Consider the following 72,089-nt stretch of genomic DNA (forward strand, 5'->3'; position numbering starts at 1 on the left):
GCATTGGCTACCTCAGGAAAGTCATAGTTATTCCTGCCAGTTTCTTATCATATTTTATTTATTTTTTTACGGTGGCCAGTCTGCAAGGAGCGATACGTCACTAATTGTGTATCGTAAGAGAGTTATCGTTACTCCTGCCAGTGACTACTCGAATTTACTGGTGTAATACTCTTGGTGACGCTGCATTCGCTAACTAAGGAGGGTCATCGTTATTCCTGCCAGTTTCTAACCACATTTTACATTATTCTGTTACTGTGGCCAGTCTGCCACAAGCCATACGTCACTAGCTGTGTCTCGTAAGAGAGTTATCGTTACTCCTGGCAGTGAGTACTCAAATTTACTGATACCATACTTTACGTGATGATGCATTCGCTACCTCAGGAGTGTCATAGTTATTCCTGCGAGTTTCTTACACCGTTTTACATTATTTTGTTGCTGTGACAGTCTGCCAGATGCGATACGTCACTAGTTGTGTATCATAAGAGAGTTATCGTTACTCCTGCCAGTGAGTACTCGAATTTACAGATGCAATACTTTTGGTATCGAGGCATTGGCTACCTGAGGATGGTCATAGCAATTCCTGCAAGTTACTTACTCCATTTGACATCATTTTGTTACTGTGGCCAGGCTGTCAGAAGTGTTATGTCACAAGTTGTGTATCTTAAGAGCTTAATCGTTACTCCTGCCAGGTTTTACTCGAGATTACTCATACAATAACCGTGGTGACGAGGCATTGGCTACCTTAAGAGAGTCATAGTTACTGGTCAGGGTTGCTCACCCACTTTCACATTATTTGTTATTGTGGCCAGTCTGCAAGAAGCGATACGTCACCAGTTTTGTATTATGATGAGAGTTATCGTTACTCCTGCCAGTGACCACTCAAATTTGGTATTGTAATACTCTTGGTGACGTGGCATTGGCTACCTCAGGAATGTCATAGTTATTCCTGCCAGTTTCTTACCATATTTTATTTATTTTTTTACGGTGGCCAGTCTGCAAGGAGCGATACGTCACTAATTGTGTATCGTAAGAGAGTTATCGTTACTCCTGCCAGTGACTACTCGAATTTACTGGTGTAATACTCTTGGTGACGCTGCATTCGCTAACTAAGGAGGGTCATCGTTATTCCTGCCAGTTTCTAACCACATTTTACATTATTCTGTTACTGTGGCCAGTCTGCCACAAGCCATACGTCACTAGCTGTGTATCGTAAGAGAGTTATCGTTACTCCTGGCAGTGAGTACTCAAATTAACTGATACCATACTTTACGTGATGATGCATTCGCTACCTCAGGAGTGTCATAGTTATTCCTGCCAGTTTCTTACACCGTTTTACATTATTTTGTTGCTGTGACAGTCTGCCAGATGCGATACGTCACTAGTTGTGTATCATAAGAGAGTTATCGTTACTCCTGCCAGTGAGTACTCGAATTTACTGATGCAATACTTTTGGTATCGAGGCATTGGCTACCTGAGGATGGCCATAGCAATTCCTGCAAGTTACTTACTCCATTTGACATCATTTTGTTACTGTGGCCAGCCTGTCAGAAGTGTTATGTCACTAGTTGTGTATCTTAAGAGCTTAATCGTTACTCCTGCCAGGTTTTACTCGAGATTACTCATACTATAACCGTGGTTTCGAGGCATTGGCTACCTTAAGAGAGTCATAGTTACTGGTCAGGGTTGCTCACCCAGTTTCACATTATTTGTTATTGTGGCCAGTCTGCAAGAAGCGATACGTCACCAGTTTTGTATTATGATGAGAGTTATCGTTACTCCTGCCAGTGACCACTCAAATTTGGTATTGTAATACTCTTGGTGACGTGGCATTGGCTACCTCAGGAAAGTCATAGTTATTCCTGCCAGTTTCTTACCATATTTTATTTATTTTTTTACGGTGGACAGTCTGCAAGGAGCGATACGTCACTAATTGTGTATCGTAAGAGAGTTATCGTTACTCCTGCCAGTGACTACTCGAATTTACTGGTGTAATACTCTTGGTGACGCTGCATTCGCTAACTAAGGAGGGTCATCGTTATTCCTGCCAGTTTCTAACCACATTTTACATTATTCTGTTACTGTGGCCAGTCTGCCACAAGCCATACGTCACTAGCTGTGTATCGTAAGAGAGTTATCGTTACTCCTGGCAGTGAGTACTCAAATTTACTGATACCATACTTTACGTGATGATGCATTCGCTACCTCAGGTGTGTCATAGTTATTCCTGCCAGTTTCTTACACCGTTTTACATTATTTTGTTGCTGTGACAGTCTGCCAGATGCGATACGTCACTAGTTGTGTATCATAAGAGAGTTATCGTTACTCCTGCCAGTGAGTACTCGAATTTACTGATGCAATACTTTTGGTATCGAGGCATTGGCTACCTGAGGATGGTCATAGCAATTCCTGCAAGTTACTTACTCCATTTGACATCATTTTGTTACTGTGGCCAGCCTGTCAGAAGTGTTATGTCACTAGTTGTGTATCTTAAGAGCTTAATCGTTACTCCTGCCAGGTTTTACTCGAGATTACTCATACAATAACCGTGGTGACGAGGCATTGGCTACCTTAAGAGAGTCATAGTTACTGGTCAGGGTTGCTCACCCAGTTTGACATTATTTGTTATTGTGGCCAGTCTGCAAGAAGCGATACGTCACCAGTTTTGTATTATGATGAGAGTTATCGTTACTCCTGCCAGTGACCACTCAAATTTGGTATTGTAATACTCTTGGTGACGTGGCATTGGCTACCTCAGGAAAGTCATAGTTATTCCTGCCATTTTCTTACCATATTTTATTTATTTTTTTACGGTGGCCAGTCTGCAAGGAGCGATACGTCACTAATTGTGTATCGTAAGAGAGTTATCGTTACTCCTGCCAGTGACTACTCGAATTTACTGGTGTAATACTCTTGGTGACGCTGCATTCGCTAACTAAGGAGGGTCATCGTTATTCCTGCCAGTTTCTAACCACATTTTACATTATTCTGTTACTGTGGCCATTCTGCCACAAGCCATACGTCACTAGCTGTGTATCGTAAGCGAGTTATCGTTACTCCTGGCAGTGAGTACTCAAATTTACTGATACCATACTTTACGTGATGATGCATTCGCTACCTCAGGAGTGTCATAGTTATTCCTGCCAGTTTCTTACACCGTTTTACATTATTTTGTTGCTGTGACAGTCTGCCAGATGCGATACGTCACTAGTTGTGTATCATAAGAGAGTTATCGTTCCTCCTGCCAGTGAGTACTCGAATTTACTGATGCAATACTTTTGGTATCGAGCCATTGGCTACCTGAGGATGGTCATAGCAATTCCTGCAAGTTACTTACTCCATTTGACATCATTTTGTTACTGTGGCCAGCCTGTCAGAAGTGTTATGTCACTAGTTGTGTATCTTAAGAGCTTAATCGTTACTCCTGCCAGGTTTTACTCGAGATTACTCATACAATAACCGTGGTGACGAGGCATTGGCTACCTTAAGAGAGTTATAGTTACTGTTCAGGGTTGCTCACCCAGTTTCACACTATTTGTTATTGTGGCCAGTCTGCAAGAAGCGATACGTCACCAGTTTTGTATTATGATGAGAGTTATCGTTACTCCTGCCAGTGACCACTCAAATTTGGTATTGTAATACTCTTGGTGACGTGGCATTGGCTACCTCAGGAAAGTCATAGTTATTCCTGCCAGTTTCTTACCATATTTTATTTATTTTTTTACGGTGGCCAGTCTGCAAGGAGCGATACGTCACTAATTGTGTATCGTAAGAGAGTTATCATCACTCCTGCCAGTGACTACTCGAATTTACTGGTGTAATACTCTTGGTGACGCTGCATTCGCTAACTAAGGAGGGTCATCGTTATTCCTGCCAGTTTCTAACCACATTTTACATTATTCTGTTACTGTGGCCAGTCTGCCACAAGCCATACGTCACTAGCTGTGTATCGTAAGCGAGTTATCGTTACTCCTGGCAGTGAGTACTCAAATTTACTGATACCATACTTTACGTGATGATGCATTCGCTACCTCAGGAGTGTCATAGTTATTCCTGCCAGTTTCTTACACCGTTTTACATTATTTTGTTGCTGTGACAGTCTGCCAGATGCGATACGTCACTAGTTGTGTGTCATAAGAGAGTTATCGTTCCTCCTGCCAGTGAGTACTCGAATTTACTGATGCAATACTTTTGGTATCGAGGCATTGGCTACCTGAGGATGGTCCTAGCAATTCCTGCAAGTTACTTACTCCATTTGACATCATTTTGTTACTGTGGCCAGCCTGTCAGAAGTGTTATGTCACTAGTTGTGTATCTTAAGAGCTTAATCGTTACTCCTGCCAGGTTTTACTCGAGATTACTCATACAATAACCGTGGTGACGAGGCATTGGCTACCTTAAGAGAGTCATAGTTACTGGTCAGGGTTGCTCACCCAGTTTCACATTATTTGTTATTGTGGCCAGTCTGCAAGAAGCGATACGTCACCAGTTTTGTATTATGATGAGAGTTATCGTTACTCCTGCCAGTGACCACTCAAATTTGGTATTGTAATACTCTTGGTGACGTGGCATTGGCTACCTCAGGAAAGTCATAGTTATTCCTGCCAGTTTCTTACCATATTTTATTTATTTTTTTACGGTGGCCAGTCTGCAAGGAGCGATACGTCACTAATTGTGTATCGTAAGAGAGTTATCGTTACTCCTGCCAGTGACTACTCGAATTTACTGGTGTAATACTCTTGGTGACGCTGCATTCGCTAACTAAGGAGGGTCATCGTTATTCCTGCCAGTTTCTAACCACATTTTACATTATTCTGTTACTGTGGCCAGTCTGCCACAAGCCATACGTCACTAGCTGTGTATCGTAAGCGAGTTATCGTTACTCCTGGCAGTGAGTACTCAAATTTACTGATACCATACTTTACGTGATGATGCATTCGCTACCTCAGGAGTGTCATAGTTATTCCTGCCAGTTTCTTACACAGTTTTACATTATTTTGTTGCTGTGACAGTCTGCCAGATGCGATACGTCACTAGTTGTGTATCATAAGAGAGTTACCGTTCCTCCTGCCAGTGAGTACTCGAATTTACTGATGCAATACTTTTGGTATCGAGGCATTGGCTACCTGAGGATGGTCATAGCAATTCCTGCAAGTTACTTACTCCATTTGACATCATTTTGTTACTGTGGCCAGCCTGTCAGAAGTGTTATGTCACTAGTTGTGCATCTTAAGAGCTTAATCGTTACTCCTGCCAGGTTTTACTCGAGATTACTCATACAATAACCGTGGTGACGAGGCATTGGCTACCTTAAGAGAGTTATAGTTACTGGTCAGGGTTGCTCACCCAGTTTCACACTATTTGTTATTGTGGCCAGTCTGCAAGAAGCGATACGTCACCAGTTTTGTATTATGATGAGAGTTATCGTTACTCCTGCCAGTGACCACTCAAATTTGGTATTGTAATACTCTTGGTGACGTGGCATTGGCTACCTCAGGAAAGTCATAGTTATTCCTGCCAGTTTCTTACCATATTTTATTTATTTTTTTACGGTGGCCAGTCTGCAAGGAGCGATACGTCACTAATTGTGTATCGTAAGAGAGTTATCATCACTCCTGCCAGTGACTACTCGAATTTACTGGTGTAATACTCTTGGTGACGCTGCATTCGCTAACTAAGGAGGGTCATCGTTATTCCTGCCAGTTTCTAACCACATTTTACATTATTCTGTTACTGTGGCCAGTCTGCCACAAGCCATACGTCACTAGCTGTGTATCGTAAGCGAGTTATCGTTACTCCTGGCAGTGAGTACTCAAATTTACTGATACCATACTTTACGTGATGATGCATTCGCTACCTCAGGAGTGTCATAGTTATTCCTGCCAGTTTCTTACACCGTTTTACATTATTTTGTTGCTGTGACAGTCTGCCAGATGCGATACGTCACTAGTTGTGTGTCATAAGAGAGTTATCGTTCCTCCTGCCAGTGAGTACTCGAATTTACTGATGCAATACTTTTGGTATCGAGGCATTGGCTACCTGAGGATGGTCCTAGCAATTCCTGCAAGTTACTTACTCCATTTGACATCATTTTGTTACTGTGGCCAGCCTGTCAGAAGTGTTATGTCACTAGTTGTGTATCTTAAGAGCTTAATCGTTACTCCTGCCAGGTTTTACTCGAGATTACTCATACAATAACCGTGGTGACGAGGCATTGGCTACCTTAAGAGAGTCATAGTTACTGGTCAGGGTTGCTCACCCAGTTTCACATTATTTGTTATTGTGGCCAGTCTGCAAGAAGCGATACGTCACCAGTTTTGTATTATGATGAGAGTTATCGTTACTCCTGCCAGTGACCACTCAAATTTGGTATTGTAATACTCTTGGTGACGTGGCATTGGCTACCTCAGGAAAGTCATAGTTATTCCTGCCAGTTTCTTACCATATTTTATTTATTTTTTTACGGTGGCCAGTCTGCAAGGAGCGATACGTCACTAATTGTGTATCGTAAGAGAGTTATCGTTACTCCTGCCAGTGACTACTCGAATTTACTGGTGTAATACTCTTGGTGACGCTGCATTCGCTAACTAAGGAGGGTCATCGTTATTCCTGCCAGTTTCTAACCACATTTTACATTATTCTGTTACTGTGGCCAGTCTGCCACAAGCCATACGTCACTAGCTGTGTATCGTAAGCGAGTTATCGTTACTCCTGGCAGTGAGTACTCAAATTTACTGATACCATACTTTACGTGATGATGCATTCGCTACCTCAGGAGTGTCATAGTTATTCCTGCCAGTTTCTTACACAGTTTTACATTATTTTGTTGCTGTGACAGTCTGCCAGATGCGATACGTCACTAGTTGTGTATCATAAGAGAGTTACCGTTCCTCCTGCCAGTGAGTACTCGAATTTACTGATGCAATACTTTTGGTATCGAGGCATTGGCTACCTGAGGATGGTCATAGCAATTCCTGCAAGTTACTTACTCCATTTGACATCATTTTGTTACTGTGGCCAGCCTGTCAGAAGTGTTATGTCACTAGTTGTGCATCTTAAGAGCTTAATCGTTACTCCTGCCAGGTTTTACTCGAGATTACTCATACTATAACCGTGGTTTCGAGGCATTGGCTACCTTAAGAGAGTCATAGTTACTGGTCAGGGTTGCTCACCCAGTTTCACATTATTTGTTATTGTGGCCAGTCTGCAAGAAGCGATACGTCACCAGTTTTGTATTATGATGAGAGTTATCGTTACTCCTGCCAGTGACCACTCAAATTTGGTATTGTAATACTCTTGGTGACGTGGCATTGGCTACCTCAGGAATGTCATAGTTATTCCTGCCAGTTTCTTACCATATTTTATTTATTTTTTTACGGTGGCCAGTCTGCAAGGGGCGATACGTCACTAATTGTGTATCGTAAGAGAGTTATCGTTACTCCTGCCAGTGACTACTCGAATTTACTGGTGTAATACTCTTGGTGACGCTGCATTCGCTAACTAAGGAGGGTCATCGTTATTCCTGCCAGTTTCTAACCACATTTTACATTATTCTGTTACTGTGGCCAGTCTGCCACAAGCCATACGTCACTAGCTGTGTATCGTAAGAGAGTTATCGTTACTCCTGGCAGTGAGTACTCAAATTAACTGATACCATACTTTACGTGATGATGCATTCACTACCTCAGGAGTGTCATAGTTATTCCTGCCAGTTTCGTACACCGTTTTACATTATTTTGTTGCTGTGACAGTCTGCCAGATGCGATACGTCACTAGTTGTGTATCATAAGAGAGTTATCGTTACTCCTGCCAGTGAGTACTCGAATTTACTGATGCAATACTTTTGGTATCGAGGCATTGGCTACCTGAGGATGGTCATAGCAATTCCTGCAAGTTACTTACTCCATTTGACATCATTTTGTTACTGTGGCCAGCCTGTCAGAAGTGTTATGTCACTAGTTGTGTATCTTAAGAGCTTAATCGTTACTCCTGCCAGGTTTTACTCGAGATTACTCATACTATAACCGTGGTTTCGAGGCATTGGCTACCTTAAGAGAGTCATAGTTACTGGTCAGGGTTGCTCACCCAGTTTCACATTATTTGTTATTGTGGCCAGTCTGCAAGAAGCGATACGTCACCAGTTTTGTATTATGATGAGAGTTATCGTTACTCCTGCCAGTGACCACTCAAATTTGGTATTGTAATGCTCTTGGTGACGTGGCATTGGCTACCTCAGGAAAGTCATAGTTATTCCTGCCAGTTTCTTACCATATTTTATTTATTCTTTTACGGTGGCCAGTCTGCAAGGAGCGATACGTCACTAATTGTGTATCGTAAGAGAGTTATCGTTACTCCTGCCAGTGACTACTCGAATTTACTGGTGTAATACTCTTGGTGACGCTGCATTCGCTAACTAAGGAGGGTCATCGTTATTCCTGCCAGTTTCTAACCACATTTTACATTATTCTGTTACTGTGGCCAGTCTGCCACAAGCCATACGTCACTAGCTGTGTATCGTAAGAGAGTTATCGTTACTCCTGGCAGTGAGTACTCAAATTTACTGATACCATACTTTACGTGATGATGCATTCGCTACCTCAGGAGTGTCATAGTTATTCCTGCCAGTTTCTTACACCGTTTTACATTATTTTGTTGCTGTGAGAGTCTGCCAGATGCGATACGTCACTAGTTGTGTATCATAAGAGAGTTATCGTTACTCCTGCCAGTGAGTACACGAATTTACTGATGCAATACTTTTGGTATCGAGGCATTGGCTACCTGAGGATGGTCATAGCAATTCCTGCAAGTTACTTACTCCATTTGACATCATTTTGTTACTGTGGCCAGCCTGTCAGAAGTGTTATGTCACTAGTTGTGTATCTTAAGAGCTTAATCGTTACTCCTGCCAGGTTTTACTCGAGATTACTCATACTATAACCGTGGTTTCGAGGCATTGGCTACCTTAAGAGAGTCATAGTTACTGGTCAGGGTTGCTCACCCAGTTTCACATTATTTGTTATTGTGGCCAGTCTGCAAGAAGCGATACGTCACCAGTTTTGTATTATGATGAGAGTTATCGTTACTCCTGCCAGTGACCACTCAAATTTGGTATTGTAATACTCTTGGTGACGTGGCATTGGCTACCTCAGGAAAGTCATAGTTATTCCTGCCAGTTTCTTACCATATTTTATTTATTTTTTTACGGTGGCCAGTCTGCAAGGAGCGATACGTCACTAATTGTGTATCATAAGAGAGTTTTCGTTACTCCTGCCAGTGACTACTCGAATTTACTGGTGTAATACACTTGGTGACGCTGCATTCGCTAACTAAGGAGGGTCATCGTTATTCCTGCCAGTTTCTAACCACATTTTACATTATTCTGTTACTGTGGCCAGTCTGCCACAAGCCATACGTCACTAGCTGTGTATCGTAAGAGAGTTATCGTTACTCCTGGCAGTGAGTACTCAAATTTACTGATACCATACTTTACGTGATGATGCATTCGCTACCTCAGGAGTGTCATAGTTATTCCTGCCGGTTTCTTACACCGTTTTACATTATTTTGTTGCTGTGACAGTCTGCCAGATGCGATACGTCACTAGTTGTGTATCATAAGAGAGTTATCGTTCCTCCTGCCAGTGAGTACTCGAATTTACTGATGCAATACTTTTGGTATCGAGGCATTGGCTACCTGAGGATGGTCATAGCAATTCCTGCAAGTTACTTACTCCATTTGACATCATTTTGTTACTGTGGCCAGCCTGTCAGAAGTGTTATGTCACTAGTTGTGTATCTTAAGAGCTTAATCGTTACTCCTGCCAGGTTTTACTCGAGATTACTCATACAATAACCGTGGTGACGAGGCATTGGCTACCTTAAGAGAGTCATAGTTACTGGTCAGGGTTGCTCACCCAGTTTCACATTATTTGTTATTGTGGCCAGTCTGCAAGAAGCGATACGTCACCAGTTTTGTATTATGATGAGAGTTATCGTTACTCCTGCCAGTGACCACTCAAATTTGGTATTGTAATACTCTTGGTGACGTGGCATTGGCTACCTCAGGAAAGTCATAGTTATTCCTGCCAGTTTCTTACCATATTTTATTTATTTTTTTACGGTGGACAGTCTGCAAGGAGCGATACGTCACTAATTGTGTATCGTAAGAGAGTTATCGTTACTCCTGCCAGTGACTACTCGAATTTACTGGTGTAATACTCTTGGTGACGCTGCATTCGCTAACTAAGGAGGGTCATCGTTATTCCTGCCAGTTTCTAACCACATTTTACACTATTCTGTTACTGTGGCCAATCTGCCACAAGCCATACGTCACTAGCTGTGTATCGTACGAGAGATATCGTTACTCCTGGCAGTGAGTACTCAAATTTACTGATACCATACTTTACGTGATGATGCATTCGCTACCTCAGGAGTGTCATAGTTATTCCTGCCAGTTTCTTACACCGTTTTACATTATTTTGTTGCTGTGACAGTCTGCCAGATGCGATACGTCACTAGTTGTGTATCTTAAGAGAGTTATCGTTACTCCTGCCAGTGAGTACACGAATTTACTGATGCAATACTTTTGGTATCGAGGCATTGGCTACCTGAGGGTGGTCATAGCAATTCCTGCAAGTTACTTACTCCATTTGACATCATTTTGTTACTGTGGCCAGCCTGTCAGAAGTGTTATGTCACTAGTTGTGTATCTTAAGAGCTTAATCGTTACTCCTGCCAGGTTTTACTCGAGATTACTCATACAATAACCGTGGTGACGAGGCATTGGCTACCTTAAGAGAGTCATAGTTACTGGTCAGGGTTGCTCACCCAGTTTCACATTATATGTTATTGTGGCCAGTCTGCAAGAAGCGATACGTCACCAGTTTTGTATTATGATGAGAGTTATCGTTACTCCTGCCAGTGACCACTCAAATTTGGTATTGTAATACTCTTGGTGACGTGGCATTGGCTACCTCAGGAAAGTCATAGTTATTCCTGCCAGTTTCTTATCATATTTTATTTATTTTTTTACGGTGGCCAGTCTGCAAGGAGCGATACGTCACTAATTGTGTATCGTAAGAGAGTTATCGTTACTCCTGCCAGTGACTACTCGAATTTACTGGTGTAATACTCTTGGCGACGCTGCATTCGCTAACTAAGGAGGGTCATCGTTATTCCTGCCAGTTTCTAACCACATTTTACATTATTCTGTTACTGTGGCCAGTCTGCCACAAGCCATACGTCACTAGCTGTGTCTCGTAAGAGAGTTATCGTTACTCCTGGCAGTGAGTACTCAAATTTACTGATACCATAATTTACGTGATGATGCATTCGCTACCTCAGGAGTGTCATAGTTATTCCTGCGAGTTTCTTACACCGTTTTACATTATTTTGTTGCTGTGAGGGTCTGCCAGATGCGATACGTCACTAGTTGTGTATCATAAGAGAGTTATCGTTACTCCTGCCAGTGAGTACTCGAATTTACAGATGCAATACTTCTGGTATCGAGGCATTGGCTACCTGAAGATGGTCATAGCAATTCCTGCAAGTTACTTACTCCATTTGACATCATTTTGTTACTGTGGCCAGCCTGTCAGAAGTGTTATGTCACAAGTTGTGTATCTTAAGAGCTTAATCGTTACTCCTGCCAGGTTTTACTCGAGATTACTCATACAATAAACATGGTGACGAGGCATTGGCTACCTTAAGAGAGTCATAGTTCCTGGTCAGGGTTGCTCACCCAGTTTCACATTATTTGTTATTGTGGCCAGTCTGCAAGAAGCGATACGTCACCAGTTTTGTATTATGATGAGAGTTATCGTTACTCCTGCCAGTGACCACTCAAATTTGGTATTGTAATACTCTTGGTGACGTGGCATTGGCTACCTCAGGAAAGTCATAGTTATTCCTGCCAGTTTCTTACCATATTTTATTTATTTTTTTACGGTGGCCAGTCTGCAAGGAGCGATACGTCACTAATTGTGTATCGTAAGAGAGTTATCGTTACTCCTGCCAGTGACTACTCGAATTTACTGGTGTAATACTCTTGGTGACGCTGCATTCGCTAACTAAGGAGGGTCATCGTTATTCCTGCCAGTTTCTAACCACATTTTACATTATTCTGTTACTGTGGCCAGTCTGCCACAAGCCATACGTCACTAGCTGTGTATCGTAAGAGAGTTATCGTTACTCCTGGCAGTGAGTACTCAAATTTACTGATACCATACTTTACGTGATGATGCATTCGCTACCTCAGGAGTGTCATAGTTATTCCTGCCAGTTTCTTACACCGTTTTACATTATTTTGTTGCTGTGACAGTCTGCCAGATGCGATACGTCACTAGTTGTGTATCATAAGAGAGTTATCGTTCCTCCTGCCAGTGAGTACTCGAATTTACTGAAGCAATACTTTTGGTATCGAGGCATTGGCTACCTGAGGATGGTCACAGCAATTCCTGCAAGTTACTTACTCCATTTGACATCATTTTGTTACTGTGGCCAGCCTGTCAGAAGTGTTATGTCACTAGTTGTGTATCTTAAGAGCTTAATCGTTACTCCTGCCAGGTTTTACTCGAGATTACTCATACAATAACCGTGGTGACGAGGCATTGGCTACCTTAAGAGAGTCATAGTTACTGGTCAGGGTTGCTCACCCAGTTTCACATTATTTGTTATTGTGGCCAGTCTGCAAGAAGCGATACGTCACCAGTTTTGTATTATGATGAGAGTTATCGTTACTCCTGCCAGTGACCACTCAAATTTGGTATTGTAATACTCTTGGTGACGTGGCATTGGCTACCTCAGGAAAGTCATAGTTATTCCTGCCAGTTTCTTACCATATTTTATTTATTTTTTTACGGTGGCCAGTCTGCAAGGAGCGATACGTCACTAATTGTGTATCGTAAGAGAGTTATCGTTACTCCTGCCAGTGACTACTCGAATTTACTGGTGTAATACTCTTGGTGACGCTGCATTCGCTAACTAAGGAGGGTCATCGTTATTCCTGCCAGTTTCTAACCACATTTTACATTATTCTGTTACTGTGGCCAGTCTGCCACAAGCCATACGTCACTAGCTGTGTATCGTAAGAGAGTTATCGTTACTCCTGGCAGTGAGTACTCAAATTTACTGATACCATACTTTACGTGATGATGCATTCGCTACCTCAGGAGTGTCATAGTTATTCCTGCCAGTTTCTTACACCGTTTTACATTATTTTGTTGCTGTGACAGTCTGCCAGATGCGATACGTCACTAGTTGTGTATCATAAGAGAGTTATCGTTACTCCTGCGTGAGTACTCGAATTTACTGATGCAATACTTTTGGTATCGAGGCATTGGCTACCTGAGGATGGTCATAGCAATTCCTGCAAGTTACTTACTCCTCTTCACATCATTTTGTTACTGTGGCCTGCCTGTCAGTAGTGTTATGTCACTAGTTGTGTATCTTAAGAGCTTAATCGTTACTCCTGCCAGGTTTTACTCGAGATTACTCATACAATAACCGTGGTGACGAGGCATTGGCTACCTTAAGAGAGTCATAGTTACTGGTCAGGGTTGCTCACCCAGTTTCACATTATTTGTTATTGTGGCCCGTCTGCAAGAAGCGATACGTCACCAGTTTTGTATTATGTTGAGAGTTATCGTTACTCCTGCCAGTGACCACTCAAATTTGGTATTATAATACTCTTGGTGACGTGGCATTGGCTACCTCAGGAAAGTCATAGTTATTCCTGCCAGTTTCTTACCATATTTTATTTATTTTTTTACGTTGGCCAATCTGCAAGGAGCGATACGTCACTAATTGTGTATCGTAAGAGAGTTATCGTTACTCCTGCCAGTAACTACTCGAATTTACTGGTGTAATACTCTTGGTGACGCTGCATTCGCTAACTAAGGAGGGTCATCGTTATTCCTGCCAGTTTCTAACCACATTTTACATTATTCTGTTACTGTGGCCAGTCTGCCACAAGCCATACGTCACTAGCTGTGTATCGTAAGAGAGTTATCATTACTCCTGGCAGTGAGTACTCAAATTTACTGATACCATACTTTACGTGATGATGCATTCGCTACCTCAGGAGTGTCATAGTTATTCCTGCCAGTTTCTTACACCGTTTTACATTATTTTGTTGCTGTGACAGTCTGCCAGATGCGATACGTCACTAGTTGTGTATCATAAGAGAGTTATCGTTACTCCTGCCAGTGAGTACTCGAATTTACTGATGCAATACTTTTGGAATCGAGGCATTGGCTACCTGAGGATGGTCATAGCAATTCCTGCAAGTTACTTACTCCTCTTCACATCATTTTGTTACTGTGGCCAGCCTGTCAGAAGTGTTATGTCACTAGTTGTGTATCTTAAGAGCTTAATCGTTACTCCTGCCAGGTTTTACTCGAGATTACTCATACAATAACCGTGGTGACGAGGCATTGGCAACCTTAAGAGAGTCATAGTTACTGGTCAGGGTTGCTCACCCAGTTTCACATTATTTGTTATTGTGGCCAGTCTGCAAGAAGCGATACGTCACTAGTTTTGTATTATGATGAGAGTTATCGTTACTCCTGCCAGTGACCACTCAAATTTGGTATTGTAATACTCTTGGTGACGTGGCATTGGCTACCTCAGGAAAGTCATAGTTATTCCTGCCAGTTTCTTACCATATTTTATTTATTTTTTTACGGTGGCCAGTCTGCAAGGAGCGATACGTCACTAATTGTGTATCGTAAGAGAGTTATCGTTACTCCTGCCAGTGACTACTCGAATTTACTGGTGTAATACTCTTGGTGACGCTGCATTCGCTAACTAAGGAGGGTCATCGTTATTCCTGCCAGTTTCTAACCTCATTTTACATTATTCTGTTACTGTGGCCAGTCTGCCACAAGCCATACGTCACTAGCTGCGTATCGTAAGAGAGTTATCGTTACTCCTGGCAGTGAGTACTCAAATTTACTGATACAATACTTTACGTGATGATGCATTCGCTACTTCAGGAGTGTCATAGTTATTCCTGCCAGTTTCTTACACCGTTTTACATTATTTTGTTGCTGTGACAGTCTGCCAGATGCGATACGTCACTAGTTGTGTATCATAAGAGAGTTATCGTTACTCCTGCCAGTGAGTACTCGAATTTACTGATGCAATACTTTTGGTATCGAGGCATTGGCTACCTGAGGATGGTCATAGCAATTCCTGCAAGTTACTTACTCCTCTTGACATCATTTTGTTACTGTGGCCTGCCTGTCAGAAGTGTTATGTCACTAGTTGTGTATCTTAAGAGCTTAATCGTTACTCCTGCCAGGTTTTACTCGAGATTACTCATACAATAACCGTGGTGACGAGGCATTGGCTACCTTAAGAGAGTCATAGTTACTGGTCAGGGTTGCTCACCCAGTTTCACATTATTTGTTATTGTGGCCCGTCTGCAAGAAGCGATACGTCACCAGTTTTGTATTATGTTGAGAGTTATCGTTACTCCTGCCAGTGACCACTCAAATTTGGTATTATAATACTCTTGGTGACGTGGCATTGGCTACCTCAGGAAAGTCATAGTTATTCCTGCCAGTTTCTTACCATATTTTATTTATTTTTTTACGGTGGCCAATCTGCAAGGAGCGATACGTCACTAATTGTGTATCGTAAGAGAGTTATCGTTACTCCTGCCAGTAACTACTCGAATTTACTGGTGTAATACTCTTGGTGACGCTGCATCCGCTAACTAAGGAGGGTCATCGTTATTCCTGCCAGTTTCTAACCACATTTTACATTATTCTGTTACTGTGGCCAGTCTGCCACAAGCCATACGTCACTAGCTGTGTATCGTAAGAGAGTTATCATTACTCCTGGCAGTGAGTACTCAAATTTACTGATACCATACTTTACGTGATGATGCATTCGCTACCTCAGGAGTGTCATAGTTATTCCTGCCAGTTTCTTACACCGTTTTACATTATTTTGTTGCTGTGACAGTCTGCCAGATGCGATACGTCACTAGTTGTGTATCATAAGAGAGTTATCGTTACTCCTGCCAGTGAGTACTCGAATTTACTGATGCAATACTTTTGGTATCGAGGCATTGGCTACCTGAGGATGGTCATAGCAATTCCTGCAAGTTACTTACTCCTCTTCACATCATTTTGTTACTGTGGCCAGCCTGTCAGAAGTGTTATGTCACTAGTTGTGTATCTTAAGAGCTTAATCGTTACTCCTGCCAGGTTTTACTCGAGATTACTCATACAATAACAGTGGTGACGAGGCATTGGCAACCTTAAGAGAGTCATAGTTACTGGTCAGGGTTGCTCACCCAGTTTCACATTATTTGTTATTGTGGCCAGTCTGCAAGAAGCGATACGTCACCAGTTTTGTATTATGATGAGAGTTATCGTTACTCCTGCCAGTGACCACTCAAATTTGGTATTGTAATACTCTTGGTGACGTGGCATTGGCTACCTCAGGAATGTCATAGTTATTCCTGCCAGTTTCTTACCATATTTTATTTATTTTTTTACGGTGGCCAGTCTGCAAGGAGCGATACGTCACTAATTGTGTATCGTAAGAGAGTTATCGTTACTCCTGCCAGTGACTACTCGAATTTACTGGTGTAATACTCTTGGTGACGCTGCATTCGCTAACTAAGGAGGGTCATCGTTATTCCTGCCAGTTTCTAACCACATTTTACATTATTCTGTTACTGTGGCCAGTCTGCCACAAGCCATACGTCACTAGCTGTGTTTCGTAAGAGGGTTATCGTTACTCCTGGCAGTGAGTACTCAAATTAACTGATACCATACTTTACGTGATGATGCATTCGCTACCTCAGGAGTGTCATAGTTATTCCTGCCAGTTTCTTACACCGTTTTACATTATTTTGTTGCTGTGACAGTCTGCCAGATGCGATACGTCACTAGTTGTGTATCATAAGAGAGTTATCGTTACTCCTGCGTGAGTACTCGAATTTACTGATGCAATACTTTTGGTATCGAGGCATTGGCTACCTGAGGATGGTCATAGCAATTCCTGCAAGTTACTTACTCCTCTTGACATCATTTTGTTACTGTGGCCTGCCTGTCAGTAGTGTTATGTCACTAGTTGTGTATCTTAAGAGCTTAATCGTTACTCCTGCCAGGTTTTACTCGAGATTACTCATACAATAACCGTGGTGACGAGGCATTGGCTACCTTAAGATAGTCATAGTTACTGGTCAGGGTTGCTCACCCAGTTTCACATTATTTGTTATTGTGGCCCGTCTGCAAGAAGCGATACGTCACCAGTTTTGTATTATGTTGAGAGTTATCGTTACTCCTGCCAGTGACCACTCAAATTTGGTATTATAATACTCTTGGTGACGTGGCATTGGCTACCTCAGGAAAGTCATAGTTATTCCTGCCAGTTTCTTACCATATTTTATTTATTTTTTTACGGTGGCCAATCTGCAAGGAGCGATACGTCACTAATTGTGTATCGTAAGAGAGTTATCGTTACTCCTGCCAGTAACTACTCGAATTTACTGGTGTAATACTCTTGGTGACGCTGCATTCGCTAACTAAGGAGGGTCATCGTTATTCCTGCCAGTTTCTAACCACATTTTACATTATTCTGTTACTGTGGCCAGTCTGCCACAAGCCATACGTCACTAGCTGTGTATCGTAAGAGAGTTATCATTACTCCTGGCAGTGAGTACTCAAATTTACTGATACCATACTTTACGTGATGATGCATTCGCTACCTCAGGAGTGTCATAGTTATTCCTGCCAGTTTCTTACACCGTTTTACATTATTTTGTTGCTGTGACAGTCTGCCAGATGCGATACGTCACTAGTTGTGTATCATAAGAGAGTTATCGTTACTCCTGCCAGTGAGTACTCGAATTTACTGATGCAATACTTTTGGTATCGAGGCATTGGCTACCTGAGGATGGTCATAGCAATTCCTGCAAGTTACTTACTCCTCTTCACATCATTTTGTTACTGTGGCCAGCCTGTCAGAAGTGTTATGTCACTAGTTGTGTATCTTAAGAGCTTAATCGTTACTCCTGCCAGGTTTTACTCGAGATTACTCAACAATAACCGTGGTGACGAGGCATTGGCAACCTTAAGAGAGTCATAGTTACTGGTCAGGGTTGCTCACCCAGTTTCACATTATTTGTTATTGTGGCCAGTCTGCAAGAAGCGATACGTCACTAGTTTTGTATTATGATGAGAGTTATCGTTACTCCTGCCAGTGACCACTCAAATTTGGTATTGTAATACTCTTGGTGACGTGGCATTGGCTACCTCAGGAAAGTCATAGTTATTCCTGCCAGTTTCTTACCATATTTTATTTATTTTTTTACGGTGGCCAGTCTGCAAGGAGCGATACGTCACTAATTGTGTATCGTAAGAGAGTTATCGTTACTCCTGCCAGTGACTACTCGAATTTACTGGTGTAATACTCTTGGTGACGCTGCATTCGCTAACTAAGGAGGGTCATCGTTATTCCTGCCTGTTTCTAACCACATTTTACATTATTCTGTTACTGTGGCCAGTCTGCCACAAGCCATACGTCACTAGCTGTGTATCGTAAGAGAGTTATCGTTACTCCTGGCAGTGAGTACTCAAATTTACTGATACAATACTTTACGTGATGATGCATTCGCTACTTCAGGAGTGTCATAGTTATTCCTGCCAGTTTCTTACACCGTTTTACATTATTTTGTTGCTGTGACAGTCTGCCAGATGCGATACGTCACTAGTTGTGTATCATAAGAGAGTTATCGTTACTCCTGCCAGTGAGTACTCGAATTTACTGATGCAATACTTTTGGTATCGAGGCATTGGCTACCTGAGGATGGTCATAGCAATTCCTGCAAGTTACTTACTCCTCTTGACATCATTTTGTTACTGTGGCCTGCCTGTCAGAAGTGTTATGTCACTAGTTGTGTATCTTAAGAGCTTAATCGTTACTCCTGCCAGGTTTTACTCGAGATTACTCATACAATAACCGTGGTGACGAGGCATTGGCTACCTTAAGAGAGTCATAGTTACTGGTCAGGGTTGCTCACCCAGTTTCACATTATTTGTTATTGTGGCCCGTCTGCAAGAAGCGATACGTCACCAGTTTTGTATTATGTTGAGAGTTATCGTTACTCCTGCCAGTGACCACTCAAATTTGGTATTATAATACTCTTGGTGACGTGGCATTGGCTACCTCAGGAAAGTCATAGTTATTCCTGCCAGTTTCTTACCATATTTTATTTATTTTTTTACGGTGGCCAATCTGCAAGGAGCGATACGTCACTAATTGTGTATCGTAAGAGAGTTATCGTTACTCCTGCCAGTAACTACTCGAATTTACTGGTGTAATACTCTTGGTGACGCTGCATTCGCTAACTAAGGAGGGTCATCGTTATTCCTGCCAGTTTCTAACCACATTTTACATTATTCTGTTACTGTGGCCAGTCTGCCACAAGCCATACGTCACTAGCTGTGTATCGTAAGAGAGTTATCATTACTCCTGGCAGTGAGTACTCAAATTTACTGATACCATACTTTACGTGATGATGCATTCGCTACCTCAGGAGTGTCATAGTTATTCCTGCCAGTTTCTTACACCGTTTTACATTATTTTGTTGCTGTGACAGTCTGCCAGATGCGATACGTCACTAGTTGTGTATCATAAGAGAGTTATCGTTACTCCTGCCAGTGAGTACTCGAATTTACTGATGCAATACTTTTGGTATCGAGGCATTGGCTACCTGAGGATGGTCATAGCAATTCCTGCAAGTTACTTACTCCTCTTCACATCATTTTGTTACTGTGGCCAGCCTGTCAGAAGTGTTATGTCACTAGTTGTGTATCTTAAGAGCTTAATCGTTACTCCTGCCAGGTTTTACTCGAGATTACTCATACAATAACCGTGGTGACGAGGCATTGGCAACCTTAAGAGAGTCATAGTTACTGGTCAGGGTTGCTCACCCAGTTTCACATTATTTGTTATTGTGGCAAGTCTGCAAGAAGCGATACGTCACTAGTTTTGTATTATGATGAGAGTTATCGTTACTCCTGCCAGTGACCACTCAAATTTGGTATTGTAATACTCTTGGTGACGTGGCATTGGCTACCTCAGTAAAGTCATAGTTATTCCTGCCAGTTTCTTACCATATTTTATTTATTTTTTTACGGTGGCCAGTCTGCAAGGAGCGATACGTCACTAATTGTGTATCGTAAGAGAGTTATCGTTACTCCTGCCAGTGACTACTCGAATTTACTGGTGTAATACTCTTGGTGACGCTGCATTCGCTAACTAAGGAGGGTCATCGTTATTCCTGCCAGTTTCTAACCACATTTTACATTATTCTGTTACTGTGGCCAGTCTGCCACAAGCCATACGTCACTAGCTGTGTATCGTAAGAGAGTTATCGTTCCTCCTGGCAGTGAGTACTCAAATTTCCTGATACCATACTTTACGTGATGATGCATTCGCTACCTCAGGAGTGTCATAGTTATTCCTGCCAGTTTCTTACACCGTTTTACATTATTTTGTTGCTGTGACAGTCTGCCAGATGCGATACGTCACTAGTTGTGTATCATAAGAGAGTTATCGTTACTCCTGCCAGTGAGTACTCGAATTTACTGATGCAATACTTTTGGTATCGAGGCATTGGCTACCTGAGGATGGTCATAGCAATTCCTGCAAGTTACTTACTCCTCTTGACATCATTTTGTTACTGTGGCCTGCCTGTCAGAAGTGTTATGTCACTAGTTGTGTATCTTAAGAGCTTAATCGTTACTCCTGCCAGGTTTTACTCGAGATTACTCATACAATAACCGTGGTGACGAGGCATTGGCTACCTTAAGAGAGTCATAGTTACTGGTCAGGGTTGCTCACCCAGTTTCACATTATTTGTTATTGTGGCCCGTCTGCAAGAAGCGATACGTCACCAGTTTTGTATTATGTTGAGAGTTATCGTTACTCCTGCCAGTGACCACTCAAATTTGGTATTATAATACTCTTGGTGACGTGGCATTGGCTACCTCAGGAAAGTCATAGTTATTCCTGCCAGTTTCTTACCATATTTTATTTATTTTTTTACGGTGGCCAATCTGCAAGGAGCGATACGTCACTAATTGTGTATCGTAAGAGAGTTATCGTTACTCCTGCCAGTAACTACTCGAATTTACTGGTGTAATACTCTTGGTGACGCTGCATTCGCTAACTAAGGAGGGTCATCGTTATTCCTGCCAGTTTCTAACCACATTTTACATTATTCTGTTACTGTGGCCAGTCTGCCACAAGCCATACGTCACTAGCTGTGTATCGTAAGAGAGTTATCATTACTCCTGGCAGTGAGTACTCAAATTTACTGATACCATACTTTACGTGATGATGCATTCGCTACCTCAGGAGTGTCATAGTTATTCCTGCCAGTTTCTTACACCGTTTTACATTATTTTGTTGCTGTGACAGTCTGCCAGATGCGATACGTCACTAGTTGTGTATCATAAGAGAGTTATCGTTACTCCTGCCAGTGAGTACTCGAATTTACTGATGCAATACTTTTGGTATCGAGGCATTGGCTACCTGAGGATGGTCATAGCAATTCCTGCAAGTTACTTACTCCTCTTCACATCATTTTGTTACTGTGGCCAGCCTGTCAGAAGTGTTATGTCACTAGTTGTGTATCTTAAGAGCTTAATCGTTACTCCTGCCAGGTTTTACTCGAGATTACTCATACAATAACCGTGGTGACGAGGCATTGGCAACCTTAAGAGAGTCATAGTTACTGGTCAGGGTTGCTCACCCAGTTTCACATTATTTGTTATTGTGGCCAGTCTGCAAGAAGCGATACGTCACTAGTTTTGTATTATGATGAGAGTTATCGTTACTCCTGCCAGTGACCACTCAAATTTGGTATTGTAATACTCTTGGTGACGTGGCATTGGCTACCTCAGGAAAGTCATAGTTATTCCTGCCAGTTTCTTACCATATTTTATTTATTTTTTTACGGTGGCCAGTCTGCAAGGAGCGATACGTCACTAATTGTGTATCGTAAGAGAGTTATCGTTACTCCTGCCAGTGACTACTCGAATTTACTGGTGTAATACTCTTGGTGACGCTGCATTCGCTAACTAAGGAGGGTCATCGTTATTCCTGCCAGTTTCTAACCACATTTTACATTATTCTGTTACTGTGGCCAGTCTGCCACAAGCCATACGTCACTAGCTGTGTATCGTAAGAGAGTTATCGTTACTCCTGGCAGTGAGTACTCAAATTTACTGATACAATACTTTACGTGATGATGCATTCGCTACTTCAGGAGTGTCATAGTTATTCCTGCCAGTTTCTTACACCGTTTTACATTATTTTGTTGCTGTGACAGTCTGCCAGATGCGATACGTCACTAGTTGTGTATCATAAGAGAGTTATCGTTACTCCTGCCAGTGAGTACTCGAATTTACTGATGCAATACTTTTGGTATCGAGGCATTGGCTACCTGAGGATGGTCATAGCAATTCCTGCAAGTTACTTACTCCTCTTGACATCATTTTGTTACTGTGGCCTGCCTGTCAGAAGTGTTATGTCACTAGTTGTGTATCTTAAGAGCTTAATCGTTACTCCTGCCAGGTTTTACTCGAGATTACTCATACAATAATCGTGGTGACGAGGCATTGGCTACCTTAAGAGAGTCATAGTTACTGGTCAGGGTTGCTCACCCAGTTTCACATTATTTGTTATTGTTGCCCGTCTGCAAGAAGCGATACGTCACCAGTTTTGTATTATGATGAGAGTTATCGTTACTCCTGCCAGTGACCACTCAAATTTGGTATTATAATACTCTTGGTGACGTGTCATTGGCTACCTCAGGAAAGTCATAGTTATTCCTGCCAGTTTCTTACCATATTTTATTTATTTTTTTACGGTGGCCAGTCTGCAAGGATCGATACGTCACTAATTGTGTATCGTAAGAGAGTTATCGTTACTCCTGCCAGTAACTACTCGAATTTACTGGTGTAATACTCTTGGTGCCGCTGCATTCGCTAACTAAGGAGGGTCATCGTTATTCCTGCCAGTTTCTAACCACATTTTACATTATTCTGTTACTGTGGCCAGTCTGCCACAAGCCATACGTCACTAGCTGTGTATCGTAAGAGAGTTATCATTACTCCTGGCAGTGAGTACTCAAATTTACTGATACCATACTTTACGTGATGATGCATTCGCTACCTCAGGAGTGTCATAGTTATTCCTGCCAGTTTCTTACACCGTTTTACATTATTTTGTTGCTGTGACAGTCTGCCAGATGCGATACGTCACTAGTTGTGTATCATAAGAGAGTTATCGTTACTCCTGCCAGTGAGTACTCGAATTTACTGATGCAATACTTTTGGTATCGAGGCATTGGCTACCTGAGGATGGTCATAGCAATTCCTGCAAGTTACTTACTCCTCTTCACATCATTTTGTTACTGTGGCCAGCCTGTCAGAAGTGTTATGTCACTAGTTGTGTATCTTAAGAGCTTAATCGTTACTCCTGCCAAGTTTTACTCGAGATTACTCATACAATAACCGTGGTGACGAGGCATTGGCAACCTTAAGAGAGTCATAGTTACTGGTCAGGGTTGCTCACCCAGTTTCACATTATTTGTTATTGTGGCCAGTCTGCAAGAAGCGATACGTCACTAGTTTTGTATTATGATGAGAGTTATCGTTACTCCTGCCAGTGACCACTCAAATTTGGTATTGTAATACTCTTGGTGACGTGGCATTGGCTACCTCAGGAAAGTCATAGTTATTCCTGCCAGTTTCTTACCATATTTTATTTATTTTTTTACGGTGGCCAGTCTGCAAGGAGCGATACGTCACTAATTGTGTATCGTAAGAGAGTTATCGTTACTCCTGCCAGTGACTACTCGAATTTACTGGTGTAATACTCTTGGTGACGCTGCATTCGCTAACTAAGGAGGGTCATCGTTATTCCTGCCAGTTTCTAACCACATTTTACATTATTCTGTTACTGTGGCCAGTCTGCCACAAGCCATACGTCACTAGCTGTGTATCGTAAGAGAGTTATCGTTACTCCTGGCAGTGAGTACTCAAATTTACTGATACCATACTTTACGTGATGATGCATTCGCTACCTCAGGAGTGTCATAGTTATTCCTGCCAGTTTCTTACACCGTTTTACATTATTTTGTTGCTGTGACAGTCTGCCAGATGCGATACGTCACTAGTTGTGTATCATAAGAGTATTATCGTTACTCCTGCGTGAGTACTCGAATTTACTGATGCAATACTTTTGGTATCGAGGCATTGGCTACCTGAGGATGGTCATAGCAATTCCTGCAAGTTACTTACTCCATTTGACATCATTTTGTTACTGTGGCCAGCCTGTTAGAAGTGTTATGTCACTAGTTGTGTATCTTAAGAGCTTAATCGTTACTCCTGCCAGGTTTTACTCGAGATTACTCATACAATAACCGTGGTGACGAGGCATTGGCTACCTTAAGAGAGTCATAGTTACTGGTCAGGGTTGCTCACCCAGTTTCACATTATTTGTTATTGTGACCAGTCTGCAAGAAGCGATACGTCACCAGATTTGTTTTATGATGAGAGTTATCGTTACTCCTGCCAGTGACCACTCAAATTTGGTATTGTAATACTCTTGGTGACGTGGCATTGGCTACCTCAGGAAAGTCATAGTTATTCCTGCCAGTTTCTTACCATATTTTATTTATTTTTTTACGGTGGCCAGTCTGCAAGGAGCGATACGTCACTAATTGTGTATCGTAAGAGAGTTATCGTTACTCCTGCCAGTGACTACTCGAATTTACTGGTGTAATACTCTTGGTGACGCTGCATTCGCTAACTAAGGAGGGTCATCGTTATTCCTGCCAGTTTCTAACCACATTTTACATTATTCTGTTACTGTGGCCAGTCTGCCACAAGCCATACGTCACTAGCTGTGTATCGTAAGAGAGTTATCGTTACTCCTGGCAGTGAGTACTCAAATTTACTGATACCATACTTTACGTGATGATGCATTCGCTACCTCAGGAGTGTCATAGTTATTCCTGCCAGTTTCTTACACCGTTTTACATTATTTTGTTGCTGTGACAGTCTGCCAGATGCGATACGTCACTAGTTGTGTATCATAAGAGAGTTATCGTTACTCCTGCCAGTGAGTACTCGAATTTACTGATGCAATACTTTTGGTATCGAGGCATTGGCTACCTGAGGATGGTCATAGCAATTCCTGCAAGTTACTTACTCCTCTTGACATCATTTTGCTACTGTGGCCTGCCTGTCAGAAGTGTTATGTCACTAGTTGTGTATCTTAAGAGCTTAATCGTTACTCCTGCCAGGTTTTACTCGAGATTACTCATACAATAACCGTGGTGACGAGGCATTGGCTACCTTAAGAGAGTCATAGTTACTGGTCAGGGTTGCTCACCCAGTTTCACATTATTTGTTATTGTGGCCCGTCTGCAAGAAGCGATACGTCACCAGTTTTGTATTATGATGAGAGTTATCGTTACTCCTGCCAGTGACCACTCAAATTTGGTATTATAATACTCTTGGTGACGTGGCATTGGCTACCTCAGGAAAGTCATAGTTATTCCTGCCAGTTTCTTACCATATTTTATTTATTTTTTTACGGTGGCCAGTCTCCAAGGATCGATACGTCACTAATTGTGTATCGTAAGAGAGTTATCGTTACTCCTGCCAGTAACTACTCGAATTTACTGGTGTAATACTCTTGGTGACGCTGCATTCGCTAACTAAGGAGGGTCATCGTTATTCCTGCCAGTTTCTAACCACATTTTACATTATTCTGTTACTGTCGCCAGTCTGCCACAAGCCATACGTCACTAGCTGTGTATCGTAAGAGAGTTATCATTACTCCTGGCAGTGAGTACTCAAATTTACTGATACCATACTTTACGTGATGATGCATTCGCTACCTCAGGAGTGTCATAGTTATTCCTGCCAGTTTCTTACACCGTTTTACATTATTTTGTTGCTGTGACAGTCTGCCAGATGCGATACGTCACTAGTTGTGTATCATAAGAGAGTTATCGTTACTCCTGCCAGTGAGTACTCGAATTTACTGATGCAATACTTTTGGTATCGAGGCATTGGCTACCTGAGGATGGTCATAGCAATTCCTGCAAGTTACTTACTCCTCTTCACATCATTTTGTTACTGTAGCCAGCCTGTCAGAAGTGTTATGTCACTAGTTGTGTATCTTAAGAGCTTAATCGTTACTCCTGCCAGGTTTTACTCGAGATTACTCATACAATAACCGTGGTGACGAGGCATTGGCAACCTTAAGAGAGTCATAGTTACTGGTCAGGGTTGCTCACCCAGTTTCACATTATTTGTTATTGTGGCAAGTCTGCAAGAAGCGATACGTCACTAGTTTTGTATTATGATGAGAGTTATCGTTACTCCTGCCAGTGACCACTCAAATTTGGTATTGTAATACTCTTGGTGACGTGGCATTGGCTACCTCAGTAAAGTCATAGTTATTCCTGCCAGTTTCTTACCATATTTTATTTATTTTTTTACGGTGGCCAGTCTGCAAGGAGCGATACGTCACTAATTGTGTATCGTAAGAGAGTTATCGTTACTCCTGCCAGTGACTACTCGAATTTACTGGTGTAATACTCTTGGTGACGCTGCATTCGCTAACTAAGGAGGGTCATCGTTATTCCTGCCAGTTTCTAACCACATTTTACATTATTCTGTTACTGTGGCCAGTCTGCCACAAGCCATACGTCACTAGCTGTGTATCGTAAGAGAGTTATCGTTCCTCCTGGCAGTGAGTACTCAAATTTCCTGATACCATACTTTACGTGATGATGCATTCGCTACCTCAGGAGTGTCATAGTTATTCCTGCCAGTTTCTTACACCGTTTTACATTATTTTGTTGCTGTGACAGTCTGCCAGATGCGATACGTCACTAGTTGTGTATCATAAGAGAGTTATCGTTACTCCTGCCAGTGAGTACTCGAATTTACTGATGCAATACTTTTGGTATCGAGGCATTGGCTACCTGAGGATGGTCATAGCAATTCCTGCAAGTTACTTACTCCTCTTGACATCATTTTGTTACTGTGGCCTGCCTGTCAGAAGTGTTATGTCACTAGTTGTGTATCTTAAGAGCTTAATCGTTACTCCTGCCAGGTTTTACTCGAGATTACTCATACAATAATCGTGGTGACGAGGCATTGGCTACCTTAAGAGAGTCATAGTTACTGGTCAGGGTTGCTCACCCAGTTTCACATTATTTGTTATTGTTGCCCGTCTGCAAGAAGCGATACGTCACCAGTTTTGTATTATGATGAGAGTTATCGTTACTCCTGCCAGTGACCACTCAAATTTGGTATTATAATACTCTTGGTGACGTGGCATTGGCTACCTCAGGAAAGTCATAGTTATTCCTGCCAGTTTCTTACCATATTTTATTTATTTTTTTACGGTGGCCAGTCTGCAAGGATCGATACGTCACTAATTGTGTATCGTAAGAGAGTTATCGTTACTCCTGCCAGTAACTACTCGAATTTACTGGTGTAATACTCTTGGTGACGCTGCATTCGCTAACTAAGGAGGGTCATCGTTATTCCTGCCAGTTTCTAACCACATTTTACATTATTCTGTTACTGTGGCCAGTCTGCCACAAGCCATACGTCACTAGCTGTGTATCGTAAGAGAGTTATCATTACTCCTGGCAGTGAGTACTCAAATTTACTGATACCATACTTTACGTGATGATGCATTCGCTACCTCAGGAGTGTCATAGTTATTCCTGCCAGTTTCTTACACCGTTTTACATTATTTTGTTGCTGTGACAGTCTGCCAGATGCGATACGTCACTAGTTGTGTATCATAAGAGAGTTATCGTTACTCCTGCCAGTGAGTACTCGAATTTACTGATGCAATACTTTTGGTATCGAGGCATTGGCTACCTGAGGATGGTCATAGCAATTCCTGCAAGTTACTTACTCCTCTTCACATCATTTTGTTACTGTGGCCAGCCTGTCAGAAGTGTTATGTCACTAGTTGTGTATCTTAAGAGCTTAATCGTTACTCCTGCCAGGTTTTACTCGAGATTACTCATACAATAACCGTGGTGACGAGGCATTGGCAACCTTAAGAGAGTCATAGTTACTGGTCAGGGTTGCTCACCCAGTTTCACATTATTTGTTATTGTGGCCAGTCTGCAAGAAGCGATACGTCACCAGTTTTGTATTATGATGAGAGTTATCGTTACTCCTGCCAGTGACCACTCAAATTTGGTATTGTAATACTCTTGGTGACGTGGCATTGGCTACCTCAGGAATGTCATAGTTATTCCTGCCAGTTTCTTACCATATTTTATTTATTTTTTTACGGTGGCCAGTCTGCAAGGAGCGATACGTCACTAATTGTGTATCGTAAGAGAGTTATCGTTACTCCTGCCAGTGACTACTCGAATTTACTGGTGTAATACTCTTGGTGACGCTGCATTCGCTAACTAAGGAGGGTCATCGTTATTCCTGCCAGTTTCTAACCACATTTTACATTATTCTGTTACTGTGGCCAGTCTGCCACAAGCCATACGTCACTAGCTGTGTATCGTAAGAGAGTTATCGTTACTCCTGGCAGTGAGTACTCAAATTTACTGATACCATACTTTACGTGATGATGCATTCGCTACCTCAGGAGTGTCATAGTTATTCCTGCCAGTTTCTTACACCGTTTTACATTATTTTGTTGCTGTGACAGTCTGCCAGATGCGATACGTCACTAGTTGTGTATCATAAGAGTATTATCGTTACTCCTGCGTGAGTACTCGAATTTACTGATGCAATACTTTTGGTATCGAGGCATTGGCTACCTGAGGATGGTCATAGCAATTCCTGCAAGTTACTTACTCCATTTGACATCATTTTGTTACTGTGGCCAGCCTGTTAGAAGTGTTATGTCACTAGTTGTGTATCTTAAGAGCTTAATCGTTACTCCTGCCAGGTTTTACTCGAGATTACTCATACAATAATCGTGGTGACGAGGCATTGGCTACCTTAAGAGAGTCATAGTTACTGGTCAGGGTTGCTCACCCAGTTTCACATTATTTGTTATTGTGACCAGTCTGCAAGAAGCGATACGTCACCAGATTTGTTTTATGATGAGAGTTATCGTTACTCCTGCCAGTGACCACTCAAATTTGGTATTGTAATACTCTTGGTGACGTGGCATTGGCTACCTCAGGAAAGTCATAGTTATTCCTGCCAGTTTCTTACCATATTTTATTTATTTTTTTACGGTGGCCAGTCTGCAAGGAGCGATACGTCACTAATTGTGTATCGTAAGAGAGTTATCGTTACTCCTGCCAGTGACTACTCGAATTTACTGGTGTAATACTCTTGGTGACGCTGCATTCGCTAACTAAGGAGGGTCATCGTTATTCCTGCCAGTTTCTAACCACATTTTACATTATTCTGTTACTGTGGCCAGTCTGCCACAAGCCATACGTCACTAGCTGTGTATCGTAAGAGAGTTATCGTTACTCCTGGCAGTGAGTACTCAAATTTACTGATACCATACTTTACGTGATGATGCATTCGCTACCTCAGGAGTGTCATAGTTATTCCTGCCAGTTTCTTACACCGTTTTACATTATTTTGTTGCTGTGACAGTCTGCCAGATGCGATACGTCACTAGTTGTGTATCATAAGAGAGTTATCGTTACTCCTGCCAGTGAGTACTCGAATTTACTGATGCAATACTTTTGGTATCGAGGCATTGGCTACCTGAGGATGGTCATAGCAATTCCTGCAAGTTACTTACTCCTCTTGACATCATTTTGCTACTGTGGCCTGCCTGTCAGAAGTGTTATGTCACTAGTTGTGTATCTTAAGAGCTTAATCGTTACTCCTGCCAGGTTTTACTCGAGATTACTCATACAATAACCGTGGTGACGAGGCATTGGCTACCTTAAGAGAGTCATAGTTACTGGTCAGGGTTGCTCACCCAGTTTCACATTATTTGTTATTGTGGCCCGTCTGCAAGAAGCGATACGTCACCAGTTTTGTATTATGATGAGAGTTATCGTTACTCCTGCCAGTGACCACTCAAATTTGGTATTATAATACTCTTGGTGACGTGGCATTGGCTACCTCAGGAAAGTCATAGTTATTCCTGCCAGTTTCTTACCATATTTTATTTATTTTTTTACGGTGGCCAGTCTCCAAGGATCGATACGTCACTAATTGTGTATCGTAAGAGAGTTATCGTTACTCCTGCCAGTAACTACTCGAATTTACTGGTGTAATACTCTTGGTGACGCTGCATTCGCTAACTAAGGAGGGTCATCGTTATTCCTGCCAGTTTCTAACCACATTTTACATTATTCTGTTACTGTCGCCAGTCTGCCACAAGCCATACGTCACTAGCTGTGTATCGTAAGAGAGTTATCATTACTCCTGGCAGTGAGTACTCAAATTTACTGATACCATACTTTACGTGATGATGCATTCGCTACCTCAGGAGTGTCATAGTTATTCCTGCCAGTTTCTTACACCGTTTTACATTATTTTGTTGCTGTGACAGTCTGCCAGATGCGATACGTCACTAGTTGTGTATCATAAGAGAGTTATCGTTACTCCTGCCAGTGAGTACTCGAATTTACTGATGCAATACTTTTGGTATCGAGGCATTGGCTACCTGAGGATGGTCATAGCAATTCCTGCAAGTTACTTACTCCTCTTCACATCATTTTGTTACTGTGGCCAGCCTGTCAGAAGTGTTATGTCACTAGTTGTGTATCTTAAGAGCTTAATCGTTACTCCTGCCAGGTTTTACTCGAGATTACTCATACAATAACCGTGGTGACGAGGCATTGGCAACCTTAAGAGAGTCATAGTTACTGGTCAGGGTTGCTCACCCAGTTTCACATTATTTGTTATTGTGGCAAGTCTGCAAGAAGCGATACGTCACTAGTTTTGTATTATGATGAGAGTTATCGTTACTCCTGCCAGTGACCACTCAAATTTGGTATTGTAATACTCTTGGTGACGTGGCATTGGCTACCTCAGTAAAGTCATAGTTATTCCTGCCAGTTTCTTACCATATTTTATTTATTTTTTTACGGTGGCCAGTCTGCAAGGAGCGATACGTCACTAATTGTGTATCGTAAGAGAGTTATCGTTACTCCTGCCAGTGACTACTCGAATTTACTGGTGTAATACTCTTGGTGACGCTGCATTCGCTAACTAAGGAGGGTCATCGTTATTCCTGCCAGTTTCTAACCACATTTTACATTATTCTGTTACTGTGGCCAGTCTGCCACAAGCCATACGTCACTAGCTGTGTATCGTAAGAGAGTTATCGTTACTCCTGGCAGTGAGTACTCAAATTTCCTGATACCATACTTTACGTGATGATGCATTCGCTACCTCAGGAGTGTCATAGTTATTCCTGCCAGTTTCTTACACCGTTTTACATTATTTTGTTGCTGTGACAGTCTGCCAGATGCGATACGTCACTAGTTGTGTATCATAAGAGAGTTATCGTTACTTCTGCCAGTGAGTACTCGAATTTACTGATGCAATACTTTTGGTATCGAGGCATTGGCTACCTGAGGACGGTCATAGCAATTCCTGCAAGTTACTTACTCCATTTGACATCATTTTGTTACTGTGGCCAGCCTGTCAGAAGTGTTATGTCTCTAGTTGTGTATCTTAAGAGCTTAATCGTTACTCCTGCCAGGTTTAACTCGAGATTACTCATACAATAACCGTGGTGACGAGGCATTGGCTACCTTAAGAGAGTCATAGTTACTGGTCAGGGTTGCTCACCCAGTTTCACATTATTTGTTATTGTGGCCAGTCTGCAAGAAGCGATACGTCACCAGTTTTGTATTATGATGAGAGTTATCGTTACTCCTGCCAGTGACCACTCAAATTTGGTATTATAATACTCTTGGTGACGTGGCATTGGCTACCTCAGGAAAGTCATAGTTATTCCTGCCAGTTTCTTACCATATTTTATTTATTTTTTTTACGGTGGCCAGTCTGCAAGGATCGATACGTCACTAATTGTGTATCGTAAGAGAGTTATCGTTACTCCTGCCAGTAACTACTCGAATTTACTGGTGTAATACTCTTGGTGACGCTGCATTCGCTAACTAAGGAGGGTCATCGTTATTCCTGCCAGTTTCTAACCACATTTTACATTATTCTGTTACTGTGGCCAGTCTGCCACAAGCCATACGTCACTAGCTGTGTATCGTAAGAGAGTTATCGTTACTCCTGGCAGTGAGTACTCAAATTTACTGATACCATACTTTACGTGATGATGCATTCGCTACCTCAGGAGTGTCATAGTTATTCCTGCCAGTTTCTTACACCGTTTTACATTATTTTGTTGCTGTGACAGTCTGCCAGATGCGATACGTCACTAGTTGTGTATCATAAGAGAGTTATCGTTACTCCTGCCAGTGAGTACTCGAATTTACTGATGCAATACTTTTGGTATCGAGGCATTGGCTACCTGAGGATGGTCATAGCAATTCCTGCAAGTTACTTACTCCTCTTCACATCATTTTGTTACTGTGGCCAGCCTGTCAGAAGTGTTATGTCACTAGTTGTGTATCTTAAGAGCTTAATCGTTACTCCTGCCAGGTTTTACTCGAGATTACTCATACAATAACCGTGGTGACGAGGCATTGGCTACCTTAAGAGAGTCATAGTTACTGGTCAGGGTTGCTCACCCAGTTTCACATTATTTGTTATTGTGGCCAGTCTGCAAGAAGCGATACGTCACCAGTTTTGTATTATGATGAGAGTTATCGTTACTCCTGCCAGTGACCACTCAAATTTGGTATTGTAATACTCTTGGTGACGTGGCATTGGCTACCTCAGGAAAGTCATAGTTATTCCTGCCAATTTATTACCATATTTTATTTATTTTTTTACGGTGGCCAGTCTGCAAGGAGCGATACGTAACTAATTGTGTATCGTAAGAGAGTTATCGTTACTCCTGCCAGTGACTACTCGAATTTACTGGTGTAATACTCTTGGTGACGCTGCATTCGCTAACTAAGGAGGGTCATCGTTGTTCATGCCAGTTTCTAACCACATTTTACATTATTCTGTTACTGTGGCCAGTCTGCCACAAGCCATACGTCACTAGCTGTGTATCGTAAGAGAGTTATCGTTACTCCTGGCAGTGAGTACTCAAATTTACTGATACCATACTTTACGTGATGATGCATTCGCTACCTCAGGAGTGTCATAGTTATACCTGCCAGTTTCTTACACCGTTTTACATTATTTTGTTGCTGTGACAGTCTGCCAGATGCGATACGTCACTAGTTGTGTATCATAAGAGAGTTATCGTTACTTCAGCCAGTGAGTACTCGAATTTACTGATGCAATACTTTTGGTATCGAGGCATTGGCTACCTGAGGACGGTCATAGCAATTCCTGCAAGTTACTTACTCCATTTGACATCATTTTGTTACTGTGGCCAGCCTGTCAGAAGTGTTATGTCTCTAGTTGTGTATCTTAAGAGCTTAATCGTTACTCCTGCCAGGTTTTACTCGAGATTACTCATACAATAACCGTGGTGACGAGGCATTGCTACCTTAAGAGAGTCATAGTTACTGGTCAGGGTTGCTCACCCAGTTTCACATTATTTGTTATTGTGGCCAGTCTGCAAGAAGCGATACGTCACCAGTTTTGTATTATGATGAGAGTTATCGTTACTCCTGCCAGTAACTACTCGAATTTACTGGTGTAATACTCTTGGTGACGCTGCATTCGCTAACTAAGGAGGGTCATCGTTATTCCTGCCAGTTTCTAACCACATTTTACATTATTCTGTTACTGTGGCCAGTCTGCCACAAGCCATACGTCACTAGCTGTGTATCGTAAGAGAGTTATCGTTACTCCTGGCAGTGAGTACTCAAATTTACTGATACCATACTTTACGTGATGATGCATTCGCTACCTCAGGAGTGTCATAGTTATTCCTGCCAGTTTCTTACACCGTTTTACATGATTTTGTTGCTGTGACAGTCTGCCAGATGCGATACGTCACTAGTTGTGTATCATAAGAGAGTTATCGTTACTCCTGCCAGTGAGTACTCGAATTTACTGATGCAATACTTTTGGTATCGAGGCATTGGCTACCTGAGGATGGTCATAGCAATTCCTGCAAGTTACTTACTCCATTTGACATCATTTTGTTACTGTGGCCAGCCTGTCAGAAGTGTTATGTCACTAGTTGTGTATCTTAAGAGCTTAATCGTTACTCCTGCCAGGTTTTACTCGTGATTACTTATACAATAACCGTGGTGACGAGGCATTGGCTACCTTAAGAGAGTCATAGTTACTGGTCAGGGTTGCTCACTCAGTTTCACATTATTTGTTATTGTGGCCAGTCTGCAAGAAGCGATACGTCACTAGTTTTGTATTATGATGAGAGTTATCGTTACTCCTGCCAGTGACCACTCAAATTTGGTATTGTAATACTCTTGGTGACGTGGCATTGGCTACCTCAGGAAAGTCATAGTTATTCCTGCCAGTTTCTTACCATATTTTATTTATTTTTTTACGGTGGCCAGTCTGCAAGGAGCGATACGTCACTAATTGTGTATCGTAAGAGAGTTATCGTTACTCCTGGCAGTGAGTACTCAAATTTACTGATACCATACTTTACGTGATGATGCATTCGCTACCTCAGGAGTGTCATAGTTATTCCTGCCAGTTTCTTACACCGTTTTACATTATTTTGTTGCTGTGACAGTCTGCCAGATGCGATACGTCACTAGTTGTGTATCATAAGAGAGTTATCGTTACTCCTGCCAGTGAGTACTCGAATTTACTGATGCAATACTTTTGGTATCGAGGCATTGGCTACCTGAGGATGGTCATAGCAATTCCTGCAAGTTACTTACTCCATTTGACATCATTTTGTTACTGTGGCCAGCCTGTCAGAAGTGTTATGTCACTAGTTGTGTATCTTAAGAGCTTAATCGTTACTCCTGCCAGGTTTTACTCGAGATTACTCATCCAATAACCGTGGTGACGAGGCATTGGCTACCTTAAGAGAGTCATAGTTACTGGTCAGGGTTGCTCACCCAGTTTCACATTATTTGTTATTGTGGCCAGTCTGCAAGAAGCGATACGTCACCAGTTTTGTATTATGATGAGAGTTATCGTTACTCCTGCCAGTGACCACTCAAATTTGGTATTATAATACTCTTGGTGACGTGGCATTGGCTACCTCAGGAAAGTCATAGTTATTCCTGCCAGTTTCTTACCATATTTTATTTATTTTTTTTACGGTGGCCAGTCTGCAAGGATCGATACGTCACTAATTGTGTATCGTAAGAGAGTTATCGTTACTCCTGCCAGTAACTACTCGAATTTACTGGTGTAATACTCTTGGTGACGCTGCATTCGCTAACTAAGGAGGGTCATCGTTATTCCTGCCAGTTTCTAACCACATTTTACATTATTCTGTTACTGTGGCCAGTCTGCCACAAGCCATACGTCACTAGCTGTGTATCGTAAGAGAGTTATCGTTACTCCTGGCAGTGAGTACTCAAATTTACTGATACCATACTTTACGTGATGATGCATTCGCTACCTCAGGAGTGTCATAGTTATTCCTGCCAGTTTCTTACACCGTTTTACATTATTTTGTTGCTGTGACAGTCTGCCGGATGCGATACGTCACTAGTTGTGTATCATAAGAGAGTTATCGTTACTCCTGCCAGTGAGTACTCGAATTTACTGATGCAATACTTTTGGTATCGAGGCATTGGCTACCTGAGGATGGTCATAGCAATTCCTGCAAGTTACTTACTCCATTTGACATCATTTTGTTACTGTGGCCAGCCTGTCAGAAGTGTTATGTCACTAGTTGTGTATCTTAAGAGCTTAATCGTTACTCCTGCCAGGTTTTACTCGAGATTACTCATACAATAACCGTGGTGACGAGGCATTGGCTATCTTAAGAGAGTCATAGTTACTGGTCAGGGTTGCTCACCCAGTTTCACATTATTTGTTATTGTGGCCAGTCTGCAAGAAGCGATACGTCACTAGTTTTGTATTATGATGAGAGTTATCGTTACTCCTGCCAGTGACCACTCAAATTTGGTATTGTAATACTCTTGGTGACGTGGCATTGGCTACCTCAGGAAAGTCATAGTTATTCCTGCCAGTTTCTTACCATATTTTATTTATTTTTTTACGGTGGCCAATCTGCAAGGAGCGATACGTCACTAATTGTGTATCGTAAGAGAGTTATCGTTACTCCTGCCAGTGACTACTCGAATTTACTGGTGTAATACTCTTGGTGACGCTGCATTCGCTAACTAAGGAGGGTCATCGTTATTCCTGCCAGTTTCTAACCACATTTTACATTATTCTGTTACTGTGGCCAGTCTGCCACAAGCCATACGTCACTAGCTGTGTATCGTAAGAGAGTTATCGTTACTCCTGGCAGTGAGTACTCAAATTTACTGATACCATACTTTACGTGATGATGCATTCGCTACCTCAGGAGTGTCATAGTTATTCCTGCCAGTTTCTTACACCGTTTTACATTATTTTGTTGCTGTGACAGTCTGCCGGATGCGATACGTCACTAGTTGTGTATCATAAGAGAGTTATCGTTACTCCTGCCAGTGAGTACTCGAATTTACTGATGCAATTCTTTTGGTATCGAGGCATTGGCTACCTGAGGATGGTCATAGCAATTCCTGCAAGTTACTTACTCCATTTGACATCATTTTGTTACTGTGGCCAGCCTGTCAGAAGTGTTATGTCACTAGTTGTGTATCTTAAGAGCTTAATCGTTACTCCTGCCAGGTTTTACTCGAGATTACTTATACAATAACCGTGGTGACGAGGCATTGGCTACCTTAAGAGAGTCATAGTTACTGGTCAGGGTTGCTCACCCAGTTTCACATTATTTGTTATTGTGGCCAGTCTGCAAGAAGCGATACGTCACTAGTTTTGTATTATGATGAGAGTTATCGTTACTCCTGCCAGTGACCACTCAAATTTGGTATTGTAATACTCTTGGTGACGTGGCATTGGCTACCTCAGGAAAGTCATAGTTATTCCTGCCAGTTTCTTACCATATTTTATTTATTTTTTTACGGTGGCCAGTCTGCAAGGAGCGATACGTCACTAATTGTGTATCGTAAGAGAGTTATCGTTACTCCTGCCAGTGACTACTCGAATTTACTGGTGTAATACTCTTGGTGACGCTGCATTCGCTAACTAAGGAGGGTCATCGTTATTCCTGCCAGTTTCTAACCACATTTTACATTATTCTGTTACTGTGGCCAGTCTGCCACAAGCCATACGTCACTAGCTGTGTATCGTAAGAGAGTTATCGTTACTCCTGGCAGTGAGTACTCAAATTTACTGATACCATACTTTACGTGATGATGCATTCGCTACCTCAGGAGTGTCATAGTTATTCCTGCCAGTTTCTTACACCGTTTTACATTATTTTGTTGCTGTGACAGTCTGCCAGATGCGATACGTCACTAGTTGTGTATCATAAGAGAGTTATCGTTACTCCTGCCAGTGAGTACTCGAATTTACTGATGCAATACTTTTGGTATCGAGGCATTGGCTACCTGAGGATGGTCATAGCAATTCCTGCAAGTTACTTACTCCATTTGACATCATTTTGTTACTGTGGCCAGCCTGTCAGAAGTGTTATGTCACTAGTTGTGTATCTTAAGAGCTTAATCGTTACTCCTGCCAGGTTTTACTCGAGATTACTCATACAATAACCGTGGTGACGAGGCATTGGCTACCTTAAGAGAGTCATAGTTACTGGTCAGGGTTGCTCACCCAGTTTCACATTATTTGTTATTGTGGCCAGTCTGCAAGAAGCGATACGTCACCAGTTTTATATTATGATGAGAGTTATCGTTACTCCTGCCAGTGACCACTCAAATTTGGTATTGTAATACTCTTGGTGACGTGGCATTGGCTACCTCAGGAAAGTCATAGTTATTCCTGCCAGTTTCTTACCATATTTTATTTATTTTTTTACGGTGGCCAATCTGCAAGGAGCGATACGTCACTAATTGTGTATCGTAAGAGAGTTATCGTTACTCCTGCCAGTGACTACTCGAATTTACTGGTGTAATACTCTTGGTGACGCTGCATTCGCTAACTAAGGAGGGTCATCGTTATTCCTGCCAGTTTCTAACCACATTTTACATTATTCTGTTACTGTGGCCAGTCTGCCACAAGCCATACGTCACTAGCTGTGTATCGTAAGAGAGTTATCGTTACTCCTGGCAGTGAGTACTCAAATTTACTGATACCATACTTTACGTGATGATGCATTCGCTACCTCAGGAGTGTCATAGTTATTCCTGCCAGTTTCTTACACCGTTTTACATTATTTTGTTGCTGTGACAGTCTGCCGGATGCGATACGTCACTAGTTGTGTATCATAAGAGAGTTATCGTTACTCCTGCCAGTGAGTACTCGAATTTACTGATGCAATACTTTTGGTATCGAGGCATTGGCTACCTGAGGATGGTCATAGCAATTCCTGCAAGTTACTTACTCCATTTGACATCATTTTGTTACTGTGGCCAGCCTGTCAGAAGTGTTATGTCACTAGTTGTGTATCTTAAGAGCTTAATCGTTACTCCTGCCAGGTTTTACTGGAGATTACTTATACAATAACCGTGGTGACGAGGCATTGGCTACCTTAAGAGAGTCATAGTTACTGGTCAGGGTTGCTCACCCAGTTTCACATTATTTGTTATTGTGGCCAGTCTGCAAGAAGCGATACGTCACTAGTTTTGTATTATGATGAGAGTTATCGTTACTCCTGCCAGTGACCACTCAAATTTGGTATTGTAATACTCTTGGTGACGTGGCATTGGCTACCTCAGGAAAGTCATAGTTATTCCTGCCAGTTTCTTAACATATTTTATTTATTTTTTTACGGTGGCCAGTCTGCAAGGAGCGATACGTCACTAATTGTGTATCGTAAGAGAGTTATCGTTACTCCTGCCAGTGACTACTCGAATTTACTGGTGTAATACTCTTGGTGACGCTGCATTCGCTAACTAAGGAGGGTCATCGTTATTCCTGCCACTTTCTAACCACATATTACATTATTCTGTTACTGTGGCCAGTCTGCCACAAGCCATACGTCACTAGCTGTGTATCGTAAGAGAGTTATCGTTACTCCTGGCAGTGAGTACTCAAATTTACTGATACCATACTTTACGTGATGATGCATTCGCTACCTCAGGAGTGTCATAGTTATTCCTGCCAGTTTCTTACACCGTTTTACATTATTTTGTTGCTGTGACAGTCTGCCAGATGCGATACGTCACTAGTTGTGTATCATAAGAGAGTTATCGTTACTCCTGCCAGTGAGTACTCGAATTTACTGATGCAATACTTTTGGTATCGAGGCATTGGCTACCTGAGGATGGTCATAGCAATTCCTGCAAGTTACTTACTCCATTTGACATCATTTTGTTACTGTGGCCAGCCTGTCAGAAGTGTTATGTCACTAGTTGTGTATCTTAAGAGCTTAATCGTTACTCCTGCCAGGTTTTACTGGAGATTACTTATACAATAACCGTGGTGACGAGGCATTGGCTACCTTAAGAGAGTCATAGTTACTGGTCAGGGTTGCTCACCCAGTTTCACATTATTTGTTATTGTGGCCAGTCTGCAAGAAGCGATACGTCACTAGTTTTGTATTATGATGAGAGTTATCGTTACTCCTGCCAGTGACCACTCAAATTTGGTATTGTAATACTCTTGGTGACGTGGCATTGGCTACCTCAGGAAAGTCATAGTTATTCCTGCCAGTTTCTTAACATATTTTATTTATTTTTTTACGGTGGCCAGTCTGCAAGGAGCGATACGTCACTAATTGTGTATCGTAAGAGAGTTATCGTTACTCCTGCCAGTGACTACTCGAATTTACTGGTGTAATACTCTTGGTGACGCTGCATTCGCTAACTAAGGAGGGTCATCGTTATTCCTGCCACTTTCTAACCACATATTACATTATTCTGTTACTGTGGCCAGTCTGCCACAAGCCATACGTCACTAGCTGTGTATCGTAAGAGAGTTATCGTTACTCCTGGCAGTGAGTACTCAAATTTACTGATACCATACTTTACGTGATGATGCATTCGCTACCTCAGGAGTGTCATAGTTATTCCTGCCAGTTTCTTACACCGTTTTACATTATTTTGTTGCTGTGACAGTCTGCCAGATGCGATACGTCACTAGTTGTGTATCATAAGAGAGTTATCGTTACTCCTGCCAGTGAGTACTCGAATTTACTGATGCAATACTTTTGGTATCGAGGCATTGGCTACCTGAGGATGGTCATAGCAATTCCTGCAAGTTACTTACTCCATTTGACATCATTTTGTTACTGTGGCCAGCCTGTCAGAAGTGTTATGTCACTAGTTGTGTATCTTAAGAGCTTAATCGTTACTCCTGCCAGGTTTTACTCGAGATTACTCATACAATAACCGTGGTGACGAGGCATTGGCTACCTTAAGAGAGTCATAGTTACTGGTCAGGGTTGCTCACCCAGTTTCACATTATTTGTTATTGTGGCCAGTCTGCAAGAAGCGATACGTCACCAGTTTTGTATTATGATGAGAGTTATCGTTACTCCTGCCAGTGACCACTCAAATTTGGTATTATAATACTCTTGGTGACGTGGCATTGGCTACCTCAGGAAAGTCATAGTTATTCCTGCCAGTTTCTTACCATATTTTATTTATTTTTTTACGGTGGCCAGTCTGCAAGGATCGATACGTCACTAATTGTGTATCGTAAGAGAGTTATCGTTACTCCTGCCAGTGACTACTCCAATTTACTGGTGTAATACTCTTGGTGACGCTGCATTCGCTAACTAAGGAGGGTCATCGTTATTCCTGCCAGTTTCTAACCACATTTTACATTATTCTGTTACTGTGGCCAGTCTGCCACAAGCCATACGTCACTAGCTGTGTATCGTAAGAGAGTTATCGTTACTCCTGGCAGTGAGTACTCAAATTTACTGATACCATACTTTACGTGATGATGCATTCGCTACCTCAGGAGTGTCATAGTTATTCCTGCCAGTTTCTTACACCGTTTTACATTATTTTGTTGCTGTGACAGTCTGCCAGATGCGATACGTCACTAGTTGTGTATCATAAGAGAGTTATCGTTACTCCTGCCAGTGAGTACTCGAATTTACTGATGCAATACTTTTGGTATCGAGGCATTGGCTACCTGAGGATGGTCATAGCAATTCCTGCAAGTTACTTACTCCATTTGACATCATTTTGTTACTGTGGCCAGCCTGTCAGAAGTGTTATGTCACTAGTTGTGTATCTTAAGAGCTTAATCGTTACTCCTGCCAGGTTTTACTCGAGATTACTTATACAATAACCGTGGTGACGAGGCATTGGCTACCTTAAGAGAGTCATAGTTACTGGTCAGGGTTGCTCACCCAGTTTCACATTATTTGTTATTGTGGCCAGTCTGCAAGAAGCGATACGTCACTAGTTTTGTATTATGATGAGAGTTATCGTTACTCCTGCCAGTGACCACTCAAATTTGGTATTGTAATACTCTTGGTGACGTGGCATTGGCTACCTCAGGAAAGTCATAGTTATTCCTGCCAGTTTCTTAACATATTTTATTTATTTTTTTACGGTGGCCAGTCTGCAAGGAGCGATACGTCACTAATTGTGTATCGTAAGAGAGTTATCGTTACTCCTGCCAGTGACTACTCCAATTTACTGGTGTAATACTCTTGGTGACGCTGCATTCGCTAACTAAGGAGGGTCATCGTTATTCCTGCCAGTTTCTAACCACATTTTACATTATTCTGTTACTGTGGCCAGTCTGCCACAAGCCATACGTCACTAGCTGTGTATCGTAAGAGAGTTATCGTTACTCCTGGCAGTGAGTACTCAAATTTACTGATACCATACTTTACGTGATGATGCATTCGCTACCTCAGGAGTGTCATAGTTATTCCTGCCAGTTTCTTACACCGTTTTACATTATTTTGTTGCTGTGACAGTCTGCCGGATGCGATACGTCACTAGTTGTGTATCATAAGAGAGTTATCGTTACTCCTGCCAGTGAGTACTCGAATTTACTGATGCAATACTTTTGGTATCGAGGCATTGGCTACCTGAGGATGGTCATAGCAATTCCTGCAAGTTACTTACTCCATTTGACATCATTTTGTTACTGTGGCCAGCCTGTCAGAAGTGTTATGTCACTAGTTGTGTATCTTAAGAGCTTAATCGTTACTCCTGCCAGGTTTTACTCGAGATTACTTATACAATAACCGTGGTGACGAGGCATTGGCTACTTTAAGAGAGTCATAGTTACTGGTCAGGGTTGCTCACCCAGTTTCACATTATTTGTTATTGTGGCCAGTCTGCAAGAAGCGATACGTCACTAGTTTTGTATTATGATGAGAGTTATCGTTACTCCTGCCAGTGACCACTCAAATTTGGTATTGTAATACTCTTGGTGACGTGGCATTGGCTACCTCAGGAAAGTCATAGTTATTCCTGCCAGTTTCTTACCATATTTTATTTATTTTTTTACGGTGGCCAGTCTGCAAGGAGCGATACGTCACTAATTGTGTATCGTAAGAGAGTTATCGTTACTCCTGCCAGTGACTACTCGAATTTACTGGTGTAATACTCTTGGTGACGCTGCATTCGCTAACTAAGGAGGGTCATCGTTATTCCTGCCAGTTTCTAACCACATTTTACATTATTCTGTTACTGTGGCCAGTCTGCCACAAGCCATACGTCACTAGCTGTGTATCGTAAGAGAGTTATCGTTACTCCTGGCAGTGAGTACTCAAATTTACTGATACCATACTTTACGTGATGATGCATTCGCTACCTCAGGAGTGTCATAGTTATTCCTGCCAGTTTCTTACACCGTTTTACATTATTTTGTTGCTGTGACAGTCTGCCAGATGCGATACGTCACTAGTTGTGTATCATAAGAGAGTTATCGTTACTCCTGCCAGTGAGTACTCGAATTTACTGATGCAATACTTTTGGTATCGAGGCATTGGCTACCTGAGGATGGTCATAGCAATTCCTGCAAGTTACTTACTCCATTTGACATCATTTTGTTACTGTGGCCAGCCTGTCAGAAGTGTTATGTCACTAGTTGTGTATCTTAAGAGCTTAATCGTTACTCCTGCCAGGTTTTACTCGAGATTACTCATACAATAACCGTGGTGACGAGGCATTGGCTACCTTAAGAGAGTCATAGTTACTGGTCAGGGTTGCTCACCCAGTTTCACATTATTTGTTATTGTGGCCAGTATGCAAGAAGCGATACGTCACCAGTTTTATATTATGATGAGAGTTATCGTTACTCCTGCCAGTGACCACTCAAATTTGGTATTGTAATACTCTTGGTGACGTGGCATTGGCTACCTCAGGAAAGTCATAGTTATTCCTGCCAGTTTCTTACCATATTTTATTTATTTTTTTACGGTGGCCAGTCTGCAAGGAGCGATACGTCACTAATTGTGTATCGTAAGAGAGTTATCGTTACTCCTGCCAGTGACTACTCCAATTTACTGGTGTAATACTCTTGGTGACGCTGCATTCGCTAACTAAGGAGGGTCATCGTTATTCCTGCCAGTTTCTAACCACATTTTACATTATTCTGTTACTGTGGCCAGTCTGCCACAAGCCATACGACACTAGCTGTGTATCGTAAGAGAGTTATCGTTACTCCTGGCAGTGAGTACTCAAATTTACTGATACCATACTTTACGTGATGATGCATTCGCTACCTCAGGAGTGTCATAGTTATTCCTGCCAGTTTCTTACACCGTTTTACATTATTTTGTTGCTGTGACAGTCTGCCAGATGCGATACGTCACTAGTTGTGTATCATAAGAGAGTTATCGTTACTCCTGCCAGTGAGTACTCGAATTTACTGGTGCAATACTTTTGGTATCGAGGCATTGGCTACCTGAGGATGGTCATAGCAATTCCTGCAAGTTACTTACTCCATTTGACATCATTTTGTTACTGTGGCCAGCCTGTCAGAAGTGTTATGTCACTAGTTGTGTATCTTAAGAGCTTAATCGTTACTCCTGCCAGGTTTTACTCGAGATTACTCATACAATAACCGTGGTGACGAGGCATTGGCTACCTTAAGAGAGTCATAGTTACTGGTCAGGGTTGCTCACCCAGTTTCACATTATTTGTTATTGTGGCCAGTCTGCAAGAAGCGATACGTCACCAGTTTTATATTATGATGAGAGTTATCGTTACTCCTGCCAGTGACCACTCAAATTTGGTATTGTAATACTCTTGGTGACGTGGCATTGGCTACCTCAGGAAAGTCATAGTTATTCCTGCCAGTTTCTTACCATATTTTATTTATTTTTTTACGGTGGCCAATCTGCAAGGAGCGATACGTCACTAATTGTGTATCGTAAGAGAGTTATCGTTACTCCTGCCAGTGACTACTCGAATTTACTGGTGTAATACTCTTGGTGACGCTGCATTCGCTAACTAAGGAGGGTCATCGTTATTCCTGCCAGTTTCTAACCACATTTTACATTATTCTGTTACTGTGGCCAGTCTGCCACAAGCCATACGTCACTAGCTGTGTATCGTAAGAGAGTTATCGTTACTCCTGGCAGTGAGTACTCAAATTTACTGATACCATACTTTACGTGATGATGCATTCGCTACCTCAGGAGTGTCATAGTTATTCCTGCCAGTTTCTTACACCGTTTTACATTATTTTGTTGCTGTGACAGTCTGCCGGATGCGATACGTCACTAGTTGTGTATCATAAGAGAGTTATCGTTACTCCTGCCAGTGAGTACTCGAATTTACTGATGCAATACTTTTGGTATCGAGGCATTGGCTACCTGAGGATGGTCATAGCAATTCCTGCAAGTTACTTACTCCATTTGACATCATTTTGTTACTGTGGCCAGCCTGTCAGAAGTGTTATGTCACTAGTTGTGTATCTTAAGAGCTTAATCGTTACTCCTGCCAGGTTTTACTGGAGATTACTTATACAATAACCGTGGTGACGAGGCATTGGCTACCTTAAGAGAGTCATAGTTACTGGTCAGGGTTGCTCACCCAGTTTCACATTATTTGTTATTGTGGCCAGTCTGCAAGAAGCGATACGTCACCAGTTTTGTATTATGATGAGAGTTATCGTTACTCCTGCCAGTGACCACTCAAATTTGGTATTATAATACTCTTGGTGACGTGGCATTGGCTACCTCAGGAAAGTCATAGTTATTCCTGCCAGTTTCTTACCATATTTTATTTATTTTTTTTACGGTGGCCAGTCTGCAAGGATCGATACGTCACTAATTGTGTATCGTAAGAGAGTTATCGTTACTCCTGCCAGTGACTACTCCAATTTACTGGTGTAATACTCTTGGTGACGCTGCATTCGCTAACTAAGGAGGGTCATCGTTATTCCTGCCAGTTTCTAACCACATTTTACATTATTCTGTTACTGTGGCCAGTCTGCCACAAGCCATACGTCACTAGCTGTGTATCGTAAGAGAGTTATCGTTACTCCTGGCAGTGAGTACTCAAATTTACTGATACCATACTTTACGTGATGATGCATTCGCTACCTCAGGAGTGTCATAGTTATTCCTGCCAGTTTCTTACACCGTTTTACATTATTTTGTTGCTGTGACAGTCTGCCAGATGCGATACGTCACTAGTTGTGTATCATAAGAGAGTTATCGTTACTCCTGCCAGTGAGTACTCGAATTTACTGATGCAATACTTTTGGTATCGAGGCATTGGCTACCTGAGGATGGTCATAGCAATTCCTGCAAGTTACTTACTCCATTTGACATCATTTTGTTACTGTGGCCAGCCTGTCAGAAGTGTTATGTCACTAGTTGTGTATCTTAAGAGCTTAATCGTTACTCCTGCCAGGTTTTACTCGAGATTACTCATACAATAACCGTGGTGACGAGGCATTGGCTACCTTAAGAGAGTCATAGTTACTGGTCAGGGTTGCTTACCCAGTTTCACATTATTTGTTATTGTGGCCAGTCTGCAAGAAGCGATACGTCACCAGTTTTGTATTATGATGAGAGTTATCGTTACTCCTGCCAGTGACCACTCAAATTTGGTATTATAATACTCTTGGTGACGTGGCATTGGCTACCTCAGGAAAGTCATAGTTATTCCTGCCAGTTTATTACCATATTTTATTTATTTTTTTACGGTGGCCAGTCTGCAAGGATCGATACGTCACTAATTGTGTATCGTAAGAGAGTTATCGTTACTCCTGCCAGTGACTACTCCAATTTACTGGTGTAATACTCTTGGTGACGTTGCATTCGCTAACTAAGGAGGGTCATCGTTATTCCTGCCAGTTTCTAACCACATTTTACATTATTCTGTTACTGTGGCCAGTCTGCCACAAGCCATACGTCACTAGCTGTGTATCGTAAGAGAGTTATCGTTACTCCTGGCAGTGAGTACTCAAATTTACTGATACCATACTTTACGTGATGATGCATTCGCTACCTCAGGAGTGTCATAGTTATTCCTGCCAGTTTCTTACACCGTTTTACATTATTTTGTTGCTGTGACAGTCTGCCAGATGCGATACGTCACTAGTTGTGTATCATAAGAGAGTTATCGTTACTCCTGCCAGTGAGTACTCGAATTTACTGATGCAATACTTTTGGTATCGAGGCATTGGCTACCTGAGGATGGTCATAGCAATTCCTGCAAGTTACTTACTCCATTTGACATCATTTTGTTACTGTGGCCAGCCTGTCAGAAGTGTTATGTCACTAGTTGTGTATCTTAAGAGCTTAATCGTTACTCCTGCCAGGTTTTACTCGAGATTACTCATACAATAACCGTGGTGACGAGGCATTGGCTACCTTAAGAGAGTCATAGTTACTGGTCAGGGTTGCTCACCCAGTTTCACATTATTTGTTATTGTGGCCAGTCTGCAAGAAGCGATACGTCACCAGTTTTATATTATGATGAGAGTTATCGTTACTCCTGCCAGTGACCACTCAAATTTGGTATTGTAATACTCTTGGTGACGTGGCATTGGCTACCTCAGGAAAGTCATAGTTATTCCTGCCAGTTTCTTACCATATTTTATTTATTTTTTTACGGTGGCCAGTCTGCAAGGAGCGATACGTCACTAATTGTGTATCGTAAGAGAGTTATCGTTACTCCTGCCAGTGACTACTCGAATTTACTGGTGTAATACTCTTGGTGACGCTGCATTCGCTAACTAAGGAGGGTCATCGTTATTCCTGCCAGTTTCAAACCACTTTTTACATTATTCTGTTACTGTGGCCAGTCTGCCACAAGCCATACGTCACTAGCTGTGTATCGTAAGAGAGTTATCGTTACTCCTGGCAGTGAGTACTCAAATTTACTGATACCATACTTTACGTGATGATGCATTCGCTACCTCAGGAGTGTCATAGTTATTCCTGCCAGTTTCTTACACCGTTTTACATTATTTTGTTGCTGTGACAGTCTGCCGGATGCGATACGTCACTAGTTGTGTATCATAAGAGAGTTATCGTTACTCCTGCCAGTGAGTATTCGAATTTACTGATGCAATACTTTTGGTATCGAGGCATTGGCTACCTGAGGATGGTCATAGCAATTCCTGCAAGTTACTTACTCCATTTGACATCATTTTGTTACTGTGGCCAGCCTGTCAGAAGTGTTATGTCACTAGTTGTGTATCTTAAGAGCTTAATCGTTACTCCTGCCAGGATTTACTCGAGATTACTCATACAATAACCGTGGTGACGAGGCATTGGCTTCCTTAAGAGAGTCATAGTTACTGGTCAGGGTTGCTCACCCAGTTTCACATTATTTGTTATTGTGGCCAGTCTGCAAGAAGCGATACGTCACCAGTTTTGTATTATGATGAGAGTTATCGTTACTCCTGCCAGTGACCACTCAAATTTGGTATTGTAATACTCTTGGTGACGTGGCATTGGCTACCTCAGGAAAGTCATAGTTATTCCTGCCAGTTTCTTACCATATTTTATTTATTTTTTTTACGGTGGCCAATCTGCAAGGAGCGATACGTCACTAATTGTGTATCGTAAGAGAGTTATCGTTACTCCTGCCAGTGACTACTCGAATTTACTGGTGTAATACTCTTGGTGACGCTGCATTCGCTAACTAAGGTGGGTCATCGTTATTCCTGCCAGTTTCTAACCACATTTTACATTATTCTGTTACTGTGGCCAGTCTGCCACAAGCCATACGTCACTAGCTGTGTATCGTAAGAGAGTTATCGTTACTCCTGGCAGTGAGTACTCAAATTTACTGATACCATACTTTACGTGATGATGCATTCGCTACCTCAGGAGTGTCATAGTTATTCCTGCCAGTTTCTTACACCGTTTTACATTATTTTGTTGCTGTGACAGTCTGCCGGATGCGATACGTCACTAGTTTTGTATCATAAGAGAGTTATCGTTACTCCTGCCAGTGAGTACTCGAATTTACTGATGCAATACTTTTGGTATCGAGGCATTGGCTACCTGAGGATGGTCATAGCAATTCCTGCAAGTTACTTACTCCATTTGACATCATTTTGTTACTGTGGCCAGCCTGTCAGAAGTGTTATGTCACTAGTTGTGTATCTTAAGAGCTTAATCGTTACTCCTGCCAGGTTTTACTCGAGATTACTTATACAATAACCGTGGTGACGAGGCATTGGCTACCTTAAGAGAGTCGTAGTTACTGGTCAGGGTTGCTCACCCAGTTTCACATTATTTGTTATTGTGGCCAGTCTGCAAGAAGCGATACGTCACTAGTTTTGTATTATAATGAGAGTTATCGTTACTCCTGCCAGTGACCACTCAAATTTGGTATTGTAATACTCTTGGTGACGTGGCATTGGCTACTTCAGGAAAGTCATAGTTATTCCTGCCAGTTTCTTACCATATTTTATTTATTTTTTTACGGTGGCCAGTCTGCAAGGAGCGATACGTCACTAATTGTGTATCGTAAGAGAGTTATCGTTACTCCTGCCAGTGACTACTCGAATTTACTGGTGTAATACTCTTGGTGACGCTGCATTCGCTAACTAAGGAGGGTCATCGTTATTCCTGCCAGTTTCAAACCACTTTTTACATTATTCTGTTACTGTGGCCAGTCTGCCACAAGCCATACGTCACTAGCTGCGTATCGTAAGAGAGTTATCGTTACTCCTGGCAGTGAGTACTCAAATTTACTGATACCATACTTTACGTGATGATGCATTCGCTACCTCAGGAGTGTCATAGTTATTCCTGCCAGTTTCTTACACCGTTTTACATTATTTTGTTGCTGTGACAGTCTGCCAGATGCGATACGTCACTAGTTGTGTATCATAAGAGAGTTATCGTTACTCCTGCCAGTGAGTACTCGAATTTACTGATGCAATACTTTTGGTATCGAGGCATTGGCTACCTGAGGATGGTCATAGCAATTCCTGCAAGTTACTTACTCCATTTGACATCATTTTGTTACTGTGGCCAGCCTGTCAGAAGTGTTATGTCACTAGTTGTGTATCTTAAGAGCTTAATCGTTACTCCTGCCAGGTTTTACTCGAGATTACTCATACAATAACCGTGGTGACGAGGCATTGGCTACCTTAAGAGAGTCATAGTTACTGGTCAGGGTTGCTCACCCAGTTTCACATTATTTGTTATTGTGGCCAGTCTGCAAGAAGCGATACGTCACTAGTTTTGTATTATGATGAGAGTTATCGTTACTCCTGCCAGTGACCACTCAAATTTGGTATTGTAATACTCTTGGTGACGTGGCATTGGCTACCTCAGGAAAGTCATAGTTATTCCTGCCAGTTTCTTACCATATTTTATTTATTTTTTTACGGTGGCCAGTCTGCAAGGAGCGATACGTCACTAATTGTGTATCGTAAGAGAGTTATCGTTACTCCTGCCAGTGACTACTCGAATTTACTGGTGTAATACTCTTGGTGACGCTGCATTCGCTAACTAAGGAGGGTCATCGTTATTCCTGCCAGTTTCAAACCACTTTTTACATTATTCTGTTACTGTGGCCAGTCTGCCACAAGCCATACGTCACTAGCTGCGTATCGTAAGAGAGTTATCGTTACTCCTGGCAGTGAGTACTCAAATTTACTGATACCATACTTTACGTGATGATGCATTCGCTACCTCAGGAGTGTCATAGTTATTCCTGCCAGTTTCTTACACCGTTTTACATTATTTTGTTGCTGTGACAGTCTGCCAGATGCGATACGTCACTAGTTGTGTATCATAAGAGAGTTATCGTTACTCCTGCCAGTGAGTACTCGAATTTACTGATGCAATACTTTTGGTATCGAGGCATTGGCTACCTGAGGGTGGTCATAGCAATTCCTGCAAGTTACTTACTCCATTTGACATCATTTTGTTACTGTGGCCAGCCTGTCAGAAGTGTTATGTCACTAGTTGTGTATCTTAAGAGCTTAATCGTTACTCCTGCCAGGTTTTACTCGAGATTACTCATACAATAACCGTGGTGACGAGGCATTGGCTACCTTAAGAGAGTCATAGTTACTGGTCAGGGTTGCTCACCCAGTTTCACATTATTTGTTATTGTGGCCAGTCTGCAAGAAGCGATACGTCACTAGTTTTGTATTATGATGAGAGTTATCGTTACTCCTGCCAGTGACCACTCAAATTTGGTATTGTAATACTCTTGGTGACGTGGCATTGGCTACCTCAGGAAAGTCATAGTTATTCCTGCCAGTTTCTTACCATATTTTATTTATTTTTTTACGGTGGCCAGTCTGCAAGGAGCGATACGTCACTAATTGTGTATCGTAAGAGAGTTATCGTTACTCCTGCCAGTGACTACTCGAATTTACTGGTGTAATACTCTTGGTGACGCTGCATTCGCTAACTAAGGAGGGTCATCGTTATTCCTGCCAGTTTCTAACCACATTTTACATTATTCTGTTACTGTGGCCAGTCTGCCACAAGCCATACGTCACTAGCTGTGTATCGTAAGAGAGTTATCGTTACTCCTGGCAGTGAGTACTCAAATTTACTGATACCATACTTTACGTGATGATGCATTCGCTACCTCAGGAGTGTCATAGTTATTCCTGCCAGTTTCTTACACCGTTTTACATTATTTTGTTGCTGTGACAGTCTGCCAGATGCGATACGTCACTAGTTGTGTATCATAAGAGAGTTATCGTTACTCCTGCCAGTGAGTACTCGAATTTACTGATGCAATACTTTTGGTATCGAGGCATTGGCTACCTGAGGATGGTCATAGCAATTCCTGCAAGTTACTTACTCCATTTGACATCATTTTGTTACTGTGGCCAGCCTGTCAGAAGTGTTATGTCACTAGTTGTGTATCTTAAGAGCTTAATCGTTACTCCTGCCAGGTTTTTTCGAGATTACTTATACAATAACCGTGGTGACGAGGCATTGGCTACCTTAAGAGAGTCATAGTTACTGATCAGGGTTGCTCACCCAGTTTCACATTATTTGTTATTGTGGCCAGTCTGCAAGAAGCGATACGTCACTAGTTTTTGTATTATGATGAGAGTTATCGTTACTCCTGCCAGTGACCACTCAAATTTGGTATTGTAATACTCTTGGTGACGTGGCATTGGCTACCTCAGGAAAGTCATAGTTATTCCTGCCAGTTTCTTACCATATTTTATTTATTTTTTTACGGTGGCCAGTCTGCAAGGAGCGATACGTCACTAATTGTGTATCGTAAGAGAGTTATCGTTACTCCTGCCAGTGACTACTCGAATTTACTGGTGTAATACTCTTGGTGACGCTGCATTCGCTAACTAAGGAGGGTCATCGTTATTCCTGCCAGTTTCTAACCACATTTTACATTATTCTGTTACTGTGGCCAGTCTGCCACAAGCCATACGTCACTAGCTGTGTATCGTAAGAGAGTTATCGTTACTCCTGGCAGTGAGTACTCAAATTTACTGATACCATACTTTACGTGATGATGCATTCGCTACCTCAGGAGTGTCATAGTTATTCCTGCCAGTTTCTTACACCGTTTTACATTATTTTGTTGCTGTGACAGTCTGCCGGATGCGATACGTCACTAGTTGTGTATCATAAGAGAGTTATCGTTACTCCTGCCAGTGAGTACTCGAATTTACTGATGCAATACTTTTGGTATCGAGGCATTGGCTACCTGAGGATGGTCATAGCAATTCCTGCAAGTTACTTACTCCATTTGACATCATTTTGTTACTGTGGCCAGCCTGTCAGAAGTGTTATGTCACTAGTTGTGTATCTTAAGAGCTTAATCGTTACTCCTGCTAGGTTTTACTCGAGATTACTCATACAATAACCGTGGTGACGAGGCATTGGCTACCTTAAGAGAGTCATAGTTACTGGTCAGGGTTGCTCACCCAGTTTCACATTATTTGTTATTGTGGCCAGTCTGCAAGAAGCGATACGTCACCAGTTTTGTATTATGATGAGAGTTATCGTTACTCCTGCCAGTGACCACTCAAATTTGGTATTGTAATACTCTTGGTGACGTGGCATTGGCTACCTCAGGAAAGTCATAGTTATTCCTGCCAGTTTCTTACCATATTTTATTTATTTTTTTACGGTGGCCAATCTGCAAGGAGCGATACGTCACTAATTGTGTATCGTAAGAGAGTTATCGTTACTCCTGCCAGTGACTACTCGAATTTACTGGTGTAATACTCTTGGTGACGCTGCATTCGCTAACTAAGGTGGGTCATCGTTATTCCTGCCAGTTTCTAACCACATTTTACATTATTCTGTTACTGTGGCCAGTCTGCCACAAGCCATACGTCACTAGCTGCGTATCGTAAGAGAGTTATCGTTACTCCTGGCAGTGAGTACTCAAATTTACTGATACCATACTTTACGTGATGATGCATTCGCTACCTCAGGAGTGTCATAGTTATTCCTGCCAGTTTCTTACACCGTTTTACATTATTTTGTTGCTGTGACAGTCTGCCAGATGCGATACGTCACTAGTTGTGTATCATAAGAGAGTTATCGTTACTCCTGCCAGTGAGTACTCGAATTTACTGATGCAATACTTTTGGTATCGAGGCATTGGCTACCTGAGGGTGGTCATAGCAATTCCTGCAAGTTACTTACTCCATTTGACATCATTTTGTTACTGTGGCCAGCCTGTCAGAAGTGTTATGTCACTAGTTGTGTATCTTAAGAGCTTAATCGTTACTCCTGCCAGGTTTTACTCGAGATTACTCATACAATAACCGTGGTGACGAGGCATTGGCTACCTTAAGAGAGTCATAGTTACTGGTCAGGGTTGCTCACCCAGTTTCACATTATTTGTTATTGTGGCCAGTCTGCAAGAAGCGATACGTCACTAGTTTTGTATTATGATGAGAGTTATCGTTACTCCTGCCAGTGACCACTCAAATTTGGTATTGTAATACTCTTGGTGACGTGGCATTGGCTACCTCAGGAAAGTCATAGTTATTCCTGCCAGTTTCTTACCATATTTTATTTATTTTTTTACGGTGGCCAGTCTGCAAGGAGCGATACGTCACTAATTGTGTATCGTAAGAGAGTTATCGTTACTCCTGCCAGTGACTACTCGAATTTACTGGTGTAATACTCTTGGTGACGCTGCATTCGCTAACTAAGGAGGGTCATCGTTATTCCTGCCAGTTTCTAACCACATTTTACATTATTCTGTTACTGTGGCCAGTCTGCCACAAGCCATACGTCACTAGCTGTGTATCGTAAGAGAGTTATCGTTACTCCTGGCAGTGAGTACTCAAATTTACTGATACCATACTTTACGTGATGATGCATTCGCTACCTCAGGAGTGTCATAGTTATTCCTGCCAGTTTCTTACACCGTTTTACATTATTTTGTTGCTGTGACAGTCTGCCAGATGCGATACGTCACTAGTTGTGTATCATAAGAGAGTTATCGTTACTCCTGCCAGTGAGTACTCGAATTTACTGATGCAATACTTTTGGTATCGAGGCATTGGCTACCTGAGGATGGTCATAGCAATTCCTGCAAGTTACTTACTCCATTTGACATCATTTTGTTACTGTGGCCAGCCTGTCAGAAGTGTTATGTCACTAGTTGTGTATCTTAAGAGCTTAATCGTTACTCCTGCCAGGTTTTTTCGAGATTACTTATACAATAACCGTGGTGACGAGGCATTGGCTACCTTAAGAGAGTCATAGTTACTGATCAGGGTTGCTCACCCAGTTTCACATTATTTGTTATTGTGGCCAGTCTGCAAGAAGCGATACGTCACTAGTTTTTGTATTATGATGAGAGTTATCGTTACTCCTGCCAGTGACCACTCAAATTTGGTATTGTAATACTCTTGGTGACGTGGCATTGGCTACCTCAGGAAAGTCATAGTTATTCCTGCCAGTTTCTTACCATATTTTATTTATTTTTTTACGGTGGCCAGTCTGCAAGGAGCGATACGTCACTAATTGTGTATCGTAAGAGAGTTATCGTTACTCCTGCCAGTGACTACTCGAATTTACTGGTGTAATACTCTTGGTGACGCTGCATTCGCTAACTAAGGAGGGTCATCGTTATTCCTGCCAGTTTCTAACCACATTTTACATTATTCTGTTACTGTGGCCAGTCTGCCACAAGCCATACGTCACTAGCTGTGTATCGTAAGAGAGTTATCGTTACTCCTGGCAGTGAGTACTCAAATTTACTGATACCATACTTTACGTGATGATGCATTCGCTACCTCAGGAGTGTCATAGTTATTCCTGCCAGTTTCTTACACCGTTTTACATTATTTTGTTGCTGTGACAGTCTGCCGGATGCGATACGTCACTAGTTGTGTATCATAAGAGAGTTATCGTTACTCCTGCCAGTGAGTACTCGAATTTACTGATGCAATACTTTTGGTATCGAGGCATTGGCTACCTGAGGATGGTCATAGCAATTCCTGCAAGTTACTTACTCCATTTGACATCATTTTGTTACTGTGGCCAGCCTGTCAGAAGTGTTATGTCACTAGTTGTGTATCTTAAGAGCTTAATCGTTACTCCTGCTAGGTTTTACTCGAGATTACTCATACAATAACCGTGGTGACGAGGCATTGGCTACCTTAAGAGAGTCATAGTTACTGGTCAGGGTTGCTCACCCAGTTTCACATTATTTGTTATTGTGGCCAGTCTGCAAGAAGCGATACGTCACCAGTTTTGTATTATGATGAGAGTTATCGTTACTCCTGCCAGTGACCACTCAAATTTGGTATTGTAATACTCTTGGTGACGTGGCATTGGCTACCTCAGGAAAGTCATAGTTATTCCTGCCAGTTTCTTACCATATTTTATTTATTTTTTTACGGTGGCCAATCTGCAAGGAGCGATACGTCACTAATTGTGTATCGTAAGAGAGTTATCGTTACTCCTGCCAGTGACTACTCGAATTTACTGGTGTAATACTCTTGGTGACGCTGCATTCGCTAACTAAGGTGGGTCATCGTTATTCCTGCCAGTTTCTAACCACATTTTACATTATTCTGTTACTGTGGCCAGTCTGCCACAAGCCATACGTCACTAGCTGTGTATCGTAAGAGAGTTATCGTTACTCCTGGCAGTGAGTACTCAAATTTACTGATACCATACTTTACGTGATGATGCATTCGCTACCTCAGGAGTGTCATAGTTATTCCTGCCAGTTTCTTACACCGTTTTACATTATTTTGTTGCTGTGACAGTCTGCCGGATGCGATACGTCACTAGTTGTGTATCATAAGAGAGTTATCGTTACTCCTGCCAGTGAGTACTCGAATTTACTGATGCAATACTTTTGGTATCGAGGCATTGGCTACCTGAGGATGGTCATAGCAATTCCTGCAAGTTACTTACTCCATTTGACATCATTTTGTTACTGTGGCCAGCCTGTCAGAAGTGTTATGTCACTAGTTGTGTATCTTAAGAGCTTAATCGTTACTCCTGCCAGGTTTTACTCGAGATTACTTATACAATAACCGTGGTGACGAGGCATTGGATACCTTAAGAGAGTCATAGTTACTGGTCAGGGTTGCTCACCCAGTTTCACATTATTTGTTATTGTGGCCAGTCTGCAAGAAGCGATACGTCACTAATTTTGTATTATGATGAGAGTTATCGTTACTCCTGCCAGTGACCACTCAAATTTGGTATTGTAATACTCTTGGTGACGTGGCATTGGCTACCTCAGGAAAGTCATAGTTATTCCTGCCAGTTTCTTACCATATTTTATTTATTTTTTTACGGTGGCCAGTCTGCAAGGAGCGATACGTCACTAATTGTGTATCGTAAGAGAGTTATCGTTACTCCTGCCAGTGACTACTCGAATTTACTGGTGTAATACTCTTGGTGACGCTGCATTCGCTAACTAAGGAGGGTCATCGTTATTCCTGCCAGTTTCTAACCACATTTTACATTATTCTGTTACTGTGGCCAGTCTGCCACAAGCCATACGTCACTAGCTGTGTATCGTAAGAGAGTTATCGTTACTCCTGGCAGTGAGTACTCAAATTTACTGATACCATACTTTACGTGATGATGCATTCGCTACCTCAGGAGTGTCATAGTTATTCCTGCCAGTTTCTTACACCGCTTTACATTATTTTGTTGCTGTGACAGTCTGCCGGATGCGATACGTCACTAGTTGTGTATCATAAGAGAGTTATCGTTACTCCTGCCAGTGAGTACTCGAATTTACTGATGCAATACTTTTGGTATCGAGGCATTGGCTACCTGAGGATGGTCATAGCAATTCCTGCAAGTTACTTACTCCATTTGACATCATTTTGTTACTGTGGCCAGCCTGTCAGAAGTGTTATGTCACTAGTTGTGTATCTTAAGAGCTTAATCGTTACTCCTGCCAGGTTTTTTCGAGATTACTTATACAATAACCGTGGTGACGAGGCATTGGCTACCTTAAGAGAGTCATAGTTACTGGTCAGGGTTGCTCACCCAGTTTCACATTATTTGTTATTGTGGCCAGTCTGCAAGAAGCGATACGTCACTAGTTTTGTATTATGATGAGAGTTATCGTTACTCCTGCCAGTGACCACTCAAATTTGGTATTGTAATACTCTTGGTGACGTGGCATTGGCTACCTCAGGAAAGTCATAGTTATTCCTGCCAGTTTCTTACCATATTTTATTTATTTTTTTACGGTGGCCAGTCTGCAAGGAGCGATACGTCACTAATTGTGTATCGTAAGAGAGTTATCGTTACTCCTGCCAGTGACTACTCGAATTTACTGGTGTAATACTCTTGGTGACGCTGCATTCGCTAACTAAGGAGGGTCATCGTTATTCCTGCCAGTTTCTAACCACATTTTACATTATTCTGTTACTGTGGCCAGTCTGCCACAAGCCATACGTCACTAGCTGTGTATCGTAAGAGAGTTATCGTTACTCCTGGCAGTGAGTACTCAAATTTACTGATACCATACTTTACGTGATGATGCATTCGCTACCTCAGGAGTGTCATAGTTATTCCTGCCAGTTTCTTACACCGTTTTACATTATTTTGTTGCTGTGACAGTCTGCCGGATGCGATACGTCACTAGTTGTGTATCATAAGAGAGTTATCGTTACTCCTGCCAGTGAGTACTCGAATTTACTGATGCAATACTTTTGGTATCGAGGCATTGGCTACCTGAGGATGGTCATAGCAATTCCTGCAAGTTACTTACTCCATTTGACATCATTTTGTTACTGTGGCCAGCCTGTCAGAAGTGTTATGTCACTAGTTGTGTATCTTAAGAGCTTAATCGTTACTCCTGCCAGGTTTTTCCGAGATTACTTATACAATAACCGTGGTGACGAGGCATTGGCTACCTTAAGAGAGTCATAGTTACTGGTCAGGGTTGCTCACCCAGTTTCACATTATTTGTTATTGTGGCCAGTCTGCAAGAAGCGATACGTCACTAGTTTTGTATTATGATGAGAGTTATCGTTACTCCTGCCAGTGACCACTCAAATTTGGTATTGTAATACTCTTGGTGACGTGGCATTGGCTACCTCAGGAAAGTCATAGTTATTCCTGCCAGTTTCTTACCATATTTTATTTATTTTTTTACGGTGGCCAGTCTGCAAGGAGCGATACGTCACTAATTGTGTATCGTAAGAGAGTTATCGTTACTCCTGCCAGTGACTACTCGAATTTACTGGTGTAATACTCTTGGTGACGCTGCATTCGCTAACTAAGGAGGGTCATCGTTATTCCTGCCAGTTTCTAACCACATTTTACATTATTCTGTTACTGTGGCCAGTCTGCCACAAGCCATACGTCACTAGCTGTGTATCGTAAGAGAGTTATCGTTACTCCTGGCAGTGAGTACTCAAATTTACTGATACCATACTTTACGTGATGATGCATTCGCTACCTCAGGAGTGTCATAGTTATTCCTGCCAGTTTCTTACACCGTTTTACATTATTTTGTTGCTGTGACAGTCTGCCAGATGCGATACGTCACTAGTTGTGTATCATAAGAGAGTTATCGTTACTCCTGCCAGTGAGTACTCGAATTTACTGATGCAATACTTTTGGTATCGAGGCATTGGCTACCTGAGGATGGTCATAGCAATTCGTGCAAGTTACTTACTCCATTTGACATCATTTTGTTACTGTGGCCAGCCTGTCAGAAGTGTTATGTCACTAGTTGTGTATCTTAAGAGCTTAATCGTTACTCCTGCCAGGTTTTACTCGAGATTACTCATACAATAACCGTGGTGACGAGGCATTGGCTACCTTAAGAGAGTCATAGTTACTGGTCAGGGTTGCTCACCCAGTTTCACATTATTTGTTATTGTGGCCAGTCTGCAAGAAGCGATACGTCACCAGTTTTGTATTATGATGAGAGTTATCGTTACTCCTGCCAGTGACCACTCAAATTTGGTATTATAATACTCTTGGTGACGTGGCATTGGCTACCTCAGGAAAGTCATAGTTATTCCTGCCAGTTTCTTACCATATTTTATTTATTTTTTTACGGTGGCCAGTCTGCAAGGATCGATACGTCACTAATTGTGTATCGTAAGAGAGTTATCGTTACTCCTGCCAGTGACTACTCCAATTTACTGGTGTAATACTCTTGGTGACGCTGCATTCGCTAACTAAGGAGGGTCATCGTTATTCCTGCCAGTTTCTAACCACATTTTACATTATTCTGTTACTGTGGCCAGTCTGCCACAAGCCATACGTCACTAGCTGTGTATCGTAAGAGAGTTATCGTTACTCCTGGCAGTGAGTACTCAAATTTACTGATACCATACTTTACGTGATGATGCATTCGCTACCTCAGGAGTGTCATAGTTATTCCTGCCAGTTTCTTACACCGTTTTACATTATTTTGTTGCTGTGACAGTCTGCCAGATGCGATACGTCACTAGTTGTGTATCATAAGAGAGTTATCGTTACTCCTGCCAGTGAGTACTCGAATTTACTGATGCAATACTTTTGGTATCGAGGCATTGGCTACCTGAGGATGGTCATAGCAATTCCTGCAAGTTACTTACTCCATTTGACATCATTTTGTTACTGTGGCCAGCCTGTCAGAAGTGTTATGTCACTAGTTGTGTATCTTAAGAGCTTAATCGTTACTCCTGCCAGGTTTTACTCGAGATTACTCATACAATAACCGTGGTGACGAGGCATTGGCTACCTTAAGAGAGTCATAGTTACTGGTCAGGGTTGCTCACCCAGTTTCACATTATTTGTTATTGTGGCCAGTCTGCAAGCAGCGATACGTCACTAGTTTTGTATTATGATGAGAGTTATCGTTACTCCTGCCAGTGACCACTGAAATTTGGTATTGTAATACTCTTGGTGACGTGGCATTGGCTACCTCAGGAAAGTCATAGTTATTCCTGCCAGTTTCTTACCATATTTTGTTTATTTTTTTACGGTGGCCAGTCTGCAAGGAGCGATACGTCACTAATTGTGTATCGTAAGAGAGTTATCGTTACTCCTGCCAGTGACTACTCGAATTTACTGGTGTAATACTCTTGGTGACGCTGCATTCGCTAACTAAGGAGGGTCATCGTTATTCCTGCCAGTTTCTAACCACATTTTACATTATTCTGTTACTGTGGCCAGTCTGCCACAAGCCATACGTCACTAGCTGTGTATCGTAAGAGAGTTATCGTTACTCCTGCCAGTGAGTACTCAAATTTACTGATACCATACTTTACGTGATGATGCATTCGCTACCTCAGGAGTGTCATAGTTATTCCTGCCAGTTTCTTACACCGTTTTACATTATTTTGTTGCTGTGACAGTCTGCCAGATGCGATACGTCACTAGTTGTGTATCATAAGAGAGTTATCGTTCCTCCTGCCAGTGAGTACTCGAATTTACTGATGCAATACTTTTGGTATCGAGGCATTGGCTACCTGAGGATGGTCATAGCAATTCCTGCAAGTTACTTACTCCATTTGACATCATTTTGTTACTGTGGCCAGCCTGTCAGAAGTGTTATGTCACTAGTTGTGTATCTTAAGAGCTTAATCGTTACTGCTGCCAGGATTTACTAGAGATTACTCATACAATAACCGTGGTGACGAGGCATTGGCTACCTTAAGAGAGTCATAGTTACTGGTCAGGGTTGCTCACCCAGTTTCACATTATTTGTTATTGTGGCCAGTCTGCAAGAAGCGATACGTCACCAGTTTTGTATTATGATGAGAGTTATCGTTACTCCTGCCAGTGACCACTCAAATTTGGTATTGTAATACTCTTGGTGACGTGGCATTGGCTACCTCAGGAAAGTCATAGTTATTCCTGCCAGTTTCTTACCATATTTTATTTATTTTTTTACGGTGGCCAATCTGCAAGGAGCGATACGTCACTAATTGTGTATCGTAAGAGAGTTATCGTTACTCCTGCCAGTGACTACTCGAATTTACTGGTGTAATACTCTTGGTGACGCTGCATTCGCTAACTAAGGTGGGTCATCGTTATTCCTGCCAGTTTCTAACCACATTTTACATTATTCTGTTACTGTGGCCAGTCTGCCACAAGCCATACGTCACTAGCTGTGTATCGTAAGAGAGTTATCGTTACTCCTGGCAGTGAGTACTCAAATTTACTGATACCATACTTTACGTGATGATGCATTCGCTACCTCAGGAGTGTCATAGTTATTCCTGCCAGTTTCTTACACCGTTTTACATTATTTTGTTGCTGTGACAGTCTGCCGGATGCGATACGTCACTAGTTGTGTATCATAAGAGAGTTATCGTTACTCCTGCCAGTGAGTACTCGAATTTACTGATGCAATACTTTTGGTATCGAGGCATTGGCTACCTGAGGATGGTCATAGCAATTCCTGCAAGTTACTTACTCCATTTGACATCATTTTGTTACTGTGGCCAGCCTGTCAGAAGTGTTATGTCACTAGTTGTGTATCTTAAGAGCTTAATCGTTACTCCTGCCAGGTTTTACTCGAGATTACTTATACAATAACCGTGGTGACGAGGCATTGGATACCTTAAGAGAGTCATAGTTACTGGTCAGGGTTGCTCACCCAGTTTCACATTATTTGTTATTGTGGCCAGTCTGCAAGAAGCGATACGTCACTAATTTTGTATTATGATGAGAGTTATCGTTACTCCTGCCAGTGACCACTCAAATTTGGTATTGTAATACTCTTGGTGACGTGGCATTGGCTACCTCAGGAAAGTCATAGTTATTCCTGCCAGTTTCTTACCATATTTTATTTATTTTTTTACGGTGGCCAGTCTGCAAGGAGCGATACGTCACTAATTGTGTATCGTAAGAGAGTTATCGTTACTCCTGCCAGTGACTACTCGAATTTACTGGTGTAATACTCTTGGTGACGCTGCATTCGCTAACTAAGGAGGGTCATCGTTATTCCTGCCAGTTTCTAACCACATTTTACATTATTCTGTTACTGTGGCCAGTCTGCCACAAGCCATACGTCACTAGCTGTGTATCGTAAGAGAGTTATCGTTACTCCTGGCAGTGAGTACTCAAATTTACTGATACCATACTTTACGTGATGATGCATTCGCTACCTCAGGAGTGTCATAGTTATTCCTGCCAGTTTCTTACACCGCTTTACATTATTTTGTTGCTGTGACAGTCTGCCGGATGCGATACGTCACTAGTTGTGTATCATGAGAGAGTTATCGTTACTCCTGCCAGTGAGTACTCGAATTTACTGATGCAATACTTTTGGTATCGAGGCATTGGCTACCTGAGGATGGTCATAGCAATTCCTGCAAGTTACTTACCCCATTTGACATCATTTTGTTACTGTGGCCAGCCTGTCAGAAGTGTTATGTCACTAGTTGTGTATCTTAAGAGCTTAATCGTTACTCCTGCCAGGTTTTACTCGAGATTACTTATACAATAACCGTGGTGACGAGGCATTGGATACCTTAAGAGAGTCATAGTTACTGGTCAGGGTTGCTCACCCAGTTTCACATTATTTGTTATTGTGGCCAGTCTGCAAGAAGCGATACGTCACTAATTTTGTATTATGATGAGAGTTATCGTTACTCCTGCCAGTGACCACTCAAATTTGGTATTGTAATACTCTTGGTGACGTGGCATTGGCTACCTCAGGAAAGTCATAGTTATTCCTGCCAGTTTCTTACCATATTTTATTTATTTTTTTACGGTGGCCAGTCTGCAAGGAGCGATACGTCACTAATTGTGTATCGTAAGAGAGTTATCGTTACTCCTGCCAGTGACTACTCGAATTTACTGGTGTAATACTCTTGGTGACGCTGCATTCGCTAACTAAGGAGGGTCATCGTTATTCCTGCCAGTTTCTAACCACATTTTACATTATTCTGTTACTGTGGCCAGTCTGCCACAAGCCATACGTCACTAGCTGTGTATCGTAAGAGAGTTATCGTTACTCCTGGCAGTGAGTACTCAAATTTACTGATACCATACTTTACGTGATGATGCATTCGCTACCTCAGGAGTGTCATAGTTATTCCTGCCAGTTTCTTACACCGCTTTACATTATTTTGTTGCTGTGACAGTCTGCCGGATGCGATACGTCACTAGTTGTGTATCATAAGAGAGTTATCGTTACTCCTGCCAGTGAGTACTCGAATTTACTGATGCAATACTTTTGGTATCGAGGCATTGGCTACCTGAGGATGGTCATAGCAATTCCTGCAAGTTACTTACTCCATTTGACATCATTTTGTTACTGTGGCCAGCCTGTCAGAAGTGTTATGTCACTAGTTGTGTATCTTAAGAGCTTAATCGTTACTCCTGCCAGGTTTTACTCGAGATTACTTATACAATAACCGTGGTGACGAGGCATTGGATACCTTAAGAGAGTCATAGTTACTGGTCAGGGTTGCTCACCCAGTTTCACATTATTTGTTATTGTGGCCAGTCTGCAAGAAGCGATACGTCACTAGTTTTGTATTATGATGAGAGTTATCGTTACTCCTGCCAGTGACCACTCAAATTTGGTATTGTAATACTCTTGGTGACGTGGCATTGGCTACCTCAGGAAAGTCATAGTTATTCCTGCCAGTTTCTTACCATATTTTATTTATTTTTTTACGGTGGCCAGTCTGCAAGGAGCGATACGTCACTAATTGTGTATCGTAAGAGAGTTATCGTTACTCCTGCCAGTGACTACTCGAATTTACTGGTGTAATACTCTTGGCGACGCTGCATTCGCTAACTAAGGAGGGTCATCGTTATTCCTGCCAGTTTCTAACCACTTTTTACATTATTCTGTTACTGTGGCCAGTCTGCCACAAGCCATACGTCACTAGCTGTGTATCGTAAGAGAGTTATCGTTACTCCTGGCAGTGAGTACTCAAATTTACTGATACCATACTTTACGTGATGATGCATTCGCTACCTCAGGAGTGTCATAGTTATTCCTGCCAGTTTCTTACACCGTTTTACATTATTTTGTTGCTGTGACAGTCTGCCAGATGCGATACGACACTAGTTGTGTATCATAAGAGAGTTATCGTTACTCCTGCCAGTGAGTACTCGAATTTACTGATGCAATACTTTTGGTATCGAGGCATTGGCTACCTGAGGATGGTCATAGCAATTCCTGCAAGTTACTTACTCCATTTGACATCATTTTGTTACTGTGGCCAGCCTGTCAGAAGTGTTATGTCACTAGTTGTGTATCTTAAGAGCTTAATCGTTACTCCTGCCAGGTTTTACTCGAGATTACTCATACAATAACCGTGGTGACGAGGCATTGGCTACCTTAAGAGAGTCGTAGTTACTGGTCAGGGTTGCTCACCCAGTTTCACATTATTTGTTATTGTGGCCAGTCTGCAAGAAGCGATACGTCACTAGTTTTGTATTATGATGAGAGTTATCGTTACTCCTGCCAGTGACCACTCAAATTTGGTATTGTAATACTCTTGGTGACGTGGCATTGGCTACCTCAGGAAAGTCATAGTTATTCCTGCCAGTTTCTTACCATATTTTATTTATTTTTTTACGGTGGCCAGTCTGCAAGGAGCGATACGTCACTAATTGTGTATCGTAAGAGAGTTATCGTTACTCCTGCCAGTGACTACTCGAATTTACTGGTGTAATACTCTTGGTGACGCTGCATTCGCTAACTAAGGAGGGTCATCGTTATTCCTGCAAGTTTCTAACCACATTTTACATTATTCTGTTACTGTGGCCAGTCTGCCACAAGCCATACGTCACTAGCTGTGTATCGTAAGAGAGTTATCGTTACTCCTGGCAGTGAGTATTCAAATTTACTGATACCATACTTTACGTGATGATGCATTCGCTACCTCAGGAGTGTCATAGTTATTCCTGCCAGTTTCTTACACCATTTTACATTATTTTGTTGCTGTGACAGTCTGCCAGATGCGATACGTCACTAGTTGTGTATCATAAGAGAGTTATCGTTACTCCTGCCAGTGAGTACTCGAATTTACTGATGCAATACTTTTGGTATCGAGGCATTGGCTACCTGAGGATGGTCATAGCAATTCCTGCAAGTTACTTACTCCATTTGACATCATTTTGTTACTGTGGCCAGCCTGTCAGAAGTGTTATGTCACTAGTTGTGTATCTTAAGAGCTTAATCGTTACTCCTGCCAGGTTTTACTCGAGATTACTCATACAATAACCGTGGTGACGAGGCATTGGCTACCTTAAGAGAGTCATAGTTACTGGGCAGGGTTGCTCACCCAGTTTCACATTATTTGTTATTGTGGCCAGTCTGCAAGAAGCGATACGTCACCAGTTTTGTATTATGATGAGAGTTATCGTTACTCCTGCCAGTGACCACTCAAATTTGGTATTGTAATACTCTTGGTGACGTGGCATTGGCTAGCTCAGGAAAGTCATAGTTATTCCTGCCAGTTTCTTACCATATTTTATTTATTTTTTTACGGTGGCCAGTCTGCAAGGAGCGATACGTCACTAATTGTGTATCGTAAGAGAGTTATCGTTACTCCTGCCAGTGACTACTCGAATTTACTGGTGTAATACTCTTGGTGACGCTGCATTCGCTAACTAAGGAGGGTCATCGTTATTCCTGCCAGTTTCTAACCACATTTTACATTATTCTGTTACTGTGGCCAGTCTGCCACAAGCCATACGTCACTAGCTGTGTATCGTAAGAGAGTTATCGTTACTCCTGGCAGTGAGTACTCAAATTTACTGATACCATACTTTACGTGATGATGCATTCGCTACCTCAGGAGTGTCATAGTTATTGCTGCCAGTTTCTTACACCGTTTTACATTATTTTGTTGCTGTGACAGTCTGCCGGATGCGATACGTCACTAGTTGTGTATCATAAGAGAGTTATCGTTACTCCTGCCAGTGAGTACTCGAATTTACTGATGCAATACTTTTGGTATCGAGGCATTGGCTACCTGAGGATGGTCATAGCAATTCCTGCAAGTTACTTACTCCATTTGACATCATTTTGTTACTGTGGCCAGCCTGTCATAAGTGTTATGTCACTAGTTGTGTATCTTAAGAGCTTAATCGTTACTCCTGCCAGGTTTTACTCGAGATTACTCATACAATAACCGTGGTGACGAGGCATTGGCTACCTTAAGAGAGTCATAGTTACTGGTCACGGTTGCTCACCCAGTTTCACATTATTTGTTATTGTGGCCAGTCTGCAAGAAGCGATACGTCACCAGTTTTGTATTATGATGAGAGTTATCGTTACTCCTGCCAGTGACCACTCAAATTTGGTATTGTAATACTCTTGGTGACGTGGCATTGGCTACCTCAGGAAAGTCATAGTTATTCCTGCCAGTTTCTTACCATATTTAATTTATTTTTTTACGGTGGCCAGTCTGCAAGGAGTGATACGTCACTAATTGTGTATCGTAAGAGAGTTATCGTTACTCCTGCCAGTGACTACTCGAATTTACTGGTGTAATACTCTTGGTGACGCTGCATTCGCTAACTAAGGAGGGTCATCGTTATTCCTGCCAGTTTCTAACCACATTTTACATTATTCTGTTACTGTGGCCAGTCTGCCACAAGCCATACGTCACTAGCTGTGTATCGTAAGAGAGTTATCGTTACTCCTGGCAGTGAGTACTCAAATTTACTGATACCATACTTTACGTGATGCATTCGCTACCTCAGGAGTGTCATAGTTATTCCTGCCAGTTTCTTACACCGTTTTACATTATTTTGTTGCTGTGACAGTCTGCCGGATGCGATACGTCACTAGTTGTGTATCATAAGAGAGTTATCGTTACTCCTGCCAGTGAGTACTCGAATTTACTGATGCAATACTTTTGGTATCGAGGCATTGGCTACCTGAGGATGGTCATAGCAATTCCTGCAAGTTACTTACTCCATTTGACATCATTTTGTTACTGTGGCCAGCCTGTCATAAGTGTTATGTCACTAGTTGTGTATCTTAAGAGCTTAATCGTTACTCCTGCCAGCTTTTACTCGAGATTACTCATACAATAACCGTGGTGACGAGGCATTGGCAACCTTAAGAGAGTCATAGTTACTGGTCAGGGTTGCTCACCCAGTTTCACATTATTTGTTATTGTGGCCAGTCTGCAAGAAGCGATACGTCACCAGTTTTGTATTATGATGAGAGTTATCGTTACTCCTGCCAGTGACCACTCAAATTTGGTATTGTAATACTCTTGGTGACGTGGCATTCGCTACCTCAGGAAAGTCATAGTTATTCCTGCCAGTTTCTTACCATATTTTATTTGTTTTTTTACGGTCGCCAGTCTGCAAGGAGCGATACGTCACTAATTGTGTATCGTAAGAGAGTTATCGTTACTCCTGCCAGTGACTACTCGAATTTACTGGTGTAATACTCTTGGTGACGCTGCATTCGCAAACTAAGGAGGGTCATCGTTATTCCTGCCAGTTTCTAACCACATTTTACATTATTCTGTTACTGTGGCCAGTCTGCCACAAGCCATACGTCACTAGCTGTGTATCCAAAGAGAGTTATCGTTACTCCTGGCAGTGAGTACTCAAATTTACTGATACCATACTTTACGTGATGATGCATTCGCTACCTCAGGAGTGTCATAGTTATTCCTGCCAGTTTCTTACACCGTTTTACATTATTTTGTTGCTGTGACAGTCTGCCAAATGCGATACGTCACTAGTTGTGTATCATAAGAGAGTTATCGTTACTCCTGCCAGTGAGTACTCGAATTTACTGATGCAATACTTTTGGTATCGAGGCATTGGCTACCTGAGGATGGTCATAGCAATTCCTGCAAATTACTTACTCCATTTGACATCATTTTGTTATTGTGGCCAGCCTGTCAGAAGTGTTATGTCACTAGTTGTGTATCTTAAGAGCTTAATCGTTACTCCTGCCAGGTTTTACTCGAGATTACTCATACAATAATCGTGGTGACGAGGCATTGGCTACCTTAAGAGAGTCATAGTTACTGGTCAGGGTTGCTCACCCAGTTTCACATTATTTGTTATTGTGGCCAGTCTGCAAGAAGCGATACGTCACCAGTTTTGAATTATGATGAGAGTTATCGTTACTCCTGCCAGTGACCACTCAAATTTGGTATTGTAATACTCCTGGTGACGTGGCATTGGCTAGCTCAGGAAAGTCATAGTTATTCCTGCCAGTTTCTTACCATATTTTATTTATTTTTTTACGGTGGCCAGTCTGCAAGGAGCGATACGTCACTAATTGTGTATCGTAAGAGAGTTATCGTTACTCCTGCCAGTGACTACTCGAATTTACTGGTGTAATACTCTTGGTGACGCTGCATCCGCTAACTAAGGAGGGTCATCGTTATTCCTGCCAGTTTCTAACCACATTTTACATTATTCTGTTACTGTGGCCAGTCTGCCACAAGCCATACGTCACTAGCTGTGTATCGTAAGAGAGTTATCGTTACTCCTGGCAGTGAGTACTCAAATTTACTGATACCATACTTTACGTGATGATGCATTCGCTACCTCAGGAGTGTCATAGTTATTCCTGCCAGTTTCTTACACCGTTTTACATTATTTTGTTGCTGTGACAGTCTTCCAGATGCGATACGTCACTAGTTGTGTATCATAAGAGAGTTATCGTTACTCCTGCCAGTGAGTACTCGAATTTACTGATGCAATACTTTTGGTATCGAGGCATTGGCTACCTGAGGATGGTCATAGCAATTCCTGCAAGTTACTTACTCCATTTGACATCATTTTGTTACTGTGGCCAGCCTGTCATAAGTGTTATGTCACTAGTTGTGTATCTTAAGAGCTTAATCGTTACTCCTGCCAGCTTTTACTCGAGATTACTCATACAATAACCGTGGTGGCGAGGCATTGGCAACCTTAAGAGAGTCATAGTTACTGGTCAGGGTTGCTCACCCAGTTTCACATTATTTGTTATTAATGCCAGTCTGCAAGAAGCGATACGTCACCAGTTTTGTATTATGATGAGAGTTATCGTTACTCCTGCCAGTGACCACTCAAATTTGGTATTGTAATACTCTTGGTGACGTGGCATTCGCTACCTCAGGAAAGTCATAGTTATTCCTGCCAGTTTCTCACCATATTTTATTTGTTTTTTTACGGTCGCCAGTCTGCAAGGAGCGATACGTCACTAATTGTGTATCGTAAGAGAGTTATCGTTACTCCTGCCAGTGACTACTCGAATTTACTGGTGTAATACTCTTGGTGACGCTGCATTCGCTAACTAAGGAGGGTCATCGTTATTCCTGCCAGTTTCTAAACACATTTTACATTATTCTGTTACTGTGGCCAGTCTGCCACAAGCCATACGTCACTAGCTGTGTATCCAAAGAGAGTTATCGTAACTCCTGGCAGTGAGTACTCAAATTTACTGATACCATACTTTACGTGATGATGCATTCGCTACCTCAGGAGTGTCATAGTTATTCCTGCCAGTTTCTTACACCGTTTTACATTATTTTGTTGCTGTGACAGTCTGCCAAATGCGATACGTCACTAGTTGTGTATCATAAGAGAGTTATCGTTACTCCTGCCAGTGAGTACTCGAATTTACTGATGCAATACTTTTGGTATCGAGGCATTGGCTACCTGAGGATGGTCATAGCAATTCCTGCAAGTTACTTACTCCATTTGACATCATTTTGTTATTGTGGCCAGCCTGTCAGATGTGTTATGTCACTAGTTGTGTATCTTAAGAGCTTAATCGTTACTCCTGCCAGGTTTTACTCGAGATTACTCATACAATAACCGTGGTGACGAGGCATTGGCTACCTTAAGAGAGTCATAGTTACTGGTCAGGGTTGCTCACCCAGTTTCATATTATTTGTTATTGTGGCCAGTCTGCAAGAAGCGATACGTCACCAGTTTTGAATTATGATGAGAGTTATCGTTACTCCTGCCAGTGACCACTCAAATTTGGTATTGTAATACTCTTGGTGACGTGGCATTGGCTAGCTCAGGAAAGTCATAGTTATTCCTGCCAGTTTCTTACCATATTTTATTTATTTTTTTACGGTGGCCAGTCTGCAAGGAGCGATACGTCACTAATTGAGTATCGTAAGAGAGTTATCGTTACTCCTGCCAGTGACTACTCGAATTTACTGATGTAATACTCTTGGTGACGCTGCATTCGCTAACTAAGGAGGGTCATCGTTATTCCTGCCAGTTTCTAACAACATTTTACATTATTCTGTTACTGTGGCCAGTCTGCCACAAGCCATACGTCACTAGCTGTGTATCGTAAGAGAGTTATCGTTACTCCTGGCAGTGAGTACTCAAATTTACTGATACCATACTTTACGTGATGATGCATTCGCTACCTCAGGAGTGTCATAGTTATTCCTGCCAGTTTCTTACACCGTTTTACATTATTTTGTTGCTGTGACAGTCTGCCAGATGCGATACGTCACTAGTTGTGTATCATAAGAGAGTTATCGTTACTCCTGCCAGTGAGTACTCGAATTTACTGATGCAATACTTTTGGTATCGAGGCATTGGCTACCTGAGGATGGTCATAGCAATTCCTGCAAGTTACTTACTCCATTTGACATCATTTTGTTACTGTGGCCAGCCTGTCAGAAGTGTTATGTCACTAGTTGTGTATCTTAAGAGCTTAATCGTTACTCCTGCCAGGTTTTACTCGAGATTACTCATACAATAACCGTGGTGACGAGGCATTGGCTACCTTAAGAGAGTCGTAGTTACTGGTCAGGGTTGCTCACCCAGTTTCACATTATTTGTTATTGTGGCCAGTCTGCAAGAAGCGATACGTCACTAGTTTTGTATTATGATGAGAGTTATCGTTACTCCTGCCAGTGACCACTCAAATTTGGTATTGTAATACTCTTGGTGACGTGGCATTGGCTAAATCAGGAAAGTCATAGTTATTCCTGCCAGTTTCTTACCATATTTTATTTATTTTTTTACGGTGGCCAGTCTGCAAGGAGCGATACGTCACTAATTGTGTATCGTAAGAGAGTTATCGTTACTCCTGCCAGTGACTACTCGAATTTACTGGTGTAATACTCTTGGTGACGCTGCATTCGCTAACTAAGGAGGGTCATCGTTATTCCTGCCAGTTTCTAACCACATTTTACATTATTCTGTTACTGTGGCCAGTCTGCCACAAGCCATACGTCACTAGCTGTGTATCGTAAGAGAGTTATCGTTACTCCTGGCAGTGAGTACTCAAATTTACTGATACCATACTTTACGTGATGATGCATTCGCTACCTCAGGAGTGTCATAGTTATTCCTGCCAGTTTCTTACACCGTTTTACATTATTTTGTTGCTGTGACAGTCTGCCAGATGCGATACGTCACTAGTTGTGTATCATAAGAGAGTTATCGTTACTCCTGCCAGTGAGTACTCGAATTTACTGATGCAATACTTTTGGTATCGAGGCATTGGCTACCTGAGGATGGTCATAGCAATTCCTGCAAGTTACTTACTCCATTTGACATCATTTTGTTACTGTGGCCAGCCTGTCAGAAGTGTTATGTCACTAGTTGTGTATCTTAAGAGCTTAATCGTTACTCCTGCCAGGTTTTACTCGAGATTACTCATACAATAACCGTGGTGACGAGGCATTGGCTACCTTAAGAGAGTCGTAGTTACTGGTCAGGGTTGCTCACCCAGTTTCACATTATTTGTTATTGTGGCCAGTCTGCAAGAAGCGATACGTCACTAGTTTTGTATTATGATGAGAGTTATCGTTACTCCTGCCAGTGACCACTCAAATTTGGTATTGTAATACTCTTGGTGACGTGGCATTGGCTAAATCAGGAAAGTCATAGTTATTCCTGCCAGTTTCTTACCATATTTTATTTATTTTTTTACGGTGGCCAGTCTGCAAGGAGCGATACGTCACTAATTGTGTATCGTAAGAGAGTTATCGTTACTCCTGCCAGTGACTACTCGAATTTACTGGTGTAATACTCTTGGTGACGCTGCATTCGCTAACTAAGGAGGGTCATCGTTATTCCTGCCAGTTTCTAACCACATTTTACATTATTCTGTTACTGTGGCCAGTCTGCCACAAGCCATACGTCACTAGCTGTGTATCGTAAGAGAGTTATCGTTACTCCTGGCAGTGAGTACTCAAATT

The sequence above is a fragment of the Schistocerca cancellata genome, chromosome 4 (genome assembly GCF_023864275.1).
Source record: "Schistocerca cancellata isolate TAMUIC-IGC-003103 chromosome 4, iqSchCanc2.1, whole genome shotgun sequence".
NCBI lineage: Eukaryota > Metazoa > Arthropoda > Insecta > Orthoptera > Acrididae > Schistocerca > Schistocerca cancellata.